General features: G+C 32.1%; 7 protein-coding genes across 14 annotated transcripts; 4 read left to right on the top strand and 3 right to left on the bottom strand.

The window, feature by feature from the left end:
• The first annotated feature begins 8,530 nt into the window (after positions 1–8,530).
• On the top strand, positions 8,531–12,148 carry LOC114405801 (serine/arginine-rich splicing factor RS41-like). 3 transcript variants are annotated; one of them, XM_028368303.1, is made up of 7 exons: positions 8,553–8,670; positions 8,800–8,953; positions 10,285–10,541; positions 10,703–10,815; positions 11,159–11,397; positions 11,555–11,818; positions 11,913–12,148. In XM_028368303.1, the coding sequence occupies exons 4-7, from the start codon at positions 10,720–10,722 to the stop codon at positions 11,947–11,949; spliced, it is 636 nt and encodes a 211-aa protein (XP_028224104.1). In that variant the 5' UTR covers positions 8,553–8,670; positions 8,800–8,953; positions 10,285–10,541; positions 10,703–10,719; the 3' UTR covers positions 11,950–12,148. The 3 variants fall into 3 exon arrangements, with proteins under 3 accessions (XP_028224102.1, XP_028224104.1, XP_028224103.1); XM_028368302.1 differs by having other exon boundaries at positions 8,554–8,670; positions 10,285–10,533; XM_028368301.1 differs by lacking the exon at positions 10,285–10,541 and having other exon boundaries at positions 8,531–8,670.
• Positions 12,149–14,545: 2,397 nt separating this feature from the next.
• On the top strand, positions 14,546–18,139 carry LOC114405800 (protein spotted leaf 11-like). 4 transcript variants are annotated; one of them, XM_028368298.1, is made up of 4 exons: positions 14,546–14,900; positions 15,038–15,115; positions 15,754–15,811; positions 16,084–18,139. In XM_028368298.1, the coding sequence occupies exon 4, from the start codon at positions 16,138–16,140 to the stop codon at positions 17,833–17,835; it is 1,698 nt and encodes a 565-aa protein (XP_028224099.1). In that variant the 5' UTR covers positions 14,546–14,900; positions 15,038–15,115; positions 15,754–15,811; positions 16,084–16,137; the 3' UTR covers positions 17,836–18,139. The 4 variants fall into 4 exon arrangements, with proteins under 4 accessions (XP_028224099.1, XP_028224100.1, XP_028224098.1 ...); XM_028368299.1 differs by lacking the exon at positions 15,754–15,811 and having other exon boundaries at positions 15,038–15,098; XM_028368297.1 differs by lacking the exon at positions 15,754–15,811.
• A 4,347-nt stretch (positions 18,140–22,486) lies between these two features.
• On the bottom strand, positions 22,487–23,254 carry LOC114405621. The gene is made up of 2 exons (XM_028368070.1): positions 22,867–23,254; positions 22,487–22,638 (listed from the first exon to the last, which is right to left on the bottom strand). Exons 1-2 carry the CDS (start codon positions 23,252–23,254, stop codon positions 22,487–22,489), a joined length of 540 nt encoding a protein of 179 aa, XP_028223871.1.
• A 4,568-nt stretch (positions 23,255–27,822) lies between these two features.
• LOC114405798 (F-box protein PP2-A13-like) lies at positions 27,823–31,142 on the bottom strand. 2 transcript variants are annotated; one of them, XM_028368296.1, is made up of 4 exons: positions 30,444–31,142; positions 30,050–30,383; positions 29,461–29,579; positions 27,823–28,558 (listed from the first exon to the last, which is right to left on the bottom strand). In XM_028368296.1, exons 2-4 carry the CDS (start codon positions 30,362–30,364, stop codon positions 28,147–28,149), a joined length of 846 nt encoding a protein of 281 aa, XP_028224097.1. In that variant the 5' UTR covers positions 30,365–30,383; positions 30,444–31,142; the 3' UTR covers positions 27,823–28,146. The 2 variants fall into 2 exon arrangements, with proteins under 2 accessions (XP_028224097.1, XP_028224096.1); XM_028368295.1 differs by having other exon boundaries at positions 30,050–31,142.
• A 7,690-nt stretch (positions 31,143–38,832) lies between these two features.
• LOC114405365 lies at positions 38,833–43,831 on the bottom strand. 2 transcript variants are annotated; one of them, XM_028367941.1, is made up of 12 exons: positions 43,675–43,831; positions 43,444–43,502; positions 43,195–43,270; positions 43,035–43,106; positions 42,840–42,932; positions 42,646–42,738; positions 42,454–42,543; positions 42,280–42,351; positions 42,011–42,115; positions 40,927–41,022; positions 40,262–40,324; positions 38,833–39,174 (listed from the first exon to the last, which is right to left on the bottom strand). In XM_028367941.1, the coding sequence occupies exons 1-12, from the start codon at positions 43,774–43,776 to the stop codon at positions 39,070–39,072; spliced, it is 1,026 nt and encodes a 341-aa protein (XP_028223742.1). In that variant the 5' UTR covers positions 43,777–43,831; the 3' UTR covers positions 38,833–39,069. The 2 variants fall into 2 exon arrangements, with proteins under 2 accessions (XP_028223742.1, XP_028223743.1); XM_028367942.1 differs by lacking the exons at positions 42,454–42,543; positions 42,646–42,738.
• A 5,898-nt stretch (positions 43,832–49,729) lies between these two features.
• Positions 49,730–55,410, top strand: LOC114405797 (COP9 signalosome complex subunit 1-like). The gene is made up of 6 exons (XM_028368294.1): positions 49,730–50,268; positions 52,142–52,462; positions 53,549–53,665; positions 53,767–53,852; positions 54,581–54,815; positions 55,033–55,410. The coding sequence occupies exons 1-6, from the start codon at positions 49,870–49,872 to the stop codon at positions 55,207–55,209; spliced, it is 1,335 nt and encodes a 444-aa protein (XP_028224095.1). The 5' UTR covers positions 49,730–49,869; the 3' UTR covers positions 55,210–55,410.
• Positions 55,411–57,478: 2,068 nt separating this feature from the next.
• On the top strand, positions 57,479–62,882 carry LOC114405796 (probable methyltransferase PMT13). The gene is made up of 7 exons (XM_028368293.1): positions 57,479–58,167; positions 59,575–59,778; positions 59,863–60,073; positions 60,162–60,423; positions 60,643–61,017; positions 61,627–61,722; positions 62,351–62,882. Exons 1-7 carry the CDS (start codon positions 57,730–57,732, stop codon positions 62,556–62,558), a joined length of 1,794 nt encoding a protein of 597 aa, XP_028224094.1. The 5' UTR covers positions 57,479–57,729; the 3' UTR covers positions 62,559–62,882.
• Positions 62,883–71,190: the final 8,308 nt, after the last annotated feature.

Here is a 71,190-nt window from a genome sequence, read left to right as displayed (position 1 = left end):
AAACTAAAGCCACCTCTATTGGAGGTATTTCAACTTATTTTTTCTTATTAAGCTTCGATGTTTAATAGTAGTAGTAAGAAGGAAGCATTGAAGCACTTCACTTGTCAAATACTGGGTGCTTATTTATGTTAGAATAATGATGTTTTTCATGTTAGAATAATTAATTAATTTTTACGTTGTGGGGGATAGTTAGTTGTGTGATTCATTTAGTAACAAAAATATTAGAGTTAATGTTTAAGTTATGTGTAATAGACGACCTAAAATGTATAAGAAATACAAAAAATATATGAAAAAGCTCTGCTAGGTTGGAGATGATCTAATCGTACTGCTACATAGTTTAAAAGAAAAAAAAAATCGTACCAGCATTTATGTACGTGAAACTCAACCGTATATGTTAGGATAGCTTTATAGAAGCTAAACAGAAAAGTAAAATGTTGAAGTGCGAATGGTCAACTAAGTTCAAATGTAGCTCAGTATATAGTTATGCAAAATTACAAATACAAAAAATAATTACAAAGGCAGCATTAGTCGAAGTTGGCCGATATATCTGTAATATTGCAGGCATGCATTGTAAATAATTGAATTTGGATGATTTTGTGGCTAGTAGTGATTAACACGGTTCAATTTGGAGTTTAGCAGATATTGACCATGCAATCGATCGTATCCCAAAGATCGAGGAAATACTGACTCATTTTCTTTAGCTTTACAATTATCAACAACTCCTAAGATTATCTCAAATGCTTAGCAAAATACTCATCAAGCACAACTTATTAACAACCTAACAACCAGTAACAATTTGTGTTTCTTAATTAATTAATTCATAGTTTAAATCTTAATTAAATTTTAGATGTGTGCCCTCATTGTATTGAAAGAAAAATATACACGGTATGTATACTCATTGTTTTGGATAAAAATTAACAATTACTTCCTACGAGATAATTTGTATCAATACCACAATAAAAAAAACTCATGCACAAAAATATATATATATAAATACATTCAAGTTTAATACACTAAAATATAAGTAAATTTTAATTAGCTTAACCCTATTTAATATCATTTAAATATATCTTTAAATTAATTTAAATATAAGCACTATCTCCAATAAATACGATAAAAGGTAACTTATGAAATGTAGTTCTTTTTTTATTACATAAAAAATTAAATAAAATTAACTAACATTTTTAATTAGTGTGAAGTTGACGAACTGAAATAAAATAATTTTCAATCAATCAAACCCGATTTAACACTCCAAAATTGACCATGATATCCAATAAATATGATTAAGAGTAGTTTAGTAAATTTGATTCCTTTTTGTATGAAATAACAAAATTAAATAAACTTAACTAATATTTTTAATCAGTATAAATTAAGAATAACTATTTTTACTTATATTCAAGTTCAAAAGGAACACGTTCTAAATAATTCTTTCTTATGTAAAGCATAAGTGGATCCCATATTAACGAGATTAATTTACTTGCATTTAGTGTATTCAAATTAAATCCTTTTTCCAAATCACAAATTGTTCGCATGAACCTATAGTAAGAGTGATATATTTTGCACAGTAACAACTGGTGGCATTTTCACAACCTAATCAAACCGATCCAAGTTGCCGGGAGTGCAACTTGCAAGTACATGAGGCACACATTGTAAGCATTAAAAATTAGAAAGCATGAAGAAACGTACAAACCACAAATAGAGCATGGGAATATACCTACATTCATACGCACACACTTCCAAAACCTTACATATATATAGAGAGAGCATATGCATAGATGAGCATCATATATATAAGCCACACCAAAGTGCTTTTTTCTCTATCCAATCATACACACCATTACCTAAAAAACATACTCTACTCAACCCCAAACCAAAACAAGCTAGCTAGTTTAGCTAATCAAAAACACTAAAATCTCTCTCATTCTCTTCCTTTTGGCCTTTTTTTTTTATTATTATTATTATAGCTATAGTTAGTCATGGCTGGAGCTGAAGCTACAAAATATGCTTCTTCTGCTACAAGTCCTACAATCACTGCTTCAAACAACAGCATGGCTACCAAATCGAACAAACCAATTTCCGTTAGAAGGTTCATTGGGGTGAGGCAAAGACCCTCAGGAAGGTGGGTGGCTGAGATCAAAGACTCTTCTCAGCACGTGAGGTTGTGGCTTGGAACCTATGATACTCCTGAAGAAGCTGCAAGGGCTTATGATGAAGCTGCAAGAGCTCTGAGAGGTGAAAATGCTCGAACCAACTTTGCACCAGTGAGTCAACTAGTCAATGGCCAACTGGGTCAACAATCAGGGTTTAATAATAATAACAACCTTCTTTCAACTGGGTCTGATATTGGGAAGCATGGTTTGAGCTTTGCATCCTTGAAGGCCAAGTTGAGCAAGAATCTTCAGAACATTATGGCTAGGGCAAGTGATCACAACAACAACAACAACAACAAGTCCTCAAAGAGTAGGGTGAGTGACCACTTCACCTTTGCCAGCATCTTCCACCGTAGGAGTTACCAAATCCCTGAAGGTGACATGATGAAGAACATTGAGAAAGTGGTGCAGCCTAGTATTATTGTGCCTCCTATGGAACAAAGTGGTGGTGATTATAATTCTTGTGTTGCCAACTGGGAAAGTGCTTCTAGTGTCTCTGATTGCAGCTCTGAGTGGGTAGGGTTTGGGAATAATAATTCGAAACTCGGGTTGGAGTCAGACGGGTCGGAGATCGGAGAGGCTAGTGTTGGTGATCAAGGGTTCTTGGAGCAGTTGATGGGGTGGGTTGAAAGCCCTGATGTTAGTGATGAGGGTTCAAGGAGTAAGAGGTTCAAGGTGTCTTCTTCTGTGCTTGTGCCACCTACTTTCACTGGCTCTCCTTATGATTGTGGATCCCCTTATACCGGTTATGCCTCTCCTTATAATAGCGGTTATGCCTCTCCATATAACAACAACGGTTGTGCCTCCCCTTGTAATGGTTATGCTTCTCCTTATTACAATAATAAGAAGTGAAAAGCACATGTATACTAATATACTACTATAACCATGGAGGTTTTTGAGCATCTTTAAACAAGTGGAATTGAAGGTTAAGAGAATAAGTTATACATGTTTTGGTGAAGGAAAAGTTTTCACAGCATGTATATACAAAAAAGAGAAGTTGCAGCAGGCTTTGAGGGAAAAGTGTGTTATGTCATGGACATGAAATTAATGATGCAAGTAATGTACTGTTTGGGATGTAACATAGGTTAATTTGAGTTTAAAAGCTCAAAGGGAGCATGTGATCATGTACGTGGATATGTGCCTATGGATGTATGTAATATAAACATCCTTGTATGAAAGTATATTGGCAATTACTTTAATTAAGTCAAAATATTCTGTATTTTCTTACTAATTTCCTTTTTATTTTGCTCCCTACACGTGGGGTCGTGGTGAATTTGGATCTATTGAAAGTTTGAGGGAATAATATGGGTGTTTACGGAAGCTCCAATGTGGAGACTCGATCGCAACCAAGCCCTCGAGTTAGTTTTTAATTGGGTAGGTGAATTAAAAGTACATAAGCTATATGTACCTATATATATTAGGCATGCACCTATTTGTAGGTGGCACAATGTCATAATTAAGAGGCTCGTGTTTTTGTATGGGTTGGCAAGCATGTGAAATGTTAATATATTATGATCAAATTTTTGGTTTGGATGGAGTGCCTTTTCAAACATACACCCAGCTAATGGAAAGAAGTCAATAGTATTTACAATATAATTGCTTAAATAAGATAGTTATTTTGAATTTGTAAATACTATAATATCATATAGATTTAAAAAATTTATATAAAAATATAAAATTATTAAAATGAGTATTTAAGTTAAGTTATGTTAAATTTTATAATTGAAAAATAATTTTTTAATTGATAAGAATAAATTAAATAATAATTATTTATATAAATAATTCATTTAAACAATATATTATTAAATCATTTATTTCAATAATAAAATCTCATGAAACATCCGGCTTAAGGGTATATATTCTATCTAAGCAAACCTCTTCAGTATACTAATATACTACGAGACTGGTAAGTAATGGTCAATTAATATTTTATCAGAATTGGTGTGATATAGAGGATAGTTTATATTAAAAATTACCTTCGTGAAAATCTAGCCTTATATTGTTCTAAGTTCCAAAAATTCAAATGATGATTTTTCTTTTTTGAAAAAATGTATGCCCGTTTAGACATTTGACATATTTTTTCGCCGAGTGTGAAAATTTTAGTTTCATGCTAAAGTGATATTCGCTTTAATTTCCCTCAAAATCTGTATACTTGCTAGTTTAGCTCTCATTTTGGTTTATGGTTTCAAACTACTGTTCCCCACTTCAGTCCCAGCGATGATAATGGACACGGTCTGAAAATGGTACTATAATATTTGCCTGTCTCAAAACAAGGATTGTATTTTTTTAAAAAAATTATAAAATAAGTGTTATATTTAATTTTTTAATATATATAATATTAACTACTTTTTCACTAATATCTCTAACAATTATTATTTTAATTTTTTTAATATAATATTAATACTAAGATTAATTTTGTAAAATTATTAATTTTTCCATCTATTTATTAATTTTTCTTAATTTTTATAAAATAATTTACGATAACATTTATTTTGAAATGGAGAGAATTATTATTTTTTGGTTGCACTTAAAAAAAATTGTATTCAAAATTATATTTGTGTGAATAATAACTTAATATCCATTTTTTTATTTTCTTCTATTTAGCTAGCTACTTATATACTCATATATGTATTCCTTACCTACACATGTGAAATAAATATTATTATCAATTAAAAATGCAATATTACTATAGTTGTTTTTGACCAAACAAGTTAAAAAGCTAGCAAAAAGCACAAAAGATAAGTGAAAGTTGTAAGTTGAAAAACTAGCATATTACATTGTGATAAAACTAATTTTTGAAATAGTTGAAAAGTGTAAAATGATAGAAAAATAATAAAATCAAGATTTATTTAGCAAGGGTAATAAAAAAATTGATAAATATAGTAAGGATAAAAAGAGAAAAAAATATAAAAAAAAATAGAAACTAACATTTTAAAAAAGGCTACTCCAAGTAGCATTTAAAAAAATGCTAGAAATAGGGGTGTTCCAAAAAAATTAGTTGGGAGCAAACCAAATTGTAGTCGGACCTACACCAAATTGATTTTTGCTTGAATTATTTCGAAAAAAAGTGCATTGTCTTACAAAATTAGTTTGACTAACCAAATTATTTCAAAACTAGTTTGGTTAATCAAATTGGTTTTCACCTGAATAAAAAAATATTTAAAAAAGAAATTCAAAAATCAATTCAAAACCATTTTGATTCTTAAAACCAATTTAGAACTTATTTAAAACCAATTCATTTCAAAACCATTTTTCTAAAATCAATTCAGTTTTGAATTAGTTTTCTAAACCAACTTGATTTGGATATAAAAATAAACTAGTTAAAGCGGTTCAAAATAGTTTGGTTTGGTTTTTTTGCCGAATTGCTTTTTGCACACCCCTAGCTAGAAGCTACTAAAAAATTGCTATAGAACTTATTTACCAAACAATCAAACAAGTTTTTCTACTAGTAAAAAAAGTTATAAACTAATTGAAATGTTTTGTCGAACATAGCTTATATCTATTTTTATTTATAAGATTCAACTATCTAATTTTTCAATATTAAGAAAAATAATCAATTTAATGGATAGGAATAAATTTATCCTAATTTATATATTTTTTCAAAAAAAAAATCACTGTCATTAATGGTCATTCCTCTCTTTTAAATATTTGTCAATGCAACCTCTCTCTTATAATCATATTCAATTAAGGACCAATATTTTAGTCTAAAAATATTTAATATAAAAAATATTATCAAATTGGTTTTTATAAAAAGTAACCAACATTTTGTTTCCAATTTTATAAATAGAAACAAAGGTAGTAATTAAACTAAAATTTTAGACAAAAATCTTTTATGAAACATAATCATAAAACATCATAATGAACAATGTTTTTTGTTTGTGAATTAAGAAATGTGACCTATCTTTTAACATTTTTTTATCTGTAAGAATTGAAGATAAATACTGAGAATTTACAATAACTCAAGAATTCTACTCAATCTATTGAACTATAAATGTGATATTTCGTTTGGCATAAAGGATTAAAGAACTTGATATATATATATATATATATATATATATATATATATATATATATATATATATATATATATATATATATATATATATATATATATATATATATATATTCTCTTTTTGGTGAATTAAAGAATGTGATCTTTCTCTTTATTTATTTTGTGATATTTTCTTCTTCTGATATTAAGGTATTCATACTTGCACTTATATCTGTTAAAATTTGTGAGTAAATGATAATTTGTGTACATACTTTTCATTTGAATTACAAATAATACAACAATTATCTACTTTTCCTCAATTTTGCTTTAGTTTAGCCTCAATTTAGTTAGGAAATAGAATTTTATAGAATCTTAGGTTGTAAATAAAATTTTAATCCTTTTTTTTAGTTTTTACTCTTTTGGTCAAGGTTTTGGAGCACCAATTCAAGATGTTATTCATTATGTCTCTCACAACAAAAGCAATTGTGTAAACAAGGTCACATGACAGCTCAAAAGTGAAGAAGTGTCAAATCATCAGAAGGACTCGTCCAACTAGGAGAAACTAGCCAACGAGTAAAAACTATTGAGTGAAGAAAAGAAATTCATATTTTTAATTGTTGAAGATTTTGTCCAACAAATTGAAGCTCGTCCAGTGAGTGGAATCACATTTGAAGTGTGTTTTGGAATTCTTAAAAAACTCATCCAACGAGTATGTCTCACTCAATGAAAAGATCACACTCTAAAGTGACAAGATAAAGGCTTTGAGCCCAATATAAAAGGACATTCTTTTGGAATTGGAGAGGATCAGTCTAAGGCACAACAGAAAACACAAACATAGAACTTAAGTTAGTTTTTAGTTCTTGATCATTTTCTTCTTCTTCCACTTTGTGTTTCTTTCTTTTGAAAGACTTCTCATGACAATGAAAGACTAGTTCACCTTTTGTTGGGGGTTTGGTGCACTTCAAACTCTTGATGTAATTATCTATTCTATCTACTTAATATTCATTTTCGATGTTATTGTTTACTCTCTTTTATTATATTGTCTTGTTCATGATTTGGTCACCCATTGCATATTTTATAGAGTGAGAATCATTGAGAAATGTTATCATTACTAAAAATTGAAAGTAACTTTTAATAAAACTCGTGTCTAGGGATAAAAATGTGGTTTATTAGCCTTGTTTTTAATCCTTGTTGTGATCCAAGTCATTTCTTTTAACTTGCTAAGGGATTAGAAGTTAAGTGAGGTGATTTAGGCCCTTTTACAAGAGGAATTTTGATTAGGATAATTTTATGAATTAGGGTAACACTTAACTGAGCATCGAGTAAAAAAAACACTATTAACATTGCTTCAAGAGTGATTTAGTGAGGCCAAACACCTAATAACTTCATAATTATGCATTTTCTCTTCTTTTTTTAAACTCTAAGTGTTTGTGGTTTTGATTTAGTAGTTGTGTCCTATTTCCACTTGTCTTTCTTGTTTACTACTTTTATGATACTTTTAAGTTTGCATAATAGTTCAAAATTAAATCAAACATTCATTTCTATTGCTTAGAATTTGGATTGGACAAATTATTTGTACACGAATGAAATCCCTTTGGACATGACACTCTCTACTTGTGCGATTTGGTTTGTCACTAGTTTAACAGTAAACTTATACCAGATTCCATAAATAATATTTATATATTATTAGTGTAATTTGTTTTACAATGCCATCTAATGAAAAAATTATCATATATATTTAATGTAAAAATCAATAAACTTAACATGCATAATAATTAGATAATAGTATAAAAACTTATTAGTTTTGTGATATATCCAAATGAAAAGAAAGGGAGAATTTTTTTTTATAATGCATTAAATGTCTAAAATATTCTTATTTCTTACAAGGAGTATTTGTAGTATTTTTTTTATAAACACTTATGATATTTTACATACATATTTAACTTTCTTTTTGTTTACTTTTTTTATTAAATAACTTGTAAAATTATCACACTTTTCTGTTTTTCCTTTCACCTTTTCCCCCTAAATCAAGCATACCATATTTACATACTATTTACTCATAATAATATTTAGCAGTATAACTTAAACTTATCTTTAATAAATAAATGAGAAAAAAGTCATAAACTGATTATATAAATTAATTTTACACCATTAAACTCTAAATAAATTAGTAACATAAGGAATACAAAATAATATAAAATAAAATTTTATTACAAGGAAAAAAAATCTGCTTATTATATCTTATCATTGAGGGCGAAAAAAAATATAATTCATATGCAAACACAAGTAGGAGGAGTTGGGTACAGGAATAGACGCACCCCCAAACGCTCCAATCATAGCTTATTTACTCACTTCATCGTGGTAGCCACGTGGCTATATATGATTTGATGTGATAATTACCTTCATCCCCTCCCATTCTTTCTTTCTCTCTCCACTTTCCAACATTCGCTTTCTTTCTCTCGCGTTTCGCAATTTCCCCAAATCTCACGCCTAGGGTTTCTATCGCAAACCCTCACTCCCTTCATTAAGGTACCAATCTTTCCATGGAACTTCAGATCCACCTTCCCTTATTCCCCCTCCACCCTCGATCCGAATCGCTATTTTTTCTTTGATTTTCGATTCACGACGATCATTTTTTTTCCTTGCATTGCATCGCAGGTCGCGCGCGAAGGGATTTCGAAGCTTCGGAAGGAAAAAAAAAAAAAGATGAAACCTGTTTTCTGCGGAAACCTGGATTTCGACGCGCGTCAATCCGACGTGGAGAGGCTCTTCAGAAGATACGGCAAGGTTGATAGAGTCGACATGAAATCCGGTATATCATTCTTCAACATCGTCTATTTTTAATTTAAATTTTTTCTAAGTTTTTAGGATTAAGCTATTCATTTGGTCCCTGTACTCGTTCTCATTTTAAGTTTTGTAGTGTGTTTGTGTAACACATAATCAATTTTACCCCACAAAATCATGTTGATACCATGAAAAAGTAGAAGCAACTTTTTGTCGTGTTAGCTTCACCGTAAAAAGTTAATTTATTTTTTCTCACGATGAAGCTGTTACAAATACACTATTAGCCCCTTTTCGAGAAAACAGTAAGCTTTAGTTGGTATACACTTTTTTGCAGTAGTTTATTACCTTCAGAAAGTTTTGTAGTGATTTTATACTGAAGAAATTTTTTTCTAGTGCTAACGTTGGGAACCAAAGCCCAACTAGTGATTAAAACGTATTGTTTTCTCGGATAGCGACAAAAACATAAGACCAAATGAATTGTTGAACCATTTTTTAGTTACACTTTCTTTTTGAGGCTTGGTTTTTGTAGCTGGTCAATTTTCTTTCTGGGTATTCTTGCACTGCGAATTCTGATTTGAATGACGAGTTTGATATATTGGGTGGCAATGTTGAATTTTGGCTGTGATAACTGTAAGTTTTGTTTTGTTGTGCTGGATTTGCCATGTGGTATTGGGATGGATTGTATGGAAAAGGAAGATTGGATGTTTCAGAGATGTGTTCTGTTGCGATAAAGCAGGTTGACAGATTGGTGAGCGGTGTTATGCGGTGAATGATGGTGTTTGAAGACGTGGAAGTTGAGATGGAAGTGTTCTATTGGGTTGAGTCACAAATATTTGGGAAAGGAAAATGTAATGTACAACCATTTGAAAGCAATCATCATTCAAAGAACTCCTTGACCCCTTTTTTTTATGTCAGTTTGGATACATCCACACAAATAAACAGAAAGAAGAAAGCTTATAGACTTAATGTTTTACATGGTACTGGTTATGAAATTATTAAACATTTAAAACAGTCACTTATTTGCTTTGCATATTTGGCAAATGAGAGTGCAAATAGTAAAATCCTTGTATTTCTGTTGGCCGAAATTTTTTAGGTCTTTAGTTATTTTAAAACTTTCTGTTTTCATCTTGTGTGTGAATTGGAGCACGCTCATCAACCTGGAGTCCACCATTGATTCTTCCATGATTTACAAACCAAAACTGTCAACTTTGACTTCCGTCCTATAATGATTCTTAGAAGGGTCGAGATGATGTTCTTTGACTAATTTCTTTTGAATGGATGTACATTTTCTTTCCCTCTTTAAGAAAGAAAGCTGTCTTTAGATATGAACCCCCATACTCAATAATTTCTTTGTGGCAGGATTACTTGGAAAGTTGGAATGTCCATGCTCTTCTTGGATGGATGTGCTTCTCTGCATTTCTTTTCTAGAATGTGCCCCAGCTTCTCCTTCTTGTATTTTTCCAGAAGAAATAATCTGATTCGCCCTAGCCCTGCCATTCTGCATTCCCTCAGCATTCATTGCTTTTTCATTCCTCATGACTTTTGCTCAGTGTTCAATTTCCAACATGTTTCAACATAGAAACCATGATGATTTCGCAACTGTGGCAGGTGTTGTGGTACTTCTTGACAGTTTTTATTTTTGTGTTTTATGTTGAATTTTTATCATCTGCAAAGTTGATGTGGCCTTCCTCTATAAACCATCTTCATGAAAGGGGTCTTCAATTGTTTAACTTAAATATTTATGTGCTGTTTTATGCATAACATTTTTGTTTCATAGGGTTTGCTTTCGTCTACATGGAAGATGAACGTGATGCTGAGTACGCAATCAGAAGGCTTGATAGAACAGAATTTGGTAGAAAGGGTCGCCGGATTCGTGTTGAGTGGACTAAGGTAGGTTGTGGTAGTAAATTGCACTTGTGCTTACTAAAATGTGATGATTACTATACTACCTCATGTACATACCAAAGCATGATGCTTGGGGAGCAAAGAATGACATGGGATTCTTGTTTAAAATTATTTTTTTGTTTGATTTGGTTCATTTCAATGAATGTCATTTCTGAGAATCTGTACTTACTGTGCATCGCCTGATTGGTTGACACTTGTTTGTGTATTCAAATGAACTGGTGCTTTAGCAGCTGCTGCTGCTTTTTTTGGTTGCCTTTATTGTAATTCTGGTTTATTGTTCAGATTGTAATTTTTAACATTCGTTGTGTAAATATGTTGTGATTTGTAGCAAGAACGTGACAGTAGAAGGTCAGGTGGTGATTCCAGAAAATCTTCATCTAATTCAAGACCATCCAAAACTTTGTTTGTTATAAATTTTGATCCCGTTAATGCCAGGACAAGGGATCTGGAGAGACATTTTGATTCCTATGGGAAAATATTAAATATAAGAATCAGAAGGAATTTTGCTTTTATTCAGTTTGAATCCCAGGAGGATGCTACTAGAGCTTTGGAGGCGACCAACCTGAGGTTGTAATTGCCTTCTCAATTCTGTCCTCCCATTCCCTGAACTTTTATCCTTTGAAATACTCTCTAGTACCCTGGGTAAGGAAGGTATGGGGAAAAGGGGATAATTGCTTATTAGTTTAAACCTTGTTGATTGTTTAATGTTTGATTCGATTTGCAGCAAGTTTATGGACCGTGTTATCACTGTGGAGTATGCCATAAGAGATGATGATGACAGAGACAGAAGGAATGGATACAGTCCTGATAGAAGAGGCCATGACTCTCCTGATGGGAGATATGGTCGTGGTAGATCCCCCAGTCCATATCGTAGAGGTAGGGGTAGCCCAGATTATGGTCATGGATCGAATCCATCTTCCAGACCAGAACCAAGAGGAAGCCCCAAGTATGATCGAGCTGAAAGCCCAATAAATGGGAGATATGATAGGTTTGATCTAATTTACTTGTTTTATTTTCTTAAAATAATTTTTTATGATATATATACATCATTATACTTTTGACTTTTTTTACTGTTCATGCAGCCGGTCTCCCCCACCCCGAGATAGGTCTCGATCTTGAGGAAAAGCTGAATAGAACTGTGTGAAATTGTTGTTAGACCATTTTAATTTCATTTTAGTCCATAGTTTGGCAGCAAAAACTCAAACTTGTTATTGTATTTACTGTTATGCTATGTTTGGTTAGAACCTTAATGTGCAAATGACACTATATTAGATGGTATTATGCTGCTCATCAAATTTTATGGTTTTTATTTTGCTAAATTTTTTTTTTTGTTTACCATACTTTAAACCGAAGGTAAGCCTGATCCTAATTGCTTGTGGTTCATATTATGATAAAAGAGGCGTTGTTTAGTAGTGAGTCTTGTTTAGTGGCTTTCACAGGCTTAATCTTGTAGAGACGTTTCTTGCTTGTTCTGTTTTAATTTTCTTATGTTTGTCTTTAGGTTTTCACTCTAGATCATCATAGTGGCCATTTTGGTATTGTCTCTTGTTCTTTGATTTGATGATTTGTTTTGTGCATCTTGTTATGCTATGTATGTAGCCATCGGCTGTAACGTACGAGTGTTCATTGAGGTGGATCAGCGAGTTGTCTTATTTTGTTTTGTGGGATATACGTCGTATAAGTTCTGTTGGATGCTTTTGAACTTTAAGTTCATGCTATAGCATGATTTTGGACTTTAGTAATACTCGGATGAATTTGGACACTTGGTTCAAACTCTGAATAGATTAAGCCCCCGTGTTTTCCCCTCTAATATATTCATTATTCAACCATCAGATTTAAAATTCAATTGTAACGTGTATGTTGTGTTTGGAATGAAGTAGGGAAATAATATTGGAGAAAAATTTCGTATTTTTTGAGATCAATACCTCTTACACTATGTTGAGAAAACAATGACTATGTTGAGAAAAAATCTCTTCTATTTTTATCCTTTTTATTTCAATTCTCTTAATCAAATACACCCGTAAAGAAAACAATGACTATGTTGAGAAAAAAATCAACATGAAAATTTCAAATTTTTTATCTCGGCCTATAAATGAAGTGATTGATGCCCTAAATTGGATATTTGTTCAGGTTCAAACAGGTTTTCTTGGATCTTGGACTATGTATAATTCATTATTGAAATAATCTAATATTTTTTCAGCTGTTCCAAACACATCTGGTTAGAGGATGTAAATAGAAGATAAATTTTTTAATTAAAATTGAGTATAAGAAGTATGACATTATTTTTCCTTTCATTCAATAGAAATTCGGTTATTATTTATTTTCTTCTTGAGCTATACACAGAATGACAAATTATTTTGCGTAGTGGTACATGTGTTATAAAAAAATATATTATCAATACATAAAAATAATATATTGATTTTTTTAAAATACTTAAATATTCAAAATATGTTGGAATTAATATTTGTAGAGGATTTGTTAAGCATGATCTATCTTACGGATTAGGCTTCCTGCTTAAATGTGATTAAGTGTAAAATAGTAGTTATTTTATTTAATTTATCATAAATTGATTTTTTTTTTCCACGTTCAATTCTTACAAAATCTGATCAAGCATACGACACGACAACAAAATCATTCAAAGCATCAATCTATGCTTCTCAGATCGTTGTCAATTCAATTTGTGTTAGAAAATTCTCATCAAGACTAGAATAGCGTGTGTAAATGATTTCTTCAATCATTTTGACTGTATGTTAGTAGTTACAATTTCTCCGCAAATCACGAAATCATACTTAAAGTACTAATTGTTTCTATAATTGAAGACTATTAATTATTTTTTTTTGCATTAAGATTTCTTGTTATATTTTTTTACTTTAAAAGTTTTAAGTTCTTAAGAACTTTTTATATTGATTTTTTTTCTTTCTTCTCAACTTTTAATTAATTATACTACATATTTTGAACCTTTTTTATATATAATTTCCCCCTTTAAAGCTCCTTCCTACAACACAAGAACTTGGATTAAGTATTAGTTTTTCCTTTTAAAACAAGTTAATTAAATCTGCTCCAGTAAAAGATAAAAACTTGGTTAAAAAAACAAAAAAATTATTAATCTTTTTAATCCTTTTTGAAATGCGAGTTGATTATGCAATTAACATTGATACTCTACTCCATTTTACATATGATTCTCTAATTACCCAACTAATAATCCATTTATATATAAAATAAAAATTGGAATTGGAACTAACAAGTAATAATCCAATTTTTATTTTATTTTCTATTTTCTATGACTTACCAGCCAACAACCTCACATGCTTTGCTTCACCAAACATTTAATCAGTGGCATATTCGCAATTTCTCCACAAAACCAATGTCAAATGTTTGCAAATTCAAAAAACCATAACGCTGAACACTGCGAACTGAACTTAACACAGTTCCTCATGATACGTCTCCTTCACACGTGGGATTTTAGTCACTTTGAAAAGTAACATCTGCCCCATCACACGTGCCAAGTTTCCACGTCATCACCTTGGTAACGGGCCAAAAAACAAAATATCCTTAGTATTTTCAAATTTTAACAAATCGCAACGGTAACCTTGTCTGTCCAAACTACAATCTCCACCGTCCGGTCATCGAAGATGCTCGACCTTTAAGCCTATCACACGAAACATAATCTCCCATTTCTCCCTCAACGCTGGCACTGGCTTCCACGCTGGTAAAAATTTGATTTTTGAATAGTGGGTGTGAACGTTGTGTTGTTTGTATTGTACTTCTTTTGTCGTTTTGTGCAGTTTCTTAAATACTTTGTAGCAGGTTTTTGTTTCAAAACTTGATCACCACAGAGAAGATGCTTCTGATTCTCAGAAATTAACATGAAGGGCATGGTGGATTTGAAGTAAATAAATTCAGCTGTGTCTTGATTGATGAGTTTGGAAGCATTTGCATTTACATTTGGTTGATGCTCTCTATAGCCATTTCTGAAGTACACTATAGTGTATGTGTATGATAGAGAGTGTCAAGTTTGAAGATTAAGCTACGAAGGCTTGGCTTGTTGTCTTAGTAACTAATTCTTAAAGGTTGGTCCTTCAAGTGTTTTCTTTTTATGTTGCTTCTTTGCTTTGATATCTTTATAGAAGAAAAGACAAATTTTGTTCTTTCTCTTCCCATTTGATTGTGAACTTAGTATTTTCTCTTATGTCTTTTGGGTTTGCAGAAACAGTGGAGAACAACAGTGATAGCTCTTTACAAGATCAAGTCTTTTGAAGATTTAGCAAGTTAAGTTTTGCTTGAGGTATATTACTATTTACATTTATGATTTTGAATTTTCATCAATGTTAATACTCAATAGTAATAATGATAGCAATAAATAAAAATAAGGGGTTATTTATTGGATGTAATTGGGTTGTATACAACTTGTAGATGTAGGCTTTTGTTTTTGTGTCTTTCCTTCAAAGTAAAGCCTTTCCCTTTCTCAAACCGGTAGCTTTTATGAGGAGAAAGAAGGAAAAACACATTTAAGAATTCCACTTTTGAGGAGCCTCTCTTGTAGAAACTGGAACCCTTGATGTGGGTTGGAATCAACATGACAAACAAAACTCCCTACGTTTAACTTTGATACTCTCTCTTCACCAACCTTAATTTTTCATGGTTGATAAGTAAAGTTGAAGGAGATTTTTTGTCAATGACCAAAATACCCTTGAGAGGTTTTTTGTATTACATTTATACCATGTGTGTGGGGTGGGTCTCTTTGGCCTGATGCTTTTGATTTGCATAATATTATCCACCGACGGCTTCTTAATTGGACTCAATAGTTAGCCGTTACACGCCAATTCCCTCACTTTCATCAATAGCTATTCTCATCAACTATGGTTTAGCTTGTCTTTTCTTATTCACATCGAAATTTAATATATGGTTTGGAATTTCCAAAAGGGCATTAAAGGATCACTTGCTAAAGTAAGGAAAAGAAAGACTCGTGGGGCATCTTTAGGTACTTCAGTTTTCATGATGGTTGAGTTATGCTTTCAAACAAGCTTTGTGTGTGATCATAAGATTCTCGAAGTTATTGATGTTGGTGTAGTCTTTTTTATTTCTTTTTAATGTCTGAGAATTTTCTATTGGAGTCTTAATTTATAATTTACGGATTTTATGATTGCTACCGCTCCACAACCTTTTAATTTTTTATGCTGATAATATCATTGCCTTTTCTACAAATTGGCATCTTGGTAATTTCTTTGAGCTTGGTTTTCTTCTATTCTACAGCTTTGTTGATCATCAATTCAATTCTACTAGACCAGTCCACCCAAATTTGAAATCATGGTGGAAGCTACTCAAGCTAGTAAAGATAACCATGTGGTTGCATTTGAAGCCCGTTCCACAGAAGACTGGTTGTTGCATGCACAGGAACTTGTTCCTGTTGCTCTTGCTAATGCAAGGGAGGTTAAGGGGTTTCCTGGTAGGTGGAAGATGATCATTTCAAAATTGGAGCAGATTCCGTCACGTTTATCGGACTTGTCAAGCCACCCTTGTTTCTCCAAGAATGCTCTTTGCAAGGAGCAATTGCAGGCTGTGTCAAAGACACTTAAAGAAGCCGTTGAATTGGCTGAGTTGTGTGTGAAGGAGAAGTATGAGGGCAAACTTCGGATGCAGAGTGATCTCGATGCATTAATTGGGAAACTGGATTTGAATTTGAAGGATTGTGGTCTCTTGATCAAGACGGGCGTGCTTGGTGAAGCTACTTTGCCATTAACAGTGTTAGGTTCTATGGCAGAATCAGATATTGCAACACACAACAATATAAGAGAACTACTTGCGCGCCTTCAGATTGGTCACTTGGAAGCAAAGCACAAAGCCTTAGACAGACTCTACGATGTTATGAAAGAGGATGAGAAGAATGTTTTGGCTGTTTTTGGTAGGAGCAATATTTCTGCTTTAGTCCAATTGCTCACAGCAACATCTCCAAGGATAAGGGAGAAGACAGTTACCGTTATATGCTCTCTCGTGGAGTCAGGAAGTTGTGAAAAGTGGCTAGTTTCTGAAGGAGTTCTGCCACCTCTCATAAGGCTTGTCGAATCTGGTAGTGCTGTGGGTAAAGAGAAGGCTACGCTATCTCTTCAGAGATTGTCAATGTCAGCTGAAACAACTCGTGCAATTGTTGGACATGGTGGTGTCCGGCCATTGATTGAGATTTGTCAAAGTGGTGATTCTGTGTCGCAGGCAGCTGCCGCCTGTACTTTGACAAATGTATCAGCTGTTCCTGAGGTGAGACAGGCTTTGGCTGAAGAAGGTATTGTGAGGGTTATGATCAGTCTTCTTAACTGTGGAATTTTATTAGGTTCCAAAGAGTATGCAGCAGAATGCTTGCAGAATCTCACTTCAAGCAATGAGTATCTGAGAAAGTCTGTGATATCAGAAGGCGGTGTTAGGAGTCTTCTGGCTTATCTTGACGGTCCACTTCCCCAAGAATCTGCAGTTGGAGCTTTGAAAAATCTGATTGGATCAGTTTCTGAGGAAACTTTAGTTTCTCTTGGTTTGGTTCCCTGTTTGGTTCACGTGCTGAAGTCCGGATCATTGGGTGCTCAACAAGCTGCTGCGTCTATCATCTGCCGTGTTTGCAGCTCAATGGAGATGAAGAAAATAGTTGGTGAAGCCGGGTGCATCCCTCTTCTTATAAAGATGCTTGAGGCTAAAGCAAATAATGCTAGAGAGGTTGCTGCTCAAGCGATTTCAAGCCTAATGGTTCTGTCCCAGAATCGGAGAGAGGTTAAGAAGGATGATAAAAGTGTGCCAAATCTGGTCCAGTTGCTTGATCCAAGCCCCCAGAACACTGCAAAAAAGTATGCAGTTTCTTGCCTTGGATCACTTTCTCCAAGTAAGAAATGTAAGAAACTGATGATTTCATACGGAGCAATTGGGTATCTGAAGAAGCTTACAGAGATGGACATTCCAGGAGCTAAAAAGCTGCTAGAGCGATTGGAAAGAGGGAAATTGAGAAGCTTGTTCAGCAGAAAGTAGAGGAACCACTGAAAATTTCAAATGACTATTTGTATCTTGAAGCTTTTTCTTTGTTACTTTTGTTCTTGTCAATGTTGTTTCATTGCCTATATGAAACAAGTAGCTTAGAGTGTAAACTGTGGAATGAGAAAGTTTGGTAATCTGTTTAATCAATGTTTAGATTGTATAATATTTTATCTTTCTGCATCCTCTTTGATTCTCTCATCGGTTTTCCTTTTAGAAACTTTGCTAGCATTTGAACTCTGGTCAAGAAGTGTAAAATTCAAGTCTCAAAAACTTGTGATGATTTATCTCCCTTTCTCTAGCTGGCACATTTCCATGCAGCCATATTCTGTCAAGCTTGGATCCCTAATGGTATTTGTATTGTAAATGAATCAAAATATGCTATTGCTGAAGTCATCAATAGTTTACCAAATTTTGTGCAGTTACTAAGATTCTTTTTCATCAAAGAAATACATAACTGCAAGTCTAGCATTTTTCTTATCTGAAAATAAGCCAAGGAAGTTCTTATTACAAACTTCTTTAACAGCTTTCTGAGACATTGAGCATTGCTGCATGTTTCTTTAATGGCTTTGCATGTTTAATAAACAAATAATATTCATTTTCTAGGCAGGTTTAGCAAAGCCTCGAATATTCTCCTTTTTTGTTTTCGTTTTTATTCTTTGTTCTTTTTGTTTTTGTTTTCTTTAAGAAAAGCTTCTACTTTCTTAAATCAACTAAAAGTGGGCTACTTTTTGCTAGACTTTATTTAAATATTTACGTGTTATTGTTGATGGCCCTGAACCAACTTTAATGGTATTAAGACAATGATTACTTATGACCCATAACATAAAGAATTAAGTATTTTATTTTGAGTTTTATATATTGTGGTGATACCATTCAGAGGAATGAAATCTATTAGTATTTTTTTTGAAACCTCATGATCTCATATTTTCCAGAAAGCGAGCAGATATGAAGTCTTAACTTAATTCTGACATATCAATAGCTATGGAAGTGCTATTAAAGTTTGTCGTTTTGAGTTATCTTTATGTCCCTGTCATTTATTTTCCTAGCTGAATTTAGCACCACCAGGATACTTGCGAAACAAAAACACAATTTGTAACCATTAAACAGTATTATGTTTTACTAATGCATTAAACTGTGTCCAACCCCACTATGACTTGGGGAGCTTGTATGCTCTGTAAGACTGTAATGTAGCCATTTGCGACACATTTTCTAAAAAAAAATTAAAGACCAAAGATCAACCTTTTAAAAAAAAGGAAATAAAAACGAATATTTACATATTTTGCGGGACTAAAAAGATGTTTAACCCTAAACCTTATATATGAAGCACTCTTTCTGTAATTTAAAAACCAATACCCTGCAGAATTACAGGAAAACTTTATTCACAAAACACTCCTTTTAATAACTAAAAACCATAGTACATAAATACAGATAGAAATGCATGTGAACATTATTCATGAAACACCTCGTTATAACTTAAAAACCATACACAACATCAGTAGAAATGCATGTCAAGTTGCTAACTTTCTTCACGGAGCATCCTTTTTATTTAGAAATGCACTCATGCCTACGTTATTCATAGAAAGCCCTTCAACAACGTAATTCAAAACAATGCAAACCTTTTGTTAGTTTAATAGAACAAAGAAGAAGAGAGACAATACAATATGGAGAAAATATAATGATTTTTCTGAATCAAATTGTTCTGAGCATCAATACATTATATAGCAAAACAGAAATTAATCACTTATTAATTTCAGGAAAACTGAAAATTAAATCTGACTTGCTCCTAAAGTATAGGAATCACTTAATGACTAGGTTAATAACTGAAACAAATAAAAACAAAATATACAGTTACAAAGGTAATTTAAAGAAATTTAAACACTCCTCCTTACTTTAGGAACTGCAAACTCCAATTCTTTGTCTGAAGAGTCCAAATTTATTGATAGGCAATGGCTTTGTAAACATGTCAGCCAGTTGATCTTTAGACTTGCAGTAAATTAAGTTCATTTCTCCACTTTGCTGCATCTCTTTCAAAAAATAGAGCTTGATGTTGAAATGTTTAGTCTTCCCATGACACACTGGATTGTTTGTAATAGCAATGGTTGCCTGGTTGTCAACAAAAATTTTAGTTTTGTTCTTCTGCTGCAAAAATAAATCACATTGAATCTTCTTCAACCATAAAGCTTGATTTACCGCTGTTGTTGCTGCTATGAATTCAGCCTCAACAGTGGATTGTGCTACAATCTCTTGCTTCTATGTGCACCATGAGAAAACCCCTAAGCCTAGGCTGAAACAGTATCCTAAAGTGCTCTTCATGTCATCAACGGATACAACCCAATCACTATCAGAGAATCCATACAACTTGAATTCTTAACACTTCTTAAATTTGACACCATAATCTACAATGCATTTCACTTGCACAGTGCACAAAACGAGACAAGAGACTTACAACAAATAGAGTGTCTGGCCTTGTTGCAGTGAGATACATTAGACATCCAATCAAGCTCCTATAATATCCTTCATCAATTTTATCAGCACCATCTTCCTTGCTGAACTTCTCCTTTTGATTCATTGGTGTGCTAACAGATTTGCATTCCTCCATTTGAAACTTCTTTAAAATTTCTTTTGCATATTTTCTTTGACAGATTAACACTTTGTTCTAACTTTGCTTGATCTCAATTTCAAGAAAATAAGTCATGAGACCAAGATCAGTCATTTCAAAAGCTTGCATCATTTCTTGCTTGAACTCCTCAACTAGCCTTGCATCATCTCCAGTTACTAAAAGATCATCAACATAGAGAGAAACTATGAGAAAGTTATTTCCCTTATTTTTCACATAAAGAGTGGACTCAGATATGCTTTTTGCAAAGCCTATGCTCAATAGGTGATCATTTATCTTGCTATACTAGGCCCTTGGCGCTTGTTTTAGGCCATAGAGGGCCTTTTTGAGAAGATAAACTTTATCTTCTTCACCTTGCTTCACAAATCCTTCTGGTTGTTCTACATATATTTCTTCTTGTAGATCTCCGTTTAAAAAAGCTGATTTGACATCTAGTTGGAATATTTTCCAGCCATTTTGCACAGCCACTGCTAGCACCAATCTAATTGTATCTAATATGGACACAGGAGCAAAAGTTTCAGAATAATCAACACCAAAAATTTGTGCATACCCTTTAACTACGAGTCTGGCCTTGTGCTTGTTGATTGAGCAATCTGCATTAAGCTTTGTTCTGAAAGCCCATTTAACTCCAATGACTTTTCTATCTTCAGGCCTTTCAACTAGCTCCCATGTTTTGTTTTTGTGTATCATAGACATCTCCTCCTCCATTGCAATTTTCCATTTTGGATCTTTTAGTGCTTCCTCACAGTTAGCAGGTTCATAAATTGCTACATTACATCTTTGGTAGATGTCAGACAGTAGCCTTTTTCCTTTGATTGGAAGGTCATCTTCTAATTCATTATGCATAAGCTCTGTTGTTTGCTCTCTGGGATGATTGTCTCCACTATTGAGGAAAAACCCAACTATTTGTGAGTTATTCCAATCCCATTTCTGACCTTCATTGAAATGCACATCTCTAGTGATTGTCATCTTTTTAGTTTGTGGATGATAGACTTTGTAGGCTTTTGAAACTGAACTGTAGCCCACAAAAATGCTCCAAATTGCTTTCTTGTCAAGTTTGTCACGCTTAACCTTTGGAACATGAGCAAAACAAACACAACCAAACACTTTAAGAAAGGTTAGTGAAGGCTTAAACCCATACCAAGCCTCAAAAAATGGAGTTTTATCATTCAAAGCCTTGGTTGGAAGCCAATTTTGCATGAAAACAGCCGTATTAGCTGCCTCTGCCCAAAATGTTTTAGGCAACTCCATCTCATGCAACATGCACCTAGCCATCTCCATCACGGTTCTGTTTCTCCTTTCACTAACTAACTCCATTTTGCTCTGGAGTGTATGGAGCTGTGAGTTGATGTTCAATGCCAGCTTCTTCACAGAATTGATTAAACTTTGCTGAAGTATACTCATTCCCATTGTCTGATCTTAGAAATTGAATCTTGCATCCATTTTGGGTTTCTACCATGTTCTTGAACTTCATAAATACTCCAACCACTTCATGCTTGAATTTTAAGAAAAAAATCCAGCACATTCTTGTAAAGCCATCTATGAAAAGATCAAAGTAGAGACTACCTTTTAGTGATGATGTTCTTTGAGGTCCTGCTACATCAGTACGAATTAGCTGCAACTTTTGGGAGGCTTTCCAAGCTGATTTTGAGAATGAATTTCTGATTTGTTTACCATATTGACAAGCATTACAATTTGGTGAATTATCAGAAAAATCTGGTAAGCCTTTTGTCAAGTCCTTTTTTTTTCATATCTAGCATTCTTTCAAGATGGCAATGACCTAGTCTCTTGTGCCAGAGTTCTGTGGGACTAACTTGAGTCTAATAGGCTGCATATTCCTCATTTGTTGGATCAAACGAAAAGCTTCTATTTCTCATTTTAACCCTTAGAACATCCCGACCAACAATGTCATGAATAAGACAATGTTTATGTTCAAAAAACAATTTAAATCCCTTTTCAAGCAACTGACCTACACTTAGCAAATTTTGGTCAATTTTAGGTACATAAAGAACATCTGAGATAAGTTTTTCACCTGAACTTGATAGTTCCTTTTCCTTTTGCTTGAATATAATCACCGTTCCCAATCTTGATCTTCAAGACATCAATAGGCTTCAAATCCTTGAAAGTAGACTTGTCATATGTCATGTGATTTGTACAACTGCTATGAATCAACCAACACTCTGAATTACTCGCCATAGAAAAACACGTTGCAACAAAAATGTGATCTTCTTCATCTTGCTCCACAACTTGGGCATTGACTTCAAGTTGCTTTTACAAATTACAGCTTCGTGTCCAAGCTGATTGCACTTACTGCACTTTGCATTTGGTCTTCTCTAACACTTGAATGATGGGTGACCCATTTTTTCGCAAATGCTGACAAGGTGGGTAATTTTTCCTTTTTCCCTTACCTTTGTTTTGGTTGTTTGCACCATTTTCGTTGCTTGCTAGTTGGTTCTTCTTGAAAATTTTCTTTCTGCAATTCCCAAAGTCATGATGCTTGGCTTGAAGTGCACCTTCAACCACACGATCTTCTCTCATCATTCTTCGCTGTTCGTGGGCTTGCAAGGCATGTACCACTTCTGCCAATGTGATCTTAGATAGATCCTTTGTGTTCTCCAATGAGACTATATATGCTTCATACCTCTCCGACATCGTTACCAAAAAATTTTCAACTATTTTGGAATCAGCAAAATCACCACCCAACAACCTTATCTTGTTAGCAATACCCAACAATTTGTTTGTGTAATCCTTGACTGTCTCAAACTCTTTCATCCTTTGCAACTCAAATTTCCTCATTAGATTAAGCACCTGCATACTATGTATTCTTTCATCTCTAGCATATTCCTTCTCCAGGTAAAATCCCAAATTTCTTTTGCTGATTTGAGAGCCATGATTCTTGTGAAGATGGTTTGAGAGACACCGACAAATAGACACGGCTTTGCCTTTACCTTTTTTGTTTTTTTCTCCTTGTGAATTCTGATCTGGTTCATAGTAGGATCATCTGACAACAGAAATATGTCATAATCCTCTTCAACAGCTTCCCAAAAACCTAATGCCTCCAGATAAGTCTTCATTCTGACTGCCTAGAGATCATAACTTTCCCCAGTAAAGACGGGAAGAATGGCTTGGGAAAAACTTATTTCAAAATCCTTTAGAAATCAAAACACAGAAGAGGCTTTTGATATCAATTGTTAGTTTTGTAGCAGAAAAATATAATAAAACAAAAAAGAAGAGAGACAATACAATGTGGAGGAAATATAATGATTTTTCTGAATCAAATTGTTATGAGCATCAATATAATATATAGCAAAACAGAAATTAATCACTTATTAATTTCAGAAAAACTAAAAATTAAACCTGACTTACTCCTAAAGTATAGGAATCACTTATTAATTAAGTTAATAACTGAAACAAATAAAAATAAAATATACAATTACAAAAGTAATTTAAACTCTTGTAACAATACATGTCAAATATATGAAACATCCTTCTTATAATTTAAAAACCACACACACCTCTACTCCTGTATAAATACACGGCCACTTTATTCATAAAACACCCTTGTATAACTTAAGAACCATTTGTGTTTCCTGTAGGTATATAGGAAAACTTTTCAAGAACACCACACTTCAACAGAAAAAAAAAACCTTCGATTTGTCGATAATTGCTGTCATTGCCTTGTCTAGAAGCATTGCCTTCTTCAAGTTCCCTTAATTCGCTGAACCTTCAGTTTTTTTAGAAAAACAACTACATTAGACATTTGATAATTAAAAGATTCACAACGTTTAAGCCATAGTGTAAGGCATGGGATTATGGGAAAATGTGACTATCAAATGAAAAATATTACTTGAACACCAATTATGCTATTTAACAAGCTACAAAGAAAGAAAAAAAAAAGAGATCGAGAAATATAAATACGATAAAATTGGCGATATGATAAAAAGAGGGGATCAGAAAAAAAAAAAGATAAATAATAAAGTGTTTGTGTATCATTTTTCCTATCAAATTTTGACACATTTATGATTTTTTAGTCTGCATAAAGATGAATAGACATTCATATGCTACTAAATACTTTAAGAGAGAAAAAAAGATAAATATAACTGAGAGATAGAGAGAAAACAATAATGTCAAGTGATATGTGGGTGTTAATAACCTCATTTTATAATTCCAGTTATGATAACAATAACTTTCTACCATTGCTTTATCAACTTGAATTTATTATCGCATGATAGATATCTGAAATTTTTCCCTTCAATTTCTTACAATTAACTTCTCATGTCATGGCTTATTATGTTCAGATTCATGTTTTCATAATATGAAAATATAAGACTTAATTATACTTTTCATTCCTAATTTTTTAATTTTTGATGAATTGTACTTCTAATATTTTAATTTTGCACATTTTACCTTAACTTTTAAGAATTTTATAAATTTTACCTTCCCTAATTTTATATGTTTACTATTAACTTAATTGTACTTTTTATTCCTACTTTTTTTTTTCAAATTTTACCTCAAACTATTACATTTTTTGGGGAATTTTAACTCTTAATTTTTTTGACAAATTTTTGTACTTATCAAAGAATAAATGACAGAGGGTAAAATTCATAAGATTATTAAAAATTGAGATAAAATGAGCCAAATTAAAAAATTGAGATAAAGTCATCAAAAATTAAAAAAATAAGAATAAAATGTACAATTAAGCCAAAATATGAAAGAAAGAAAGAAAACAAACTTATTAGCATTTCCTGTCTTTATCATTAATTAAAAATTACAAAACTAATATATTTTTTTTCTCAAAGTGACGGGTGCACTTGCACCCATCATGACTCATGCCTACTTTGATATGCCACCGGTCATAATTGTCATTTATTTATTTTATTTTAAATTTTAATTCGAAACTACTTTTAACGTTAAAAACTAGACCAAACACTATATCTCTATAAATAGAAAAATAATAGTTTTATATTTTGTTAATAAGTTTGTAGTTTTTATAGTATAATTTTTCAAACAAAACCTACAAAATGAATTTACAAGTTACATGCGAACTCCTAAATAAAAATTACAAACACCTGCGCGGCTGTATGAAACTTTAACTTAAAAACCTTTTTAGAAGTTAGTACTTAGTTGCAAAAGTGTACTTCATGTATTACGAGAGGGCATTTTTATAGCCTTCCAATAAAAAAAAATCTCTTTAACTTCATTAACTAATGTTCTCAAACACTGATCAATGAAGTTAAAGAGAAAATTTTTAAGACTTAATTTTTAAACAAAGAAAACTGAAAAAAAATAAAGGAGAAAGAGATGGGTTGCATTGTTTTGAATCGAGGATAAAAAAAAAAAAACAGCACGATAACAATCTCTTGTTCCTTTTTTGCTTTCTTGATAGTCCATGTCATGAGATATAAGTTGGGTTGGATGGTTAAGGGAGAAAGATCATATGTGATATCCTCTGCTAACAAAACTAAAATTCTAACATTTGATGATAATAAAAAAGTAGTCCATGCCATTGTAGTGAAGTTGAAATTCAATTGAGACCCCACCATCTACTTAAATGCTTGAAGTTCCTTCTTTGTGTTGTGAGTTAATTTGATTGAATTTTGTTAACTTTTGTTTTCAAATTATGGAGATTGTGACGTGAGTGTGTTGTGTGGTAGGTTCTGGATGTGAGTGTTATGGAGATGAGAAAAGGGGTGATGGGTGATGGGAGAAAAGAAGGATAATAGGAAGAGCACGGGCTAGGGTTTTGAGCATATGTAATTTTTTGTCTTTTAACATTACTATGGGGGTGCGGGAACCAAAAATAGGATAGCAAGAAGCAATTGCCCAATGCACTTTACCTATTTGTTCTTCTCCTCCATGGAGAGGCTCTTGTAGTCTTGCCTAGGATCCACTACGAGAGAGGAGGGATAAGGGAACAAGTATTCATTCATCTACCAGAAAGACATACAACGACCTGAAAATTTAATATAGAAGCTTCATATGCATTCTTGGGTCACCAGATGTATAATAAAAATATTTGCACAATCTAGAACATTTTTTAAAATGTACTTTAATCACAATGTTAACCAATGACTTAACTAATTACTCATACAATATGTTTACAAGTTCATGTTTAGTATGTGTACCTGTTTGAGGGTACAATAGTAACTTTCTCTTGTTGTGTTGAGCTTTATCTGTTCATCTTTGTCATCTTTCACGACTCTCTGTTATGTGTCAAAGGAGGTGAATACCTATAAATACATTCAGGCGTTCAAGTCAGATATCACTCCAGTATAATAAATTAGAGTTGTAAATGAAAATGAACAATTGAATTACCTCAAAAATCTCACCTTATATACATATTTTAATGGACCTTTTGTCCATGTGCCTTACCTTAATCTCCATGTTACTAATTTTTCATTATCTTATGATTTAGGCAAAATTATCAATTTGGTCCCCTATTTATTTCAGAATTCGAGTTTGGTCCCCCTATAATTTAATTTAAGAATTTAGTCTTCAATTTTTGCAATCCCATTATTTCAGTCCCCAAACCCGAAATTGGATGTTGACTATTAATTGATTACCTTGACTGTTACATGTGTTTTTATTGGACATTGACCGTCACGTGTCACGTTTTTATTGGACGTTAATTTCATGCACCTAATTTGCACAAACCTCCAATAAAGCATGACACGTGACGGTCAACGTTCAATAAAATCACGACATGCGACGGTGTAAGCAATTAATAGTCAATGTCGAATTTCAGGATTAGGGATTGAAATAACTAGATTACCAAAAAATGGAGACTAAATTTGTGAATTAAATTATAGGAAACGAAATTTACAATTTTGAGACAAATAAATGGACCAAATTTATAATTTTACCTATGATTTATGCCTAATTTATTAATAATATTTAATATAAAACTTCACATACCTCCCCTTTCAATATTTGGTGGGCCGAGATCTATCCAGCCCATAGCCCCATAGGATCTCAGCATTTTTAGTAAACCGGTTACTAGACCGAGGGGGTACAGTATGTTTATAAAGTATTTGAATTGAGACGCCTTCTAAGGTGGAAAAGGTGTGTAGGCCTCCCACCGTGGGAATGAAATTGCAATTCAGCAAAATTTGAAGGGTTAGATGAGACGTATTATTAATTAACCACATCTAATTCCTATTAAGAATATCTACCTCACAGATAGAGGTAAAGAAAGGCAAACGATATACCATTTCAACATTTGCATCTTCATCGAAACTATCAAGTGGAATCTTTATATTATGGACAAAGGAACTCATCATAAAAGAAAATCCACACACAAAAAAAAGACAAACTACTCATGCATTATCCAAACCACCTAAAATTAGACCACATGAACCGTCTCATTACTTGAGAAAACAACATCAATCAATTCCCAGTACCATCAAAAGAGGAAATATACATAAATCACACAAATATTATGCCCAAAAAGGGTGTAAATTTCTGTGCAACCTCTTAAAACGTTGTCCTGTTGAAGAAACAAAACATCTAAAGGGACTATGAATATCAAAGAAACAAAAAAATCTAAAGGGGAGTGTTGTTGGGGCATATTTGGAAGAATCAACTCTACTTAACTCCCCCCTGTAACCCAAATGACAAAAGTCAACTCAGGACTCAGGTGCCTCAGCTCATTTCCACTATATACAGATTTCCTTCCTACAAAACCAAACCTACACCTCTTTTTTTAGATCACTATTACATATAAATACAGAATCTACACACAAACCGCCTTTGGTATGCGTGCAATCAATTTGAGTCAATGAAAATTTGATCTTCATCAGATCATTAGGACTCTTGGAAACAAAGTTTCCTGCATGGTAGAGAACCCAGTGCCCGGGATTATCCAAATGACTTTGGGATACAGCACGTTGACCATCAGAAGTTGTTAGCTGAAATTTTACAGGTTTTATATCCCAGCCATGAATGTCGTCCGTCTTACAAACACGACGACCCAATCTCTTGGATGACCTGCCAAGCTGGAGTCTAAAAAACACACTGTATTTCCCAGGTGGAAATTGAAAATCAACATCATCTTCCACTTCAAGCCACCAAATTTGTTGAAGATAAGCAACTGTGTGGAATCTGTTATGGACAAAAATAGTATAATACATCAGGCTTCATCATATAGCACACACAAAAACAGGGGTCATCCAATTTTGAAGTGCCTAATTTTATGTGTTCCAGCAGACGGTGGATAAAACTTAAAATTGAGGAGCCACGAGAAAAAGTAATGGAGCAAGAACTAAGAACATACATGCGACCATGACTAAATTGATATCAATGTCAAGCTAGAAGGCAATTTAAAACTGTAATAAAATAGTTTTGTATTCATAAAACTGATTAAGATTGGAGATCAAATCACTGATGATGAAAATGACAATTTTTTTTAAAAAAATATAGTCATTCATTTAAAGCATGACTCTTGAAAATTGACATTAAGTAATATATAAGAAGATAATAAACGAAGTTACAGTTTTTTAAGTAAATATAAATTGCAATTGTCCAAGTTGTACATGTATATACCAGTTATTCACACTGTTAATGTAAAACCTACAAATCTTAAGTTTGATTTATTTAAATAATCAAACTTAACTACAAATTTTATAGTTATTCATTTAGTCAAACAAATGAACTTAAATGAACACTCAATTTACCCAGTTCAAATAATTCACTGATAACTAAACTCATTTAGTTCCTTACATAAGAAATTTGGTATTAGATAACCTTGTAAAATGGATTTGGAGAAGTATGAAAAATTCAACCTTCGAGCTTTATAATTAAGTTAAATAACAAAGCCACAAGGTGAAAAATGTGTGATCTTAAACCACAAAAGGGCTTAAAAATAAAAATCCAGCAAAAAAAAAAAATGGTTTGTATTTCAACCCATAAAGATGAAAACACAACAAAACAAAGTCAAGCATAGGCCAGTTCTATAAATTATTACTTATTAGCCCGAGCAACAGTTTCAATTACAATAATCTCACCTTGACTCTTCAGTTGAAATGCGACTCCAATATCTCCGATCATCTATCCCTGTAATCCTCAATGCTTGGGATGAAATCGCCAAACACACCCCACCTGTCCTCTTATCCAGCCAAATTTCCTACACCAACGTAACATTTTTGACAAGTAAACACCAAGGCACTTAATATATATGAAGAAGAGTATAAATAAGGACAAAACTCAAATGTAGTAATATAAGCGTTATATATGTTGTTTTCCAATTTTTGATAAACTTCGCTACTATACGCACCTATAGGAGAAGAAAATAAGAAGGAAAAATGAAGTTGGCTTCTCCATAAGTTAAAATTAACTAATTTTCTCATATTAGCTTCTCCGATAGCTTATTTTTAACATATATATATAAGCTAATTTTAGTTCATGGTGTACTTATGAAGACATTTACCCAAATAAACTCCACAATTCAAGTCTCACCTAATTATCCACATATTAAATGTTTATATTAAAGATCAACATAGGTTATCAAAGTCGAACTCCAATTCTGATCAAAGAACAACATCAAAAACACCTATAGAACTTCATATAAGTTATGGAATAAAGGTAACTACCCACCTTGGTCCCATTGTCAAACGAATTAGGCCTGCAGAGTCTAGCATAAATATCCCTCTTCCCCAATTCTTCCACAGAAACATCCTTCAAAGCTTTCTCCACAATGAACTTATAGTTCAAAGGCAACTTCGATTCCCAAATGAAATCCGCCGACGAAGCATCACGAAACACCCTGTTCAATCGTGCAAGCTTACAAATATCCGGTGGGTCCAAATACATCAACACCAATGCCACACAGCTCTCGGGTATGTCCCCAAGCCTTGGTCTCAAAGGGGTACCATCCCCATCACAAACACAAGAGGAAAAACTAGCACCCATGTTAACACTTAACACACACCTAACCAAATTAAATCACTTTGCACCCCCGAAGTTGAATTCTTTTCTCTAAATTTCACACCCCCAGAATATGAATTGAACTCAAAACTAGATATGGAACCTGAATTTTTCAATTGCATATACCCAGAATGGAAAAACTAGCACCCATGTTAACTAACACACACCTAATCAAATTAAACCACTTTGCACCCCCAAATTTGAATTCTTTTCTCCCCAATTTCACACACCCAGAATATGAATTGAGCTAAAACTTTATCTTGAACCTGACTTTATGAATTCCACACGCCCAGAATCTGAATCAGCCTCAAAACTTGAGTTTGAATCTGAATTTGTCGATTTTCTGAGAAAGAGCTAGAGAGGGAAAAGTTAAGAGAACAGCGATTGGAGTGAAATACATGAGATTTTTGAAGGAAAGGTGAGAAGCCGAGACCAGATCTTTAGGGGTGTCTCTTTCTTTCGGAATTTTTTTTCAGGGTGGAGGCTTTTCACCACGCGTGTTTGGGGAGTCTTAGGTGTCGTTTAAAGGAGATCGGGTGCGGAAACGACATGTGAGGAGTGGACGTGGACTGCTATAATAAGCGACATGGCGTTTTGCTTGCAGGTGAACTGAGAATGTTGAGAATTGAGATGCACAAACTGTGTGACGATCGGAATACGAGGTTGATGGTTCTTATCCAGTACAAAGGATTATTCTGGACTGTTACGGAGTAGTCACTCTTCTCTTACGCGCTTCTTGTTCTAAGCAGCGCGTAATATTGTTTACTTTATTTGGATATTCTCAATGGAATATTTAAGGGGGTTTTTTTTTATTTTAAAAAAAGTAAGATACCTTTAAGTCAAAGGCAATGACTAATATTATTAAAATTTATTTAAGAAGTTAATTTCTTTTAATAAATATTTTTATATATGTACAAGTTAAGAATTTGAATTCATAATTATATATTTAAAGAATAAGATTATTTATGTATACACCTTGTTGATATGAGGATATTTAAGGCTAATGTTTGGTTTACAGATGAGAAGCACCTTAGTTTGGAAAAAAAATTAAGTTTGACATTATTTTGTTAAAAAAAATATATGTTTGAGATTAAAATTTAGTCCAAAGATTTGATTGGAAGAAGCAACTATTCAAATACTTTTACAAACTACAGTCTAAGCATGCACTTATAGTTATAAAATAAAAACCACATTCAAAAAATTAAATAAATTGATAACTGAAATTTATTATTTTATTATTAATTTATTACATTATAGGTGTTTTATTTATAAAAAAATTACTCAGCAAAAAAAGTGTGTTATTATACTTAGTAATTTATTTTATTATTTTTTTCTTAACTATTAAAACTAATTTTATCTTTTTTTTAAAGCATGGATATCATACCGTTAAAAGTCACCAAACTAATTCTTAATCATAAAGATCATCAATGTGAATATTATCTTTTTTAATAAAATATTATTCACAACTTAAAAATCAAACCTTTATTAATATACTTAAAGAACTCAACTATTTATCAATTTGTTGAAGTTTGTTGGTTAAATTATTATTTTTAATTTTAAAAAATTATCTTTTATCATTCCAACTTCATCTTTTTTAAGAGCTCATAATTTACCTCTCTTGTTATATTTTCTCTTCCCATTTTTTCATCTCAAAATTTCAACCCAGGACTTAATTTTGACCCTTAAAAGAAAATGAGAGGAAGAAAAGACATCCAAGGAAAGGGGGGATGGGGTTGAGATTGAAGAAGTGGGGTGGGATAGGAAAGTCAGACAAAGAAGTAAGGGTAAGGGTTTTTAAACTTGTCAATCTATCTTGACATGTCCCATTTTGACCTGCCAAAACATGGGTTGAGAAAAAAAAAAAAAAATGAGATACACCAATCCGTTAACCTGTTTTTTTCCCATAAGTATTTAATATTTATTTTGATATTTAATACATATACTATTAATTTTTTATTTAATTTATTTTTTGTCTAAATAAGTTATTATTTAAAATTTAATGTAATACATTTAATTTTTTAGTAAGTATTTATTATTTAATATTAATTAAAGATAAAATTAACTAAAAAATATTTATTATTTTATTTTTTTCTTAATTTTTTTTTTGTTTTTGATGGGTTAACCTCTCAACCCAAACATATATGGGACAGACTTAAATTTTTAACTCACTTTTTTTACAAGGAACAAGGTGGATCAACATGTTTCTTTAATGGGTTGGGACATATTGACTCATTTTATCACTCCTGCCGAAAAGGATGATTAAAAAGAGAGTTGAGGTTTCTAGATGGGAGATTAGATAAAATAGGAGGAAAGTTCCTAGGAAAAAATGAGAGATTATGATTTTGAGATAGATGAATCTATTAAGGTACTATGATTTTTCTGTATTCTTAACTTTTGACATTTCTTTGACAAAGTATTATAAAGGCATCGGATTATAATGTTATATAATTGTATGAACACTCCTAATTCTTAATTTCTCACTATTTACTTATATTCTCGAGTTCTCACTATTTTGAAATATCGATCTCCAAACGCTAGGTCTCTTTAAGGATAATTAGTTGAACAAAGTTATCATAATGACTAATTGAGTAACGAATAAAAAAAAGAGTTTAACCATAACTAGACGTGACAACGGGGCGAGATGGGGGCGTGTATTGTCTCTCCAGTCCTTGACTTTGACTTTCCAACATGTACTCGTATTCGTCCGCGATATTCGATGGATTAAAATTTGTTACCTCATCTCCGTACCGTCGGGTATCGGATATCTCCATCCTCGGTTTAGATTTGTAAAAAAAAATTGTACAAAAATTATATTGAAAATCTGATCTAAAAAAAATTGATTGTTACGCATTTATTTTTAACTACTTGTATTTGCAGCGCATTTATTTATAAAAATCATCAAGAAAAGAATATTAAATTATGTAAAATTATAAAAAAAATTAACAAATAATTAATAAAATTTTAATAATTTCATCATAGGAATGGGTACGGGAATGAGTATGGGATGGGTAGTGACATCCCCGTCCCTAACCCTGACTCTAATTAAAAAAGTTGAGTAATCCCCAAACCCGAACCTGTACTCGATCAACTTGGGTATTTTCCATTAAAATTGAGACGGGTTTGAACGGATACCCACAGGTATGGATTTCATTGACATGCCTAACCATAACAGGTTTCATCAACATTTTTTTATCCATAAAAATTGAACATAAATTGAATAATTTGTAACATCTCTATATTGCTTAATTAATTAATTGAACTAAACTCTTCTAATCCAATATAGATAGAAATAATTGAATAAAAAATCAAATAATTCATGAATAACATTATACCTTTTTATAAATCTTTTCACTAATTTTAAATAAAATATTAATAAATTAATAGCTTAAAAATGGAAAATATATTTGTTAAGTCAAAAGACATTTATGTCTTAAGGATGAATCAAGACTCCTAATTATTTTGATTAGATACAAATAAATATGAATAGTAAAAGTTGTGTTTGATATGCTATCAAATCATGATTTATACATATGTGTTTGTATTTTTAGACAATGCATTTATAATACAATTGACATATCATTTCAAGTAGTACATTTAAGACCTTTATGCATTTGAGATTCTTTCATGTAGAAAACATTCTCTCATGATTTGTCAAAATCTTATGAGGAATAAATGAAGCACACCATCTCAAAGATGTTGATTTTCATCAAAAGACATGTTCTAGTATTGCAGACCTATTATTATGAAAAAAAGTGATTTTCCTGTTAAATTATGCAACATGTTAACCTATAAGCATGAACTTTCTATGAAAAAGGAACATACATTTAATACAAGTATTAAATGCTTCAATGGATTCAAGACTTCAAACGAAGGGCAAGGTGGAGAGCAATGTGAGACAACAAATACTTGAAGATGAAAACTATATATAAAAAAAGTTTTGAAGAACCAAGACATGAATTATATCACCAACATATTCTTTCATTCTTTTTTTGTAAAGCTTTTTGTAAATCATTATATAGATACTAAGATCTTAAAATACTTTGTATATCTTGAAGAAAAAAAAGACTAAAAATATTTGTTGAGTGATTTATCCTTTTATAAGATGATCACAAAATTATTGGTTGTGTAAACCTTCAACAAATTATGTTGATTTATTTAGAGTCAATAATGACTTGATAAGATAAAAAATATTAAATTTAAGATCAGCTTGAACTAAAACACGCATTATATTTGATTCTCATTTGCAGGAAAAAATATATAAGATTAGGGATATACACAAAAGACATTCATTGTATAAGCTAGCTTAAGAATGGAGTAAACTTACCATACCATAACAAAGTGGATTAAACTATTTTATCCGGTGGATAGTGATCATTAATGCATCAACCTCTTCATGTATATATGCTGCCACTAACTTGCCAGAGTAAGATGTAAACAACACAAGTTTCTTTTTTTTTTTTTAGAGAGAATGAACAACACAAGTTCATGCTGATATTTCGGGGAAAAATTTGAAAGCAGTAAGTGCTGCAAATACCAAAAAACTTAATGGGCATCCATGCGTTACACTTATGCTAGTTTTTTTTTTTTTTTTTAGATTCCAGTGCTTGAATATCACATTATACATTCAATAAACACAACTACATTCACATAACACCTAAGCTCAACATCGCTAATCAGGCTAAAAAAAAATCATACTATTTGAATAATGCACTCATCGGTTCGCGCTTACGTTACTATGGGGGGAAAATAAGAATTCTTATATATACATTTCATCAACTTTTATTTTTATAGAAAATAAAGAAGAAAATGCACTTATAATCAATTAATTATTTGATAAAGTGTATATGACATTATTTTTAATTTTGTGTAGGTACACTGAGTGTAAATTGATTATTCGAAAATACCGTCGGCTAAGCAGGCAAGATGGAATGAATACTTTTGGATTTTTATACTCTAATTTCAAGTTTTGTCAATTGTCAAATGCTTGTTCAAACATAGTGATTCATAGTACTTTAATTATCGAAAGAAAAAATTGTTATTAACGATCGTCTAATGTTGACTGACTTCATTCTTATCTATTGGAATAAAGAAATCCAGTTCTTATCCAAATACTAGGTTTTTGTTGACCTTTTCTAGATTTCCTAGATAGCATCAATCATAGAGTCAACTATTGAGCGTAATTTATTATGTTATGAAAAGATGCTTTATGTGTCTCTGATTTAGATTTTTGAATGAAAATGCAGTTAAATGTTTTTTAAAATGAAAATATTTTTAAGAGTTATTTTTAGATAAGAATGCTTTAGTAGTTATTTCATTCTTATTAAGTTAAATGTTTTATTCTAATTATATATACATATATTAGTTTTATTCTTTATCGTTGGATATATTTTTTAATTTTAATTTTAAATTAGTTTATTTTAATTTGATAATTAGGTAAATATTTATTTTTCAACCTTCTTAATTTTTTTTGATAATGAACCTTCTTAAATATTTTTTTTTTATCTTTATATGTATTTTTAATTTTCTTAACTGATTATCGGTTTCAATTTATTTTTTCACCTTTATTTTAAAATTGAATTTCAATAGTTTATCAAGAAAATCATTAATAATAAAATAATACTCCGTATCTAGTTGACTAGTTGTTATATAGTTTTGTAATATAGTTTATATAATTATATATTTAAAAATAATAATTTATTGTAAATTTTAATTATATAAACATAAACGACATTAGTGTATAAAGGAAAAGGAAAGCTCGATATATTATTGTTAAAGGGGCACTTTTACTTGTTATCTAGTAAGTGAACGTGTGTCGTCCTTAAATTAATTTTCCAGGCAACACAAACCCGAAGCCATGAACAAAACCCATTAAAAGAGGATTGCTTTTAGTTAAAATTAAAATATGAGACAGAAATTGCTTGATAAGCATCTTAATATATAAGGGTGTGTTTGATTTGCATTTTTATTTTCTGTTTTCATTTTTTGAAATTTGTTTTCATTTTCAAAATATTAAAATTCTGAAAACATGTTTGGTTTGACTTCTTATTTTCTGTTTTCATGAAATAAAAATACTGAAAATTTATGATATATTGACTTCTTGTCTTTTTGTATTTTTAGATTTGCTTAAAATTATATTCATTGTCACCGCAATTTCATTTTACTCGAAATGAGGTTTTTGTTCTCAACTGAAAACACTAAAACGAGAATTTATTGTTTTCATTTTCTGGTTATTTCCTGTTTTAATTTTCACCAAAAATGTTTTTAGAAATCCAACTAAATAGATTTTCATCACCATTTTCTATTTTCAATGAAAATAAAAACATAAAACAACCAAACCAAACACTCCCTAAATATTTAATACGACAAGAACAAAGAAGAAGATACCAAAAAATATTCACAAATTTTCTCCTGTTGTATGTAATGTGCTCATGAGGTGCCACACACGTAAGAATTAATGCCTAATTATAAAAATAAGCACATGATTGACCATTTATTTTAGTCGTTTAGATGAGACTCAAATGATTAAATTTTTGTGAGTGGCACCTAATTATAGTATTTCTATTTTCTCGTTCATAAAAAATATTTCTATTTTCTCTTCACTATGGTGTGAAATAGAGCCAGAATTTCCCAAAAAAAAAAACTCAATATTGAAAATCACCTTTTGCTTTATATTTTCAATATTATGTTTCCTATGCCAATAGTATAAAAGCAAGGATAACGTGAAAACAAATAAAAACTCTTGAATTGAAATGAAAAAATAGAGATAACTTAAATTATTAAGGAAATTGTAAGAATTTTGGTGTACGAATGAAAGAGGAGAAGTAGATCTATATCATCTTGACTTAGTTTTTTTTTTTAATGAAAATCAAGTTAGATTCTTCTATGCTCCTATCATATAGATCATGTAAAGTCAAATTTTCTTCATGAAAAATTTATTTTATTTAGATCCGCATGGCTGTGAAACTTATTTTCTAGGCTGCAAATATTGTATTAGTTATAACTTATAAACAAAACTTATTTTTTTAAAAATATTTTTAATATCAATTTTATGTTATAAAATTTATTGTTTATATTTATGAGAAAAACTTTCATGTTTTATAATTCTTATCGATTTTGTGTTGGTCACGTTCATCTATATTTTATATTATGAAGGATAAATTTGTCTTTTTCATAAAATTTTCTTATTTATTTTCTTTCACTTTTCAATCTAACCAAACAAGTAAAAAAAATATTTCATTCATTCTTTCATTATTTCATTAATCCAAACAACTTTAAATTCATCTTAATTTATATTTCTTGCTTTCTTATTTCAATTTTTTTCCAAACATAATGTTAAAAGTATATTTGCTCGGATTTTTTTATTATCAGTTGGAGTACTTAGATATGAGTTAAAATTAAACATTGATTTCAATTTTATTCTTTTGATTGAGAATGTGAAAAACTGTCAACCCAAAATTAAGTCTATGTTTTATTAAGTTCAAATTGAGAAGAAATTGGAGATTTTTTTTTATAAAAAAACTTTTTATTCTTTTTTTACCTTCACTTTAATAAGAAAATTATTTTATGCGAACAATTTTTTTTATCACACGTATATAAGTAATAGTAAAATCTTTGTGAGAACAATTATTCTCACACCTCAATAGGTAGATGTGTCACTCACTGACCTCAATATACATTTTTTTTTTCATCAAGCATATCTTGTTGGAGACTAATTTCTTTTGAAATGTTAGATCATTGAGATGTACTGTCAATTTGTTTAAAATTAGGAAAAAACAATTTAAAAAAATTATTATAAAAGTGTTTTTTAAAAAACTGTTGAGATTTGATTCTTTAAAAAAGAAAACTATTTATGTTAAAGTAAAAACAATTTAAAAAATATAAAAAAAATCATAAAACTATTTATTTTATTTAAAGAAAGCTTGTTTTAAAAAATAAGCTTAAACAAATTAACCTGTATTTATGTCTCAATAAGCTTTTTTCTATATAAATAATAAGGAATTGAATCCCTAATGATATGTTAAAAAAACTCCTATCTACCAATTATAACTTTGCTAAATCTTGTTGATTGTACACCTCAACATACATGTTATGATGTTGGAGGTTTTTAAACATGTTTCTATAAAATCAATGTCTTTAAAAATTGAGTGGTACTTTTGTAAATAATCAAAAACTTTCAAAAACAATTATGTGAAATGCGTCTTTAAACCATCTTTTTTTTTTAGACTTTGCATTGTTAAACTACCCAACTTGTTTTCAATTCATCTTTGTGGCCATCATGAAAAGCGCGATTAGACTAAGGACGAGAAGATGCGATAAATCTCTTCTTTCAACCCCTAGCTTCAACTGAATAAATTTAAGAAATAAAAAAAGATAAAAAGATTCACCCAGTTTATGAAAAGATAAAATTCATGTTTCTAAATGAACGATGGACTTAGAAATTAGAAAATGAGTTCGATCAAATCATCATGTATGTTGGTCCAATAGCAAATTCTTTTATTTCAAAGTATAATTGACAACTAGGAGATCTGTATAGACAAAAAGATGCCCTCCCATTGTCTTCAATGAATATCATCCATCACAAAGATTACTTTTTTCCTTTTTCTTTTTTTTATCTAACCCGTCTCAAAGTGTTTTTGGGGTCCCAAAATCTATATGTACAGACCAAGATACTTGAAGGAAAATAGGCGAAACTAAATCTTCTCCAGATACAAATCTCCACCGTTGCCTAGGCCTACTTCATCCAAGGTTGACCGGCCATCTTTAATACTGTAACAACGACGTGGGGATTTCGTTGCCTGTGAAAATATTGGAGCAGTTAAAAGTGGATCATTTCAATTATATAGAGATCATATGCTGCTAGTTATAATTAATGATCAAGATTTTAAAAAAAAAGTTTAAGAAAAAACCTAAGCTCCATCAACTATGCCTTTATCAGTTTTCATAAAAAGCCATAACAGTCACTGAGTTAATTTTAGGACATGCTGTTAGAGTATATAATCAATGTATTTAATGGATCATATAAAATAGACAGTAGTATGAAAAATATGAAAACCAGTATATTATATTTATGTAAATTTGAGACTCGTTGGTATACACATCTTGTGATTTTATACTGCAATTGAAGTTAGCTTGGCATAAAGAGTAAAATAGGAGTGAAAAGGTTCACAATTAAACGAGGTTCAGTTATTGTATGCTAAGTAATTGCAACTATCCATACTCCATACATACATACTTGTAGGATCATGTCATTAGTTTGAAGTTTTTATATTTGGAAATTAATGTGGGTTGCTTGTTTATTTTTCTGTTATAATTTATTTCATCTTTTAAACATTTCACTTTACTAGCAATGCATGATATCAGACGGGGTTCTCAAAGAGAAAATCTTAATGGTTGTGTATTTGGTAAATCCATCGTGAAGGTTTCAGAACTAAGTTCCAATTTCTGAAAAAAGAAGGTAAAAGTGAAATTATATGCTTAATTTTCACATATTTTTCTGTGTATTTTCTCTATAAGGTTATGAAAAATATGAAAACCAGTATATTCTGATATGATCATGCCACATTAACAGGTTTTAAATATCAGGACTAATATAAATTAAATGCATTCCCGAGTATTAATCAGAGACATAAACTTGGAACTAGCATAATTCATGTCATGTGTCAGGAAACAATGATCACTGAGATTCACCTAGGTAATTTTGAACATATATACTCTATCAAGCATGAAGTTCGATAACCTTAATGAAAAAATTATGGTAATAAAGCATTGACAGAAACTTTAAAACACCTTTAGTTACTTACACCGTTGACAGAAATCATGCCATAGTAAAATAACATGAAGGTTCAATCCAGAAATCAAGTGGATAGGGAAAGAGGCACTCACAAGTACATAGGATTCAGACAAATATTCTCCTAATCCAATTACGCGTAAGAACCTAAAGAGTTCCTACCAAAGTAACAAAATGACAATTGGTTAGCCATGTATGCAAACTTTCACAGTAATGTAAAATAGACAGTACTACTCCTTCAAATGTTTATCTGGTGCTTCGCACTCCTATTTCATGAGTAGTATGCCTTTATGAAGTAAAATAAGGGAAAGATAAAAAGACTTGTTTGATTTTTTGAAGGAAATGACTTAAACTGAAGTGAGAATTATATTCCTCTAGGTTCTTGTGAGAGAACATTGATAATTCCAAAAAATACTTTGAAAAAGGCAAGGATGGGAATTTAATGAAAGAAGGGAGTGAAGAAGTGGAAAAATCCATTGGAAGTGAAAGGGAAATGCTGAACATAATGGACAGCTGGAAAGAGGAGATTGGGGGAAGAGAATTGCAGAATTATAAGTGGCTGGAATGTTAGGATGGTATCGAGCTTTTTTGCTAGTGGAGGTGGGGTTGGCTCGGGGAGTGTATACTATCCTGTGGTGTTTGTTCCTGTTTTCTTGTTGTTCTTTCTCTGTTTTGGGACGAAAAAGGAGCTGAGATCCATTCCTTTAAACTGAATATTATCCAGAATTTAGTTTTCATCATATTCTAATGCTAATTCTACCTTAAGTTTGTCAGTTTTGAGAAAGATACGTTGAACGCAACCACCACCCGGTATGTGAACAGCAATATGAATATTATCACGTGTATCCGCATAATCCTGCAATCATGAGACAGCGAGGTACATACAATTCAGTAGTGCATTCAGTAAGGGTAATGTATCCACACACAGGACAAAAAAGGCTAACACTATTAATGCAAAATTTAAAACCCCTCGTTAGAATTTGAATTGTTGCACCCTCTTTAACACAAGTTTCAGTTACACATCGCGTGTATAATGCATGTCCAATATGTGTCTGAAAGATATCCTTTTTTGAAGTGTATATATGCTTCTTAGCAAACGCCACAAATGCAAAAGAGAAATGGAAACAGTAAACAAGAAGAGACACAACAAGAAGGACAAAGTGGTGCTTTTACCCATAGATAGAAGTAGCAGCCACAATTTGGTGCGTTTTTCTGTTGTGATGACTATTACATGAATTGCAACTACTGAAAACTATGATTGGATTTCATAAAAGATTTCAGTTGTTCAAATGAAAGTTGGAAATCATCACTGTCAACTTAATCATCTATATTTACTAGAAAACAACATATTTATATTAGATTACAAGTATTTTTTTTTTCAGTACATTGGAGATAAAAAAAAAAAAAGAAGAAAAGAAAACAAGTTGCACAAAAGTAAGCTTGAGAAATAGTGGTTAATTGAGTTACTTCAACATTTTCATAAGTCAACATAATGAAACAAAAACCTCAAGCATATGTTCCCTTAATAGTGTAAACATTAAACATCAGACACAGAGTACTTGCCTCTGGCACAGTGTAATAATGGATTTGTATTTATATACTTTATAATAATCATATATTTAAGAATAACCGCCATTGATGAATACAGGAAAACCAAACAAACTTAAAATAACTACCCATGCAGGCAAACACATACATGGGGCATGCCATGCAACCTTTAATTAACTTGTAATATTGGCCATCCATAGCTTATTCAATGGTTGTTTAGTGTTACGCTTCATATTCACATCATAACCAACAGCGGGAACAAAGACAACAGATCACAAACTGAGCAAATGTATTACCCTCCAAAGTCGTTCCAAGTACTCCCATCGTTTATCAGCTGGTATGCGAGCATACGGAAATTTAGGCCGTGTTAATGGATCGATAGCTTTTTGTTTGACAGGGCCCTGCACAAAATTGTGAAAAATGATGTATCATGTCATAAACCTTAATCACACAGCCATCACAGGCAAGAATCTAAATTCTAAACCTATTGTTGTTTCAGCAACCGATTGTCATCAAGAAGTGGACAGATATTGAAATTGTACAAATAAAATGAACATTCAAAAACCTTTGAGGACGAGGACATTGGAAGCTGGCCCGACTTAGCTTTTTGTTTTTTCTGAGAATGACTTGGAAGAATCTTAGAGAAATAGAAGAAACAACAAAATGGTAAGCAGGGATAATAAATTTTAGAAATAGAAGTAACAACAATATGGTAAACTTCATGCTATGAGTATTATACTTTGGGAACTGCCCATTTCTTCCACGAAGATCCCTCAGTGCCTTCGGCCAAAAATTCCGCCAGTGTTTTCGGAGAATGACTTGGAGGAATCTTATAGAAATAGAAGAAACAACAAAATGGTAAGCAGGGATAATAAATTTTAGAAATAGAAGAAACAACAACATGGTAAACTTCATGCTATGAGTATTATACTTTGGGAACTGCCCATTTCTTCCACGAAGAAGATCCCTCAGTGCCTTCGGCCAAAAATTCCGCCAGTGTTTTCGGAGAATGACTTGGAGGAATCTTATAGAAATAGAAGAAACAACAAAATGTAAGCAGGGATAATAAATTTTAGAAATAGAAGAAACAACAATATGGTAAACTTCATGCTATGAGTATTATACTTTGGGAACTGCCCATTTCTGCCTCGAAGAAGATCCCTCAGTGCCTTCGTCCAACAATTCCGCCTCTGTTTTCTGAGAATGACTTGGAGGAATCTTATAGAAATAGAAGAAACAACAAAATGGTAAGCAGGGATAATAAATTTTAGAAATAGAAGAAACAACAATATGGTAAACTTCATGCTATGAGTATTATACTTTGGGAGCTGCCCATTTCTTCCACGAAAAAGATCCCTCAGTGCTTTCGTCCAACAATTCCGCCAGTGTTTTCTGTTATAGAAAATGGTAAGCAGGGATAATAAATTTTAGAAATAGAAGTAACAACAATATGGTAAACTTCATGCTATGAGTATTATACTTTGGGATATGCTTCCAAAAATTCCGCCACTGTTAAGCCCTTTTGGCTACGATGTTGCTCATTTTGACTTGGTTTTCTAGTCGAAACAAGAATCATACAAACTATTAGTACATAAAATAAATCAAAGAAATTAATTAAACTCGGCTTCTTAGAACATGTTTAGTAAAAAAAAAAAATAATTATCATTTATAAAGATTTCAATTTCAAAGGTATGAAAGAAAAATAAAATTAAGAAGCACATTGCCATACCGGAGCGAATCCTTTTGATAAAAGTCTTCAAGAGCTTTATTTAGATTGCCTCCATGTTTCTGCAGACCAGTTAAGCAAAAACTCAGAAAAATATTAAGAAAAATGCACGAAAAAACGAAAATTAAAGTGAGTAGTTACAATATTGCATGTATCGAAACTACAAACGAAACGGAGGAGGAAAAAAGAAAGAAAATAGAAAAAGTGTGAGAGTGAGAGAATGTGAAGTGGTACCTCTAATTTCTGAACGGCGACGGACAACGGTGCTTCAGTGACTTGCATGAAGTATTCCATCTTCTGCTCCTCTGGCATCGGCTTCGGCTTCGTCATCGGCATCGTTTGCTCGGTCGATCTGAAAGTGTTTGTGACTTTTTGCAGTGAAAGTGTGTAGTGTTTGTTTGTTTGTTATGGTTATGCGCGCTAGCCACAGTTTCATTTATAGTTCAACTTTGTGATGTGGGGCCCAACCTCTGAATCCGTTGGACTCGTGCTAACCGTTAACCGTTAACCGTTAACCGTTAGTGCTAACTAACTTCGTGTATTATTAACTAATAAATGTAAAAAAATAAAAGAAACTTCTAAGTCCTATGCTAACACTTTGCACTGTTCTCCACTTGCCACTAATAAACTTCATATTATTAGAAAGATTATCCAAATTAAAAAAAAATGTTTAAAAACCTCAATTGTTTATTTTATTTCAAAAATATTTGGCAGTGTCATATATAAGAAATAAGTAAATAAATAATAGGAATAGTTAAATGAGTTAATTTTAGTTAATAATTATTCAAGTAATATATTAGTTCGTCGTTGGTGATGATGATCTTTGGGAGATGTGAGTGGGGCTTTCAAAGACCAATATGTTGACCCACGACAATGCGATTCTAGCACATTAGGTTTAAGATATATAGAGTATAATTGGAATTTCCTTCATTCCATCCTTCTTAATTAACTTTGGGTTTCCTGCTTTAATTGCTAGCCACATCACAGTTCATGGATTCAGTTTCTACATCCTTTGGAATGAGAGCAACCTAGAGAATTTTTACGAGGGTTGCACTTGGTGATCTACTCTCGTCATGCTTATTTGTGCTTTGTGTAGAGAAATTGGGGTTGAGGATTCATGAGTTGATTTCAAATAATATCTGGTAACCCATATATCTTTGTCGTGAGGTGATCCTTCACTCACGCGTTTACTTTTTGTCGATGATGTGTTACTTTTTTAGAGGCTCTGAAAGAACATAATTATGTTATATGTTGTAATTATTTAAAAATTATAGTCTCATACTTCCACAACACATATTAGATTCATCCTTTAACTTACTTTTTAACTTTGCTGCAATACAAAAAGATGTGATCAATTCTAGTTCTTTGATATTATGCATCGTTAAATCAAGCACAACCTTAGTGAAATTTGAATCCTTTTAAGTATTTGGTTCCAACAAAATCCCAAGTCATTCACTTGGGTGTTATTTTTCAAGTGGTTGTGAAGTGAGATTAATTAACTTGTTATAATCCCTAAGATTCAACTTAATAAATTTAAGAAATAAAAAAAAAAGATACAAATGATCCACCCAATTTTTTTCCCACTAATCTAAAAAATAAACCTTTTCACTCTTTATCACTCTGAATGAATGAATAATGTAGAAATTAAAAAATGAGCTCGATCAAGCGATGATGTATGTTTGTCTAATAGCCAATTCTTTCATTTCAAAATATAATACTTGACAAGTAATAAGATCTGTTGGCAAAAAAATGCCCTCCATTGTCTTCAATGAATATCAATCGTCCACTTTTCTTTTTTCTTTTTTATCAACCGTCTCAAAAGTTTTTTTGGGATCCAAATCTATATTGTACTGATCAAGATACTAAAAAGTCAGCAAAAAAAAAGATCAAGATACTACAAGGAAAATAGGTGAAACTAAATCAACTCTAGAAATAAAGCTTCATTGTTTTAATTTGCTAAGGCCTCCTTCATTGAAAGTTGACGAGCAATTGTTAATACTATAGGCACGACGCGGTTATGACTTTACCTGTTAAAAAATATTGGAGCAATGATAACATATGATGGTTAAATATAATTAATGATCAAGATAATTGCCCCCATACTACAAAAGTTGTATCCGATGGAAATGCATTACATACTTAAACCCAAGGATAATAAAAACTAAGTGTCATCATCTATGCCTTTGTCAGTTTTCATAAAAAACCTTAACAATCACTAAATTAGTTTTAGGATATATTATCAAACTACTATAAGTTTAATGCATTCCCAAGTATTAGTTACACATCAATTGGAACCAGCATAATTCATGGCATGCATCAAGAAACAATAGTCACTGAGAAAGTTGTTTAAATCATATACTTTAAGCATGAAGTTAAACACCTTTAGCCACACTATTGACAAAAAAAGGAGTGCTAGCACCACACTTTCTTACATGCTCCCAACAGTGTCTCTTATTGGTTAAAATCTATTGAAAACTATAAATCATGAGAAAGATTCATTAAATAAGATGTGAAACCTACAAAATTTTATGATTTTCAAATAAAAGGGAGTATGTTCAAAAGAGTAAAAGAGTATGTTAGAGAGTGTGTTCAAACGGCATGTCATAAATCATGCCATAAAAGTAAAACAACATGAAGGTTCAATCCAGAAATGAAGTGGATAGGAAAGAGACACTCACAAGTCTATAGGTTCCAGGCTTCTGTGCTCCACAAATGTCTATGAAATCAAAAAGAAGCTACCAAGGTAACAAAATGACAATTCGTTAGCCAAGTATGCCAACTTTCACAGTAATGTAATATAGACATATTACACCTCGAAATGTGTTGATGCCTATTTCATAGGTATGCATTCATGAAGTAAATAAGGGAAAGATAGAAAAGACTTGTTTGATTTTTTGAAAGAAATGACTTAAACTGAAGTGAGAAATTATTTTCCTCTAGGTTCTTGTGAGAGAAAATGTATAATTCAAAAATAAACTTTGAAAAAGTATGCTAATTTAAATACAGAACTCACAAAGAATTTGATTTCATCTGGTATTTAAAATGAATTCGATTGTAGGAAACAATGTCTCAATTCTCCAAACAGGAGAGAGATAAAAACAGAAAAATGGGCTTAAGGGAAGCAAATGTCTGTTGGTGTATGAAAGAAGAACAGATAAAAGGGGAAAGCATGGAAATTTAATGTAAGAAGGGAGTCAGGAAGTGGAGAAATCCGTTGGAAATGAACGGAAATGCTGAACATAATGGGCTGCTGGCAAGAGGGTATTGGGGGAAGAGAATTGGAGAATTGTAATGTAATGATGAAGGAAATCACAAAGGAGAGGGTGGCTAGAACGTTTAGGAGGATATATGAGCACTCTTTCTAATGGATGTGTCATTGGCTTGGGGAATGTATACTGGGCAGGGCCTGTTTGAGTAAGCTTCATTAGAAGCACTTCTAAGAAAAGAAAACAAGAAGAAAAAAATGAGATGAGTTTCTCCATAAGCTAAAATGAGCTCTTCATTAGCTAATCATTAGGGGCCTGTTTGTTCCAACTTTCTTCTTGAGTTATTCTGGTTTATCTTTGCTGTTTTTGTTTCTCTGTTCAACAGAGATTTCTTACTTATGCTGTAAGGATTTCATCATATTCTAACGCTAATTTTACCTCTAGTTTGTCAACTGGCATTCGAACAACGATAGTAATTACTTCATCAGATAACGGCGGTTCTTTGGAAAGCTTAACTTCTTTCTTGTCAAGAATTTTCCTCAATTCCTGCAATCACAAGGCACACACAATTCAGTGGTGCTTGCCTCTAGCCACATCTTATAATGAATTTGTATTTATATAGTTTATAATGATGATATATTTAAGAATCACCACCATTTACAAATACAGGAAAACCATACAAACTTAGAATAACTACCCATGCACACAAAAACATACATAGGGGCATGTCAAGCACAAGCACTATTTTTTTTTGTGAGTGGAGAAAGGGGCTATTTGTGAGTTATTGACCATTCAATCTTACATGTATAGACAAATATCTGGAGTTAAAGTCATGCAACCTTTAGTTAACTGTAATATTGACTATCCATAGATGAAGGGTTACACTTCATATTCATATCACAACTAACAGCAGGAACAAAATCATATTCATATTCATTATCACAACTAACAGCAGGAACAAAGTCAACAAGTCACAAACTGAGCAAATGTGTTACCTTTTTTACAAGCATTTTTTTGTATGACTCTTGTTCCTTTGAGGAATGGCTTTCAGCTTTATTGAGAGAACTCAATTCCTTTTGTTTATCAGCTCGTAGTGACTCTAGATATTCAGAATCCTGCACAAAATTATGACAAATGACGCATCATGTCATAAACCTTGATCACACAGCCATCACAGGCCAGAATCCAAACCTGTTGTTGTTTCAGCAAGCGAGAGTCATTTAATAATTGTGACATAGAAGTGGACAGACATTGTGCCTTCGGATCCACATTTTGTTCTGGATGATGTTGCAGATTAGGCAAGGATGAAATATGGTGAGAACTGTGATTGGAAATTTCACCAAAAAGTGCAGTTTCAGCGAACAATGCTTCATTAAGCTCTTCAGAAGAAATACCACCCCACTACATTGTGAGATGAGATTGAATGGTCAATAACTTATTGAAATAAGATTGAATGATCAATATATCTTTCTCTCTTTGACAAATATATATATATATATATATATATATATATTCTAAATCAAGTTAGGAACATCATCTAATCAAATTGTAGCTCAAGATGTTGCACAACCAGTCATCGGTCATTCATCAAACCACAGTGCTGGTGGTCACATACCTTACCTCTATTTGGCCTCTTGCTCTGCAGTCTAAATTCAATGCAACTAAAATTCAGAAAGACTGGAAAAGGAGAAATTGAATTGTCAAAATAAAATGAATATTCAAAAACCTCTAAGGACAACAAAAGTGCATGAGCCAAATCATCATCTTCTTGCTGAAAATGACCTCGAGGAAGCCCACCATCAGATGAATCCTGAAATAATGTTTATTGAAAGCAGGGCAAATTTTAGAAAGCATATAGAAATAGAAATAGAAGTAAAAACAAGATGAAAGAAAATAAAAGCAACTCTATGAACCACATTGCCATACATGTGCCTATCCACCTCAAGAAAATGGGCATTAATAGCTTCATTTAGATTGCCTCCATATTTCTGCATACCAGTTAAACAAAAAATTCAGACCACCGGTTACTAATAAAAATTGAAGGAACTAGTGCTTGCAAGGGTAAGGCTATGTACAATTACCCTCCCCCATACCTTCACTTTTATTTTATTCTTAAAAATGCACGGCATTTCACGAATTATGACTAGCTAAATTCACACCAACGGTTACTAATAAAAATTGAAGGAACTAGTGCTTGCAAGGGTAAGGCCATGTACAATTACCCTCCCCCATACCTTCACTTAGTGAGAAGCCTAAGGACATTACCGGTCAATCAAAAGATATAACTTTAAAGTAATTATTACAAAAGTGAACATACAAAGTATGTGATTGGATGACTAATTTACACTTGAAAGTACATAATCTAATTTCTCTTATGATAAAGACTATGTATTATTATCTTATCTCCTATTTGTAAGAATCAAATTATAGTGCAAAATATACTACAACTTATTTTATTTTTTTACAAATAAGATGAGAGGTGATATTTATTAGGAAATCTCACTTTATCTCTATCTCAATTCTGAAAATATAGCTTATATATTTATTTTCTTAATGTTAATTGGTTTTAAGCTAAAAAATCTAACATCTAATATTCAAAAGTCTCTTGTAACTTTTATATATATATATATATATATATTCATAATTTGATAATATCACTAATATTTATATTTTTTATTTCTTATATATTTATAAAATTATCATTAACTTATACTTATTTATAAAAAATATATTTAGTTAAAGATATTTTTACTAACTATTGACTTAAGATGCAAATATAGTTATATAATAATATGTAAATAAAATATTAAATATTTTAAATTATTTTATCAAATCACGTTAAATTTGGATTGAAACAAATGAAAATTTTAAACAAAATTAATTAAATGATAAATTAAAAAATGAAAGTGATTAAATCAAATAATTTATCTTTCCAAACTCATCAAATCGGATATGCAAACACTCCAAATATTCTTTTACAATTATTTATAAAACACTTTATCTATTCAAAATATTCTAAAGTCACCTAAACGAATGAAACGACCCCGTTTTGGGTTATCTCCATAGTACTACTAAACAAGTAGAGCAGAGGAAGAGCACCGAAGAGTATTTAGCGATCTCCGAGAATACATAGTGACACAAATCAACCACCTCTGCGCGAACCACATTACCCAGTGAACCCTACCGCACCAAAACAAAACCCTCGCAAACCCTAACCCTAGACATGGACGGGGACGACGAGACCTCGGGTCCGATGATCGACGAAATCTACGCCAACGGTGGTGGCGACGACGGCGACAAGCGGAGCCGCCGCGCGATCATGAGCGGCGACCAGGTCGACATCGAAGCGTACGCGGCGCTGTACTCGGGGCGCACCAAGATCATGCGGCTTTTGTTCATCGCCGACAAGATGAACAACGCGGCGTCGCAGCTCGAGGCGCTGCGCATGGCCTACGACGAGATTAAGAAGGGTGAGAACACGCAGCTGTTCAGGGAGGTCGTGCAGAAGATCGACGGGAGGCTGGGACCGAACTACGGCATGGATGCGGCGTGGTGCGACGCCATCGATCGGAGAGCGGAGCAGAAGAAGGAGAAGCTCGAGAACGAACTCAATGCGTATAGGGTGAGTTTTTGATTTTTTGGGGATGAAATTTGGAAATTGCTGTGTTTTTTCTTTGTTTTTGTTCTTGCCCTAGAATCTTTGGTTGGTTTAATCAATTAAAAATATGACTTATATTGTCATGTTATTTGAAAATAGGTTATTATTTTTTTTTCTTCAAATTATGGTGTTATGAAACGTGTGCTTAGGTTTTGATTGTAGGATGCTTTAATCGCACGTGTCATTGATGATAAGTAGTGTTTGTGAAGACTAAGCTTTTAAAATGTGGATGAAACGTGTTCTTAGGTTTTGATTGTAGGATGTTTTAAACGCACGTGCCATTGATGATAAGTAGTGTTTGTTAAGATGAAGGCTTAAATTGTGGTAGCAGTTTCGTCGCAATCCTTGATATTGTGGGAAATTGCAGACAAATGTGACATCGGCCACAATTGCAGACTTAGGTTTTAGATTGTGGTATCAGTTTCGTTCTGATTCTTGATATTGCAGGAAATTGCAGACAATACGACGTTTAAATGCACGTGTCATTGATGATAAGTAGTGTTTGTGAAGTCTAAGCTTTTTTAAATATTGGTAGCAGTTTCGTTGTAATCCGTGTTATTGTGGGAAATTGCAGGCAAATGTGATGTTGGTCACAATTGCAGACTAAAGTTTTAAATTGTGGTAGCAGGTTCATTGTGATTTGCGAACAAATGTGACTTTGGCCTCAATTACAGTTGTGAATCTAAAAACCTTGATGTTGTGGCCTCAATCCTGGTCGCTAACTGTTTTTTAAGACCTTACGGTGAAGTGTTGTTTGTTTGTTTCAAATTCTTTTGTTTGCTGTTGGATGAAATTTGTTGTTTGACTATAACATTTGTTTGTGCTGTTGCTTCTGCTGCAAACTATTGTGTTTTGTATACATTCAGTGATCTTTTGGGATGTGCTGTAGCCTGTATGTGTATGTAGCTTTTGTTTGGTGATTAGTATGTATTGCTTTCACCTTGTGTTTTTTATACTCTGGTGTTTATTTATGAGAGATGAAGAGTCTGGTGTTGTTTTTCATGCAATGTGTTCCGCAGATAGTTTTGTTTACCGACTTCTGGGGGGATGGTTGTTGTGCACAGTTGTGTGCTATTTACAGGAAACTCTGCAGTTTTTTGTATTTTGTGGTTGCGTTAGGGTTTGGTTAAAATGTATCCAACATGCAAGATTAACAGTGTTTGGATTACTGTTTGAATCACTAAGAATTTACATCTGTACATTCCGGGACAGAAAACAGAGAAGCAACACCAGTGTCTCATTGATTATGATGTATGTTACATTGATACAAATTGTTTTCCAAACACACTAATTGTCATGCCATTTATGGTTCCTCCCAAACAAAATTCTAAAAGAATAAAACTATGAAGCTAAAATGATAGGTTTTGTGATTTGTTTTTGTTTTCTGGGATAGCATTCTTTTGTATGATACTACCTTTGGTCTTGTATATAAGAAACAATTACGTAATTCATCAAGACCAATAAAAGTGGTTAGATTGGTTATTTTGTCATAAATTTTAATTTTATTCCAAGACTATCCATACATTAATATTTAAGAGGTGATTATTTTTCAAATTCAACCAATGAGTGTACCTTGTTTTGTTGATAGCTCAATAAATGCTTCACTTTTATGTGGAAATGAGTGTAATCAATTAATAGACATCACAGTTAATTAGTGGTAAGAAAGAAATTTAGCATTAAAGTAGTCCTATGTTTCTTAATTAGGACCAAAAAAATGTTGCCTTTTGTTTCTTATATATAGGACTGTAGGTAGTATTTTGATGAGGCCTGCTTTTTCGTAAATCACCATTGATTCCTTATCCTGTCAATTTGTTCATCTTGCATTTATTTTTTGCAGACAAACTTAATTAAGGAAAGCATTAGAATGGGATACAATGATTTTGGAGAGTTTTACTATGCTCATGGTCAATTGGGGGACGCTTTTAAAAGTTATGTCCGTACTCGGGATTATTGCACTACATCAAAGCACATTGTTCATATGTGTATGAGTGCAATTCTGGTCAGCATTGAAATGGGTCAATTTCCTCATGTTACAAGCTATGTTAGCAAGGCAGAACAGTCACCAGATGCCCTTGAAGCAGTAACAGTTGCAAAGCTACGATGTGCTGCAGGATTGGCTAATCTAGAAGCCAAAAAGTACAAGCTTGCTGCCCGAAAGGTCTGTTCCTTAGCACTCTACTTTCTCAGTCAGTCTAGACTAGATCCATCTAGCATGGTCTATGAAATTCCTGATTTGGAGGTTGAGGATTCAATACTAATTTATCATTGTTGGATGTATGATAACCTCTTAACTTAATTGCTAATAACATGGTAGTAAGTATCATGGGTATCTTGATCCGATACATGCAATGTGATTCAGAGGCCCAACGATGTGAATTGGATGTTGGATCCTTTTTGGGTGTGAATTGCAAACGGATCGCTTGTATCATTCCAGAATCGCATGAATTGCCAGTTGTTTTTGAATTGTGTGTGTCTGGCGCAGCAACTGATGAAGCAGGTCACGTCCCCAAAACAGGGTTGGGTCATGCACGGACTAACTGTGTAACAGCAGTGCGGTGCATGGTTGCCTCCCGGCAGAAGTGGCTGCGCTTTGTGGCTGAATCACGGTGGCCATGTGGGTTAGTGGGAGCAATTTCATTTTCTGCTTTGACCTCCCTGTTAGTGTTTGCGGCGCTGCAATCTCTCAAGGAGTTAGGATTCCAGGAGACAAATTGGGCCATGTGGCCCAAACCTTTTGTTTGCCTTTTTTTTTTGTTGGGTTCTATCTTGTGTCCAGATTAGTTTCAAACTTGGGCCAGTAGGCATTGTGTATAACATAACCTATAATATATAAACTAAATAATAGTAGTAGTGACCAAAAAAACTAAATAATCCATAACATATAGTATAACAAATTAATCAATATATTAAAATAAATATAATGCAATAAATAAATATAGTAATAAAAAATGTAATAAACTATTTAAAGGATAACATGTTATATATAAACGAAATAATACTCAGTAATAAAATAATTAAACCATAAGGTATGTATGCTTTCGTTTTTAATGTTTCTTTATGTTCAAATGCTCCTACAATGTTTTTAAATGTCACACACACTCACATACATATATATGTTTTATTTTTTATCATGAATGTTACGATTCACGATTTGATTCGAAAGCTTTCCGATACATGATTTGTATCCCGATTCAACTGCCGTGGCTAATAACTTTGGCAACCTTGTTTTCTTTATTTAATGCAGTTTCTAGAAACAGGACCTGAACTGGGAAGTCACTATAATGACGTAATTGCACCTCAAGATGTTGCAACATATGGAGGACTTTGTGCACTTGCAACATTTGATCGGGCAGAGTTAAAGGCAAGCTCTCCATTATATTGTTGTGATGGTTCTTCTTTTCAATCTGAAACATTGATGGCATTGTCTTTGTTTTTTCTTTTTTCTTTTTCAATATCTGGCAGAGTAAAGTTATAGACAATTCCAACTTCCGCAATTTCTTAGAGTTAGTACCTGAAGTAAGGGAACTGATAAATGATTTTTACTCAAGGTAAGTTGGTCTTCATGTTCTCTTTTTCTTTGTTGTTCACCTATGTAATGTATTAGGGATTAGTCACTAGGCATCACTTTTTTTTTTCTTGCTCAACTGAATTAAAATAAAACTATAGAGAATCACCAGTAGAATAGGTAAATGAAGTTCTTCATGTGTGGTGCTAAGCTGGTCTGAAAAAATTACCAGGATATTTAAGAAATTGGATTCGAAGGTATGCATGGAGAATATAGACATGAATTCGTTATATTGATTATTGATGTGGTTAAACCTTCCCCCCCCCCCCCCCCCCCCCCTCCAACAAGGGAGATGGTTAGAGTTAACTATTTTTCTTGATTGTTGTCCTTTTGATTTGCATACTGCAAATTAAAATGTTGTTTTTTAGAATTTAGTTATCATGTTATTGTCGATGTAAAAAGTTTTATATTGTCAACTAATTAAAAATCATCCTAGTAAAGACAAAAGTCATGGAACACACCATAGAAGACAATATGTGATTACTGTCTGTGCATACTAATTAAATTCTTATTTTAATATTGTTGAATTGGTGTAAACTGAAAAGGGGGCCGTTACATGATTACATCTTTCAATATTTATTTTACTCTTAATTATATATATCACTCAAACTGTTTCTTTGCAATGTTTTACTTTCTTTCTGTACGTGTTTTTTTTTTCTCTGGCTCTCTGGAAAATATATTTATCTTGATGTCTTTGCTTCCTTTTCTCAGTCACTATGCTTCATGTCTGGAATACCTCGGGAACCTCAAAGCAAACCTATTGCTTGATATACATTTGCATGACCATGTTGAGACACTTTATGATCAAATTCGTCACAAAGCCCTTATCCAGTACACACTCCCATTTGTGTCTGTTGATTTGAACATGATGGCTAATGCATTCAAGACAACTGTTGCGGGACTTGAGAAGGAACTAGAAGCATTGATTACTGATAATCAGATACAGGTCTGATTTCACTTAATTTGCCTTGTTTTGTCTATAGCTTGATTTGGTTGAATTTATAATGGAAAGAAATCGACACCTCAGTATTACATTCGTTTCATTTTTTTATTATAACTTTTGAAGACAGTTTTATATATACGTGTGTGTGTGTATTTACAATAAAACAGTCTGTATGTGACTTAAGCAGTTTATTGTTGGTGGAACCTTTTGCACTTTGCAGGCTCGAATTGATTCGCACAACAAAATTTTGTATGCACGGCATGCGGATCAAAGGAATGCCACCTTTCAAAGGGTTCTGGAAACTGGAAGGGAATTTGATCGTGATGTTCGTTCCATGTTACTGAGATCAAATCTTATCAAGCATGAGTTCAATCTTAGAGCATTAAGGAAACTTTGATTATGGACTGATGATAATGGGACCAAGTTGCTATTTTACTTTTTAATATAGCAGGCGTTTATCAACTCTAACGAAGCAGGATTCTGGAGTGAATCAAGGTTGCAAACGTACATTTTTGTGCAAACATTTTAACGGCATATTATGGTTTCTTTTGTATATACTCTTTCATAATTTCTCAATTAATTCGTCACAAGATCTTCATTTCCTGTTTTTAACCTGCACCTCATTTTTGGTGACTCCGTTGCGCAAGAATTGAGTGTTGATGGTCCGAAAACATTCTCATGATCTGTCTTAAGAATTCTCTGTTCTGGTAATTATAATGAGCTCTCAGAAGATAATGGTTGTGCTGGGTTGGACATGTTGTGTCAACTTGGTTATTTTGGCAGGAAAGGTTGAAGGTTTTCAACCTACTAATCCTTTTAACCTGTTGAGAAAAGGTGGGGGGTTGGCTGGTTGGGTTTACCTGCATAACCTTTAATTGTTAGATCATGAGGATATATATATTTTACATATTAGAATGTTTTATGAATTTGAAGGAACCACGACAAAATTAATTTCTAAAATCTTTCATTTTTTCTAGTGAATCAAACAAGGAGTTATTTATTCTTTTCCTACCCTTAAATATGTTTGTAATTCTTATAAAAATTAATGATTTTTTATTTTAGTTCTTATAAAAAATTTTCTTGAACTTTCATCTTCATGAATTTGATATATTGTTTGGAAAAATTATATTTTTATCTTTTTAGATGTCTCCAATTTCAATTTTAGTTCTCATTTAAATTTATTCACGAATTTAGTTCTTAAATTATGTTTAATTCTATAAATGTGATCTTCAAATTCAAATTTTGACGTTGACCGTTACAAAAGAATATTGACTGTCATGTGTCACGCTCTGATTGGACGTTGACAACAATATATTTTGATCGTCTAGCGTTCCTTTTAACAATCAACGTCTAGATATAAACTTAGGAATTAAAGGAATAAATTTGTAAATAAATTTAAAGGGTGACTAAAACTAAAATTAGAAACAATTAGGGGAGACTAAAATCAAAAATTGTTTTGAATTTCTATTATTATATGATACGTATTGATGACTCCTGTGTTTTGGGGTCAAGTAACCCATTCAAGGTAATACATGTTAGTATTTATGATACAATATTATTGTGTGATACCACCTAAAAAAAATTTAGATTGTTAAAATAAATGTTATTTATCTACTTTAAAATGAATTTTAGGGATGAATACTTATATCAGATTTTGGAAGGATTAAACAATAAGTTTAAATTTTAGAGGGATAAAAGTAAAGAATTTTCTTTGGACTAAAATTAAAACACTTTTTTCATTGGGACTAAAAATATATTTGTCACTGTAATATTGTTTTATGTAAAATGATATTGATTAATTTAAATAATATATATATATATATATATATATATATATATTAAGGGAAGAGAGACATTTCGTATCTCTTTAATTTTTTTAATAATAAAAACAATAGAAATTAAATATAATTAATAAAAAAATGACAGAACAAACAAAATTAATAATATAAAAAGTAATAGGAAGTTAATATAAGTTAGAAAAAAAATTAAAATTTAAAAATTAATTTAAGAATAAAATTGTTTAATAAAATGTGCACACTAAATGATAATTTCCATTATTAATAATTATATATATATATATATATATATAATTTGTTTCCATATAGCTTTTTTTCTAATTCTAAACAAGTAAACATAACACAAAGCTGCAATAAAAGAACATAACACGAAATAACATAAAATTCTAAACAATTTGAGCATTTTGTTTTTTTCCTCAGATTTTTATTTGAGAAAAGAGTGGGCATATTACAATTCTATTTTGTTTTATCCTCTTGATTTTCAGCAATTTTCTGTTAGATCTGAACCACATGCTGTTCAATTCAAGCTTCCGACATTTATCTAAGCTTCAAAGGAGCCCATTAATTAATTTATCAAATACATAGGTTACCGTGTTGATAGAAGGTTTTCTTTGTATTTAATGTGAAAAATTTATCTATTTAATGTGAAAATTCCGAATTCAATTTTTATTATAGGTAAAAATTTCTTAAATCATCATATTCATGTCACAAAATTAATTTTTCATCAATAATTGATCGATACATTTGATTTTTAACCACAGAAAGAAAAAAAAAATTACATCATCACTGACTCAGTACATCCCATAAACCTCACTGTACACAATTTCGAGGGGTACACATGTAGAACACGAGTCACACATAAGGAGACCTGACACCATACTCTAACCCAACATGTTAAGTTCAGGTTTATGAGTCTTCTCCCTATAAGGTGTTCAACATGGTGTTCAACCTTTCCACTTACCGATGTGGAACTTCACCTCACAGTTGTAACTCAACACAAAACTCACACTATTGAATCTCACACCCTTCAATCTTCTTCTTCCAATAAACCCTCCCAGTTAGTTGCATTCATTAACAATTTAACCCCGACGCCGTTTTGATCGGATCCAATTTTCATTTCAATGGGTCACGTGAACCTCCCAGCCTCGAAGCGCGTGCGGCAGTGGCGCGTGCTGGACCTGGTCTCGGCGGCGTTCTTCGGCCTGGTATTCCTCTTCTTCCTGCTCGTCTTCACGCCGGCGGGAGACTCCCTCGCCGCCTCCGGCCGCCAGACGCTGCTCCTCTCCGCCTCCTCCGCGGATCCGCGCCTGCGCCTGCGCGTGTCGGCGGCCATCGAGGAGGCGGGGCAGCGGCAGCCTCGCGTGATCGAGGCCTGCCCCGCCGACACCGCCGCCGACCACATGCCGTGCGAGGATCCGCGGCTCAACAGCCAGCTCAGCAGGGAGATGAATTACTACCGCGAGAGGCACTGCCCGCCTCTCGAGACCACGCCGCTCTGCCTCGTTCCGCCGCTGAAGGGATACAAGGTGCCGGTGAAGTGGCCGGAGAGCCTGCACAAGGTATGGATCTTGAGATTGGGCTGCAATGTTGGGGAATGCTGTTGTTTATTTAACTATTTTATTATTTTTTTTAATTTGATTTTCATGCATGCCAATGTGTAAATATATTTACATTGTTACAAACTCTTGTAATTAGTGATATAGCCAAATTAAACCAAAAAAAAAAAGTATCATGTGATAGGAAACTCTCATCTTATAATCCGATTTTGTGAAGTTGAATTAGGCTGAGACCCACTTAAGAGAAACTACTACTATAGATATAACTTAAAAGTAATTATTACAGAAGTCAATGGTTTTATTAGAATGACCATGCAAAAATTATTCATATTGTAAGTACATTCTAATCAATATTTTTTTCTAATGTGAAATTTTTGTAGGACACTGCCCCGTGATTTTAATTTAACCTCAGTGAAATTTCTAATAAAAACTTTTTATTTGTTTTAGAGCAGTCATTAGCCGGACACTTTTTCTTTTGAGTATGGTGTTTTATTGTGCTGGTTATATACAGGGAGCTATATGTTAGTGTTTGGCAACTGGATAAGAGAAGTGCTCAACACAATTTATAACACACTTCTAACACCAGCTTTACTATTAGTTAAAATTTATTGAAAACTATAAAATCTTGACTATGTCATTCTAAATAAGAAGTGAGATCCGCAAAGTTTTATATTTTTCAATAAATTTCAGCATATAGTAGAAAACATGTTCAAAAGAGTGTGTTGCTAGCATTTTTCACTGAATAATTATCACATTTGGAAGATAGGAGCTTGGTTTTGAGTGTTTTCTAGCATGTGATTGATTCAGGTTTATGTTTTTGGTGATTGAGTAGGGAGGCCTCTTAAAAAAATTATTGCTTTTTAAGCTGCTTCTGGATGAGGGCGAGCCCTGGTGCAGCGGTAAAGTTGTGCCTTGGTGACTTGTTGGTCATGGGTTCGAATCCGGAAACAGCCTCTTTGCATATGCAAGGGTAAGGCTGCGTACAACATCCCTCCCCCATACCTTCGCATAGCGAAGAGCCTCTGGACAATGGGGTACGAAGTAAGCTGCTTCTGGATCTGGTCATCATTTAAATTGGGCGTGCCTTGGTTTTAGAATGAGAAAGTAAATTGTTATGCTATTAAGTTGTGATTGCTAATTAGGTGGATGTATGGATTCACTTCTCTAAGGCAATTTCATTTTATAAGGAATTGGTGATCTAATTGAATGTTCTGGTCAAATTTATCTGGCAGCCAAGTTGTTTGGAGCAAACTTGGCCCTAGGACATTTATTTTTAAGAACCTATGATATAAAACGTGTGTCCAGAATAGGCAATTATGTGTCTCAGAAAAAATATTTACCTTTTAGAATGTTGTTGATGTTTGCCATTTAGTGATCTATCTATCTAAAAGCACTGATGTATTCATGTAGATATGGCACAGCAACATGCCATACAACAAGATTGCTGACAGGAAAGGTCACCAAGGATGGATGAAGCTTGAAGGTCCTCACTTTATATTCCCTGGAGGTGGCACAATGTTTCCAGATGGAGCAGAGCAGTATATTGAAAAACTTGGTCAATACATTCCAATAAATGGTGGTGTTCTGAGGACTGCTCTAGATATGGGATGTGGGGTAGGATCTATTTTCCTGTTTCCTTTTGAGACCTTATTACTAGAATTTCTTGTTTAGCATGAAAATATTTTTTGTGCTTTACAGGTTGCCAGTTTTGGAGGATATTTACTAGCTCAAAACATATTAACCATGTCTTTTGCTCCAAGAGATTCACACAAATCACAGATACAATTTGCACTTGAAAGAGGAGTACCAGCTTTTGTTGCCATGCTTGGTACTCGCAGACTCCCATTTCCTGCATTTGGCTTTGACTTAGTCCATTGTTCTCGGTGTTTAATCCCTTTTACAGCCTACAGTAAGTTCTTCATCACTGCCGACCTTTGCATATCTTGCAAACTTCTAAATCGAAATAACTTCCCTAATGCAGAAACCTTGCCTTGCAGATGTATCTTATTTCATTGAAGTGGACAGATTACTTCGCCCTGGTGGATATTTAGTCATTTCTGGTCCCCCTGTTCAGTGGCCTAAACAAGATAAAGAATGGTCAGATCTCCAGGCTGTGGCAAGAGCTTTGTGTTATGAACTGATTGCTGTAGATGGTAACACTGTGATCTGGAAAAAGCCAGCAGCGGAGATGTGTCTCCCCAACCAAAATGAATTTGGTCTAGACTTATGTGATGATTCAGATGACCCAAGTTTTGCATGGTAATTTTCGGTAGGCTATTGCTAGTTAGTTTTTCCTGAACTATCTTTGCTTCACATTACTTCATTAAACATCCATTGTTTATGCTTGCTACACATTTCTGCATCGTATGGACCTGGAAATAATAGCACTCGGGAGAATGCTATCATTGTTATTCGTTTATGGACTTCTCATAGTGTTGTTTACTTGAGATTCCACTAATAAGATGATTTATTTCACAGGTACTTCAAATTGAAGAAATGCGTCACTAGGATGTCTTCTGTCAAAGGTGAATATGCTATTGGCACAATTCCCAAGTGGCCAGAAAGGCTAACTGCTTCTCCACTGAGATCCACAGTCCTGAAAAATGGTGCTGATGTATATGAGGCAGACACTAAGCGATGGGTAAGGAGGGTTGCACACTATAAGAACTCTCTAAAAATAAAGTTGGGGACTTCAGCAGTACGCAATGTCATGGATATGAATGCATTTTTTGGGGGATTTGCCGCAGCACTAAATTCTGATCCTGTGTGGGTAATGAATGTTGTTCCATCTCACAAGCCAATAACTCTTGATGCAATCTTTGACAGAGGTCTTATTGGAGTTTATCATGATTGGTGAGTTTTTTGCTGAAAATTTCAAGTGTTTCTCTTAAAAGGGCTTTTTGTTTTATCTTTTGGCTTGTCTTAATCAATGGTAAATTGAGTGTTGACATGACTTGAAAATCAGGTTACTGTGGGAAACTATTTCATACTATAACACCAGAGAGTAGAAACTATTTCATTTGACTAGGGATTCACTGAATTTATTTTGCTTAAAATTGATTCCTGGTCTACAGTTTGATTTGTTTGTCATCCTTGTGGCTTTTCTTTTCCAGGCAGTTACTACTTTCCACTATATTTTATCTTGTATTTTGCTATGTATGTTTGTATGTATTAGAATTTATCTTTATGATCCAGTTCTCATTCTGCTTTTGTATCTTGGATTTAAGTTGCAGTTGAAATCTGCTAAATGAAGCTAAATATTGAATGGCATGAGACAGCTAATAATTATTTAATTGATTTTATAACTGTGCATTTTAGGTAGTCCTCTAGTTATCTTTTTAAAAAATGAAAACTGAAGTGAAGTACTTCACCTCTTTACTTATTTTGGTGAATTTTGAACATGTATTACTGTTTGTAATGGACAAATATTTGAAATCTAAGTTGTTTGATTACTGTTCACAGGTGTGAACCTTTCTCAACATATCCTCGCACCTATGACCTGATACATGTGGCAAGCATGGAATCACTTGTAAAGGATCCAGCCTCTGGCAGAAACAGGTATTTTCATTCTAAAAGTGCTAATAAAAGGCTTCCTTAACTGACTTGTGGCTCATTAATTTCATGTGTTAGATTTGTACTGAAGCCAAGTATGCTTTTTCTTTCAATTGATAGTTTTACTAGTTAATACTCTGTTAGTGTTTGTAAGTATGTCGAAAGCTTGGAGCCTTCCGTGTATCTCCGAGACTATGACATTATTTTAACATAATTACTTTTGTTTCCTTTATTATGAATGTTTTCATCATTTTTTTTATTATGAATGTTCACATCATTAAATTGACTGCAGTCAAATGTTCAAATTTTCAAATGTAAAAACTTATGGTCTACTACTGCAACTGTTACATCAGTTGATTAGTTAGCATTTATGCGTAGGCTGTTCATTGGTCTGTCTGGAATTATTAAGAAACACAGTATGGACCAAGGATTGGTTGAACAGATACTCAAATGTAGTTCTGAGTTGCCTAGGTTCCAAATTTCCTTCTATTAAATTGATGTCAGATCTCGACTTACCACAGTTTCCTCTTACTAATGCAAAATGATTATCTATTATAATTTGTATCCTGGCAGACACTACAATGTTTCGCATAAACAATGAGCTCACCCTGCTCACTTCATGACTTCATTACAGATGTACCCTTCTTGATTTGATGGTGGAACTCGATCGAATTTTACGCCCAGAAGGCACTGTTGTGGTGAGGGATACCCCTGAAGTAATTGAGAAAGTAGCTCGGGTTGCACATGCAGTGAGGTGGAAGCCCACCATATATAACAAAGAACCTGAATCACATGGCAGGGAGAAAATCCTAGTTGCAACCAAGACCTTCTGGAAAAGCTAATTCTCATCCCACTAACATAGCTGTGTAATTTAGGTAAAATTTCCTTCTCGCTGATTTGGGGATGAGGTTTTCAAGGCTATCTTTCTCTGTGCATCAAAGCGATGCGATTTCCTTTCCTGTTCAGTGTTTATATAAAGAGAAAGTAAGGTTAGGATCTGAGATGTGAAGACTGTGCAGTTTTATATGGAAAGCACAAGCCAGTGTTAGTTATATTTTCTCTTTGCCATTAAGGATTCACTTGTAATTCAGTGCTTATATTTATCATTGCTTATTTATTGAAAACAGCCATCACTGATCTAATTGGTTTTTTAACTTTTGTTCTAATATGTACTGTGCAATTTAATTCTCTCCTCATTACCATCTCTATGAAGACTTCTTCCCTGATGTTCGCTCCAACTACTAGCACTGTTTTCATTTACTAATTTTAGTCAATGCTGTTAATGTCTTGTTTAAATAGGGGAATATGTAATGTTTGGATTGTTGGTAGAGAATGGAACAAAGTGGACTGGAACATAATAAAAAACTGTTTTATATTGTCTTTTTAAATTGCAACTCTAATAATTTATTTTTTTTACATTTGTAAATTTTTATTAAACCTATGATTTTTATTTACAATTTAAATATGTAAACAAATTAATTATTAGATAAAAATTAATTGTCACAAAATTTATTATGTAAATTTATATGTGTATTAAATATACATTAAAAATTTTAGTGTTATATATAGTGACATTAATTATTTTAAAACAATTGATCTATTAGTTTAGTTGGTTAGAGTGTTGTGTTAATAATACAAAAGTCAGGTTCGATTTCTGCTTGAATCATTAATTTTGTAAAATATATTTTTGAAAAAAAAATTAAAAAAAATCTTATGGACTACTTATAGATTGACAATTCATATCAGTTTTATGGAAAGGTAAAACTGAAATTTCAGATGATATGTTGTGTGGTTTAGCAATAATGGTGGGTGCCCAAAGCAGCACCCTCTTAACATGTTATATTCGATATATTGCTATTTAAATACCCCCTTCCTACTCATACACTGCCCCATTCCCCTTTTCCCCAAAATACCCTCGTGAAAATATCACCTTCATCATGAAATGAGAAGCATTTGAATCTTCTACGTTGATCTGGTCCACACTACATGCGTCAAAATTCTAAAAGGTTTTCCAGCAATGAAAACCCCAATTCTAACGACGACAATCTCTCAATTCTCCCAACCAAAACCCACCTCTATGGTATGATGGTCCACTACTATGTTGTTAAGATCGATGACGACGGCAAAAATGAAAATTAATAACAAAATCTAAATATCTGGTTTTTGCCTCATCCGTCCTCATTATTCTTTCAACCTTAATTTCGTACTCCCGTTTTTATTATTCTTTGAAGCTTAATTTTTCTCCTCTTGCACGTATTTTCTACTCTTTGATTTATTTTCTTCTCTGTAAAAAAATAATAGAATTTAATTATAATTTCATTCCCTACATTGAATACGATATTGTGCACATTCCATCAATTATGTACATAATAACGTATGTGTTGGTAGATATTGCTCGTTGCATTTTTGTCAATAAGTCACTGCACAATTACTTTATTTTAAAGCACGTCGATGTGTTTCGTGTGTTCATCAATATTGCATGTGATTTATTTTAATGGTAACGATAATTATTTTATGGAAACATATACCTATTAAAAAATAAAATTTTGAAATCGTGTGGTAATATATATAGTTTTGGAAATTACTTTTTAGAATATGTATATGTTTTTTGAAATAAAATTTTAGTATTTTTTTATTTGATTTTATTTTATCACAACTCTACTTTTCTTTATTTCTTTTTCACAATGAGCGTTTAAATTAACATAATATGAATTTCCATACTTAGTTTAATTCTTTTGAAGTTTAGATTCTACCGCTTAAATTAACTTAGTTTTTCTTCAAGGTCAACCCCAAAGTCAAATCTTCATCATTGAGAGGAAGAAGAGGTCCATCTTTATACTTCATTGCACCTCTCTCTGAATATTTTTACGGGGTACTCAACCATACAATCATCATGGCTCCAAAATTCTTCCTCCAAAGGGTTTCATAAATGCATTCTTATATGGCTTTGAAACGTCTTCCTTGCAAGAACCATCCACAACCACATCCCTTAATCTTATTTTCGTACTTCAAATAAATAATTCATGCATCCTTCTTAATAGAGAAAACCATACTTATCTCACCATTAAAAAAAACTAGTAGAGCTCACCATAAGCTTGCTGTTCGTCTATTTAATTCACTTTGTTGTTATGATAATAGTAAAGACATTCACTAACTACTTTGAGTTCATGCATGAAGCTCTAGCATTCAATCAACTATGTGCACGTGTAACAGACACAGTACAAAACTATAATCCAATACATAAAATGCTTAATTACTTGATGTTGGACATTACTCTTGGTATAGTATTGCAAGGGGCAATCCAATAAGTGATAGTCTAAGACATATGGGGACAATTAAATGCAACAACTTTTAGGTTTCAATTTAATCACTTTAGACGTTGAATAACATAAATATTAATAAGTTGACAAACAAAAATGGCTTCAAAGAATTGCACTAGAAAATACATGTATGTGTTGGATAACATAAATATTAATAAGTTAACAAACAAAAATACTTTTATGAAACCCTTTTAGGTTTCAATTTAATCACTTTAGACGTTGAATAACATAAATATTAATAAGTTGACAAACAAAAATGGCTTCAAAGAATTGCACTAGAAAATACATGTATGTGTTGGATAACATAAATATTAATAAGTTAACAAACAAAAATACTTTTATGAAACCCTTTTAGGTTTCAATTTAATCACTTTAGACGTTGAATAACATAAATATTAATAAGTTGACTATACATGTATGTGTTGAATTGCACTAGAAAATACATGTGACAAAAATGGCTTCAAAGAATTGCACTAGATATATTTTCTAGTGCAATTTAATCACTTGTGAGATAATTGTTTTGAACTATCACTAAAATATAATTCGGCCTAATAGTTAGACAAATAAAAATGGCTTCAAAGAATATTCAATACACAACAAATAACATCCAACCAATTAAAAAAATGTGAATGCCATTTACTATTTTTTTGAACATTCAAGAAGTGGATCTTTGTAACATATATCGTTTAAAATAAGGCATTTTTGTGAAAATTTAAAAAATGGATTAGTCACACATACAAAGACATTAGGTAATTAAGAAAACAAAAATGTTTTTTTTTTATTGAAATTATTAATTAACCGTATCATGATTTTCATTAAACAAATTGTATTGTTGATTTCTTGATTTTAACTATTTTTTGTGTTCCTTTTACTTGTCTTGGAGGGTGCTATGTCTTTAGCTTTTGTAGTAATTCCTTAATTTTGATAAAATTTCTTATGTGTGTTTGTAAAACTATATATGATCCTTGCTGTAATAGTGTAATCATCTGTTTTAATTGTGATCAAACATTTTAGGAAGAGCTTAGATTTTGAGGCAAAAGGCTCCAGCACAGAATATCTTTCTGGTGAACAGTAAAATTTCTATTGAGTGGTGGCTTTTGGGTTTTGTGCCAAATTGCTTGAACCTTCATAAAAAAAGTATATGGAAGTTAAAATATATGCCCATGTTATATTTTTTTTTTGTTCACCGAATATATTAATATCAATCTTTGTTGTTAATTTTGTGAACAAAACAGTGAAGTTTTCTTGTTGATGGTTTAAGTTTGCAAATGTAGGCCTTCTATCAATGCTTAAAATTAAAATTTGATTAAACTCAAACGCCATGGTTTGTTATGGCAAAGAAGTTTTGTTCCTGCTATTCTTTTAGCAATTGTACTTTATTCACGGTATGCCACAGGAGTTTTCTCTGGTGGCAAGGGTTCGAAGAAGAGAGAGCATACAGGATGAAGTTTCTTATTACTTGCTTAAATTCAATCTTAATATTGATGCAGTCAACTTAGAAAATTGCACTAGAAAATACATGTATGTGTTGTACTTTTGAAGGGTAAAAAAAAATTCATACTAAAATATATCACATTCAAATCTGGAGGTTTTGTGACATCACTCACTATAGATCTTGGTATGCTTTCGGGATTGGTAAAATGTCTCATCTGTTTTAGCCCATAATCAATAACACATTAAAGTTAAGATTGGATTGAAGAATGAGATATAAGTTCTTGGGATTATATTGTCTCTGTTGTTCAAAGCTTGAGAAGAAAAATGACAAAAAGAGTGGGAGTGGGAGTGGCCTCTTGTCTGTCCTTGGTAAAGTTGGCTTCAACAATGAAATGTTTTTGGCAGTGGTCTCGATATATGGCAGCTCCCTTAGCAGTAAATTATCATAGACTTCAATCTGCACTCACATTCAAAGCAGCATGAATGTAACTATTCTTCTCTTTACAATATTTTTTGTCTAACAGATAGGCTTTCAGTTGCAGTTATATTTCCTAGGAGGCAGCACTTTAGAGAGGTGAATTTTGAGAGAAAGAACTCAAAATGAAACAGCTTCGTATTCAAGAGAATGTAGTAGTGCATTGGTTTTGCATGTCATCCATATTATAGTCTCGTATTAGACTTGGTGGAGATCATTTCGTAATTAAGCTACTATTAATTAAAGTACAACTTCCTAGATGATACTTGTGCTCATTAAATGTATATAAACATGAGATAGATGAACATACTATTACTCCCTTCGGTCTTTGTTATAACGTACGGTTATCTAATTAGCATAAATTAAGAAATTTAGTTGAATTAGTCAATCATGATATACATTCTTTCAAAGTTTGAGATTTTAGTCAATGATACACACAACTTGACTAATAATTATCCTCTCAAACAAGTCATACAATCTCATGAGAGTTCGAAGTGTCAAATCATGATATACATTCTTTCGAAGTTTGAGATTTGGAAGTTGACAAAACAACAAAAGTATTAAAGTGGGCAAAAAATATCAATGGTGGCAGATTTATGTTGAAGTGAGAGTGTGCAGATGCACTCCCTCACTTTGAGAAAATTATAAGTAAATAACTAGAGTTTTTATATTTTTCTCCCCTTTTTCTTATTTTCGAACCCATTATCTCCAATTTCCCACTTTGTTGTCAATTATTTTTTACAGACTAACTTATTTCTTAACATTAAATCATTAGGCTGATGTTAAATATAATATAATCATTATCTTTGAGGTGCTGCACGAATTGTAACAACACATCAATCGATTGGTTAACCAAATAATAACGGAAGTTAATAATACAAGCACTGATTTGTTGCAATGTATGTGTTTTTCGTAATTTATTATGTGTTATATGCATTTCAAGTTTATGGCCGTTATTGAATCAATTATGTTTAAAAATACACATTTATTCAAGCGTTATATTATAACACATATATTCATAAACTTATAAATGAACAAGATTATGTTTGTTGTTTACTTATAATACCACATAATAAAATATTACCCTCATAACCGATGTTTAGGCAATTCATTTTATTAATCAATATTCTGTTTGTTCATTTTATTAATTAATATTATGTTTGTTGTTTGTTTATGAATTATAAGTCCACAATTTTTTTACTATATTCTAAAATAGGCAAAGATAATCATGTTAAACCAAATTATATAATTTTTAGTAGTATGGATGCATATATAAGAACGTAGGTCGTAAATCTATTGATAAGGACAACTCTTAGCAGGTCTATAATTAATGAATATAAAAGCGTTGATATGTATAAATAAATTATATGAGTTCACCTATTAAATGTAATAATAATCTTTTCAAGTGCACCTCACATTTGAAGAAGATTACTACACTTCACCTCAGGGTGATCATGGTTACAAAGCCTTTGTCCTTTAATTTGTCCCTCCCCTTCCTATCCAATCACCATGAAAACTTCTGGATCTGTTGTTTCAAATTCATGTGTCATGAAGGACCACATAAAGTCTATATAGTGTAAGCTAATTCCTTGTTATTTCATGTCGATTGGTATTCAAGATATTTTCATCTTCACTTCATTGTTATGATTTGATTTTTGTATCAGTGTAAAAAAAATTTCATAAATTACCAAAATGGATAAATCGTGCTCTAAAAGACAATTTTAACATGAAGAGATGGTATTTCAAATAATAATTTTAGTTTTTTTTAAAAATTTTTTAAAAAATTATAGCTGCTAAAAATCGTTACAAATTACTTCTTTAGCGTGAAGAGTATATTCCTGCTTTTTTATATCAATTTGTCTTAATAATTTTATCATCATTATTATTATTATTATAGTAACTCTCATGTTACCAAGTTAAATTCTTGATTAATGACTATCTTTTTAAGTAAAATCACTTATAAGTTTAGGAAATTAAATGAAAATTTGCTCTCTGAGAACTAAGTCATCCTCCAGTTAGTTATTTTAACTTGGTCGTTGTTGATGCAATAGGAAGTAGTGGCTTGCACATGAAGGTGCCACCTTAAACTTAAAACATTATGCAGGTAGTTATTTTAACTTAGTTATTAACTAGTTCTTTTATTTATACATATTGACCAGGTGTGCCAGTTGTATATGTTAGATTTGGTGCTCTAATGATCACTACTTGTATCAATTATTTGTCTCATTCATAGGTGAATTTTCTGTCATTGTTTAAGTTTGACCATTTTTTCTCTATATTGCTCTTTTTTCACAAGTGATAATTACTTCTCTGTTTGACCAAGAAAATAAGTATAATGACTTTGTTTGGCTAAATAATAATGCTATATCATTTGAAAATTCCCCTTTGAAAGAATTGTTAATGCGACACATACATTTTGAACGAATAGCATGATTTATATGACTAAAGAAATCAAATCCTTGACATTTAATGCATGATTGGACTAGGAATGAAAATTTGCAAATAACGTTATCTTGCAGCTTGAAAGTTCTATTATTCATATTCAATTGTATATTTTTGACATGCTAGTAAAGATATAGCAGTCTTCATTGGAGGGAAGACTAACAAAGTAAAGATGGAATTTAAAGGTTAGTTATTATGTCTTTTTAAATTACCACATATTAATTCGTAATGTTTATTAATTTAATTTTTATTGAACATAGTTAACCAATTAAATTTTTATGAAACAAAAAAAAATAGCAAGAGGAATTGAATATGTTGTAGGGTTTTTTTAATTATTTTTAAAAAAATGCATCCTAAGATGATTCTCTAAAAAATCGTTTTAGAATGTTTATATTCTAAAACGGATTTTTGAAAAAACCGTCTTAGAATTCTAAAATTATTTTATTTTTTTTGTTTTTAAAAAAATATATTCTAAGACGGTTCTCTGAAAAAATCATCTTAAATTGTATGCATTTTAAGATGGTTTTTCAAAAAACCTTCTTAGAATTTTAAAATTATTTTAATTTTTTTATTTAAAAAAACATTCTAAGACGATTCTGTGAAAAACTGTCTTAGATCGTAGACATTCTAAGAAAACCGTCTTAGAATCCTAAATTTATTTTAATTTTTTTTAAAAAAAATTATATTCTCAGACGGTTACTTTTCTAAGAACTATCTTAGAATGTGTAGCTTTTTTAAAATGATTTTTTAAGAACTGTCGTAAAAAAATTTAACTTTCTACGACGTTGACTATAAAGACAATTTAAAATCATCTTTAAAAGTGTCATAGAATCGATATAGAATCATCTTTTTGCAGTAGTGGGTTCAGTATCTTCAATACACGATTAACTTGCTCCTTCCATCTTTACAATGAGTTTGTGAAAAACAAAGTCAAGAACTAGAGATTGAAGCTAAAATACAAGGTATTAAGCTTCAGCTTTGAGGTTTTTATTTAACTTTGAAGGAGATTTGAAATTAAAATATCACAAATTCCTTGTGAAAATGAACATATCTGTTGGTATCAAATCATTCCTTTGCCTATTATACTAGCTAGCTTGATTCCTTCCATATTTTGTGAGATTTTTTTATAATTTTTGTTTTTGTTTTTGGAACAGTGAGTTGTTGTATATTAAAACAAACATAATTAATAATTTTTATATACTAAAAAAATGAAAAAAAAATGTGATCCATAATTATTTTGATTAGGATTGTCTCTCATGCATGATATTTGAGGTTTTTTTATCATAATTAAAACTATTTTAGTTTATTATATTATTAATAAGTAGTTAGTACCCACTTGTGTGAAATACTTAAAAAAAAGAACTTATTGAGAAAGTAATTTAAAAATGATATAATAAAATATATTTATTAATTAAAAGAAATTTTACTCTGTATTAAGTTTAGGATACCTAATTGTGCTAAGATAAATAAATTTGTTGATGAAAATAGTCTTGAATAGGATTATGTCCCAGGCGAATTACAAATAACTAAAATTATTTTAATTTATGATATTGTTGAGTATTTAGTATGTACTTGTGTGAATTAAGGGGTTGGCCTTTGAGGGATATAACAATCTGGTGATTAAGAACACATTGCTGATCTCACTATGTTGTTGATTTTTGAAGATTATCAATTTTCTGTAATAAAGGTTATTAGCAAGATTAAGTTTCTTATATATAGATAAGCGCACTTGTTGTATTTGTTTTAACATCTTGATATAGGTCTTCTTGTATTAGGGAGACTTTTGATTTTCTATATCTGTTT

The sequence above is a fragment of the Glycine soja genome, chromosome 3, assembly GCF_004193775.1.
Source record: "Glycine soja cultivar W05 chromosome 3, ASM419377v2, whole genome shotgun sequence".
Classification (NCBI taxonomy): domain Eukaryota; kingdom Viridiplantae; phylum Streptophyta; class Magnoliopsida; order Fabales; family Fabaceae; genus Glycine; species Glycine soja.
This window is presented reverse-complemented; position numbering and strand designations above follow the sequence as displayed.

Coding starts and splice junctions, on each gene's coding strand:
- LOC114405621 (XM_028368070.1), bottom strand. CDS start 23,254: ATGAGGAAATTTGAGTTGCAAAGGATGAAAGAGTTTGAGACAGTCAAG. Junction 22,639..22,866: donor TGCAAACAACCAAAACAAAG/GTAAGGGAAAAA, acceptor CGAGTAATTCAG/AGTGTTGGTTGATTCATAGC.
- LOC114405365 (XM_028367941.1), bottom strand. CDS start 43,776: ATGCCGATGACGAAGCCGAAGCCGATGCCAGAGGAGCAGAAGATGGAA. Junction 42,352..42,453: donor AGAAATGGGCAGTTCCCAAA/GTATAATACTCA, acceptor TATTTCTCTAAG/ATTCTTCCAAGTCATTCTCA. Junction 41,023..42,010: donor ACTTGGAACGACTTTGGAGG/GTAATACATTTG, acceptor TCATGATTGCAG/GATTATGCGGATACACGTGA.
- LOC114405796 (XM_028368293.1), top strand. CDS start 57,730: ATGGGTCACGTGAACCTCCCAGCCTCGAAGCGCGTGCGGCAGTGGCGC. Junction 58,168..59,574: donor GGCCGGAGAGCCTGCACAAG/GTATGGATCTTG, acceptor GTATTCATGTAG/ATATGGCACAGCAACATGCC. Junction 61,018..61,626: donor ATTGGAGTTTATCATGATTG/GTGAGTTTTTTG, acceptor TACTGTTCACAG/GTGTGAACCTTTCTCAACAT.
- LOC114405801 (XM_028368301.1), top strand. CDS start 8,848: ATGAAACCTGTTTTCTGCGGAAACCTGGATTTCGACGCGCGTCAATCC. Junction 10,816..11,158: donor TTCGTGTTGAGTGGACTAAG/GTAGGTTGTGGT, acceptor TGTGATTTGTAG/CAAGAACGTGACAGTAGAAG. Junction 11,819..11,912: donor ATAAATGGGAGATATGATAG/GTTTGATCTAAT, acceptor CTGTTCATGCAG/CCGGTCTCCCCCACCCCGAG.
- LOC114405798 (XM_028368295.1), bottom strand. CDS start 30,364: ATGGGTGCTAGTTTTTCCTCTTGTGTTTGTGATGGGGATGGTACCCCT. Junction 29,580..30,049: donor CGTTTGACAATGGGACCAAG/GTGGGTAGTTAC, acceptor ACGTTGGTGTAG/GAAATTTGGCTGGATAAGAG. Junction 28,559..29,460: donor ATTTCAACTGAAGAGTCAAG/GTGAGATTATTG, acceptor TGTCCATAACAG/ATTCCACACAGTTGCTTATC.
- LOC114405797 (XM_028368294.1), top strand. CDS start 49,870: ATGGACGGGGACGACGAGACCTCGGGTCCGATGATCGACGAAATCTAC. Junction 52,463..53,548: donor ACAAGCTTGCTGCCCGAAAG/GTCTGTTCCTTA, acceptor TATTTAATGCAG/TTTCTAGAAACAGGACCTGA. Junction 54,816..55,032: donor TTACTGATAATCAGATACAG/GTCTGATTTCAC, acceptor TGCACTTTGCAG/GCTCGAATTGATTCGCACAA.
- LOC114405800 (XM_028368299.1), top strand. CDS start 16,138: ATGGTGGAAGCTACTCAAGCTAGTAAAGATAACCATGTGGTTGCATTT.